At 48.2% G+C, this 61172-nt stretch overlaps 2 protein-coding genes across 2 annotated transcripts in view; both read right to left on the bottom strand.

The window, feature by feature from the left end:
* The window catches only part of LOC112108702 (argonaute RISC catalytic component 3), a 49308-nt gene extending 42363 nt beyond the window's left edge, over window positions 1–6945 (bottom strand). Inside the window, exon 1 of the mRNA XM_024202910.1 lies at window positions 6771–6945. Within this exon, the coding sequence (XP_024058678.1) occupies window positions 6771–6789 (19 nt within the window). The 5' untranslated portion in view covers window positions 6790–6945. The remainder of the gene's footprint in view (window positions 1–6770) is intronic.
* A 9000-nt stretch (window positions 6946–15945) lies between these two features.
* On the bottom strand, window positions 15946–44437 carry LOC112108701 (protein argonaute-1). The gene is made up of 18 exons (XM_024202909.1): window positions 44258–44437; window positions 42825–42945; window positions 41868–42049; window positions 40750–40886; window positions 39574–39708; window positions 39029–39116; window positions 36920–37067; window positions 35994–36113; window positions 35017–35139; window positions 33904–34037; window positions 32166–32350; window positions 31065–31224; window positions 29606–29696; window positions 24907–25101; window positions 23516–23650; window positions 22714–22815; window positions 20951–21150; window positions 15946–20005 (listed from the first exon to the last, which is right to left on the bottom strand). The coding sequence occupies exons 2-18, from the start codon at window positions 42927–42929 to the stop codon at window positions 19897–19899; spliced, it is 2349 nt and encodes a 782-aa protein (XP_024058677.1). The 5' UTR covers window positions 42930–42945; window positions 44258–44437; the 3' UTR covers window positions 15946–19896.
* Window positions 44438–61172: the final 16735 nt, after the last annotated feature.

Below are 61172 nucleotides of genomic sequence, written 5' to 3'. Positions count from 1 at the left end.
CATTCCTGACGATCTAACAATTCACCACTGTGTTCTGGCATTTTGCACTCCACAGTTCGAGATAAATCTTAGATCTACTACTTGAATACTCAGACCATCCAATGACATATGTGAAAACATTGAAAGCTGTCCAAATAGCATTAACACAGATCAGTTAGGTCAAATTAAAAAAAGAATTAATTAATAAAGCTGAAGGACTTTTTATTTTTTACACAAGATTCAAACACAATTTTTTTTTAACTAGGACTAAATCTTTCTAGAAAAATTAGGTTATAGTTTTGTAATTGGCAGCCTGCTGCAGAAAATCAAGCATTCGATCTATGATCATGGATATATGGAACCCTATTGGATTTTGCCATGTTAGCAAATTGCAAAGTTTTCTCAAAGGTGATCAAATTATATTGCTATTTTAAAAATAATTGTAAGCTCTAATCTATCCGCCATAGAATGTGCAATAAACTGTGCATTAAATTTTAATTTGATTGTAACACTAGGCTATATTATATTATCATTGATTCCTTAAGCTATAACTTTCAATGTTACTGAATTATTAGAACAACTTGATACTTTAAATTCAAATCAGATTTTTTTTTAAATAATTGTGAGCATAGTTCACAGAAAACTGTTGCATTCAGCACTATATGTGTAACACTTGGAATTAACCAGCTAATGGTGACCATGCAGGTGACCCTTAGGTGATAAATGTTTTCCCACAGACTAAAGCTATGTCTTCACTGCAAAAAAGGGTCTGTTGATACTGGGATAGCTAACTCATAAAATCCAGGGAGCGAGGGGGGCCTCTGTAGTTTTTGAACTGGATGTAGCTAGTCAAGATAACCCCACGTGGGGGTATAGGATTGACCTTGACCAACTACATTCAAGTAAAAACTACCTGTGTGCTGTCTCCACTATGATTTGATATCAATATGGCTACCCTGAAGAAGACAGCCATACTTTAGTCTAGCTCCCAGATAACATTACCCAGAGAACAGTAAATGGTAGTTCTTTAAATGGTAGTCACGCAGCGTTTAAGAAGTGATTAGCAAAAGCACAACCCACCAAATGAATAGTGTTCTCTGCAGGATCTTAAGACATCATCTTAAATTCACTCGGAAGCTAATGCTGGTGGAGAATTCATCTCTCCCTGCAAATATATTACATCAGTTCTTGGCTTCTGCACTGATTGCCTCCAGGTTTTCAGGTAAAGTTTAAGATACTAGTTTTGACTTATAAAGCACTACATGGCCATGGACTTTCCTACTGGAGATACCTCTCCCCCTGCCACACTGCTAGAACTTTATTGGGTTAAGGAGAAAAATATTGGCAAAAGCCCCTCAACTTTGGAACTCAATCTTTCCACTCTCCTTGGCAAGAAACAGGTAGAGTTTGCTGATCTTCCACACAGGCTGCAAAGCTCATCTTTAGGGTGCTGTCTAACGGGGTGAACTGGGAAGGGGTGAAGTAATTCTTTCAGCTGTGTTATTCATTAGCGTGAATATATTGTGCTAGATTTGTCTGTTTTTTAACAAAATATTAAAGGCACCCAGAGTCTTATGTCCTTGTTCTTATAAATCCAAATAATAAATAAAAATAAGTAATTGGGATTAACTCCAGAGATAACCTACTTGCCACCCACCCCACTACTAAAGTGAAGAGTTTTTAATCAAGATTAAATATGGCCTTTTCTTTTTGTAAAAATCATATCACTTCTGATTCAGACAGTTCCAGTTTCAACACTCCAACAGATGAAAGCTCCATTGTAACTCACATAGTAACAAAGCGCCCTTGAATAAAGTTTAACTTTTAAGACAGTTTGTTCCCCCTCTCCCCAAGATATAGCTTGTTTTTTATTGTGGTCCTAACAGGTTACTGGTCATTAATACAGGAACTGTGAGGAAGACAAAAATCTAATTCTTGTGTAATTTAAATGACATTTTAAACCTGCTATACAAAATTTTCTGAAACAGTAAGATTTTAGAAACCTCTTTTTACTTAATTAAAATATCAATATGCCTAATAATTAATGTTCTTCCACCACAGTAGGTCCAAACAATTTTTGACCTATTTAATCAAATTAAGTTCACAACTTTTTTTTAAGTCAGCAAAACACTATTTTTGAAATGATGAAAAACGTTGAGAACCTCTGATTTATTTTCTGAGCCCCCCCATGCTATAAAAACTCCACGGCCCACCTGTGCCACAATAACTGGTTTTCTGCATATGAAAGCCAGGGCTGGTGTTAGGGGGTAGCACAGGGGCCCCCATGAACCTACATTGCTCAGGCTTCAGCCCCATGTGGCTGGGCTCAGGGAACTGGGCTTCAGCTTTCTGCCCTGGGCCCCATCGAGTCTAATGCTGGCCCTGCTTGGAGGCCCCCCTGAAACCTGCTCAAGGCTCCCTAGGGGGTCCCGGACCCCTGGATGAGAACCAGACATAAATGATCAGCTGATTGACTCATTTATACCCGCGTCCCTACAATCAGCTCCATGGCAACAGCATTTTAACATATTTAACTTAGAAGTTCACAAGTGCATCACCATCTTCACCCAAAAATGTGTTAAACTTAACATTAATCAATCTACTACTTACAAACAACTGCTTGGTGCCACGTTTCAGCTTTTCTAATATTCCCAGTCCCCGGTTCACTTGGTTCTATCACTTCCATGCCAGTACACCTACCTCCAATTTCTCATCTATGTTAGTTATTTTAAAACTGTGATGTTCTAGTTAAATTATGAGCATTTACCTTAATGTTGCACTTTGCTACAAGCAAATCTACTGTAGCCTTGTAACAGATAATGTGATAGAACTGAAAAACAGAAGCTAAGCAAAGTTTACATTAACATTTTATTACAAAGTTTGTATTGACCTTGAGGTAAATGAATAAATCAACTTCCAAGACATTTACACAGTACAATCTCTTCTGAAAACAACATGAGGTGAAACAAGACTCAAATTATTTTGGACGTTGGTACAGTTTAAGGTGTTGATATTTAAACTCTTAAAAAATACCTACTTTGTACATTTCCTCTTTTACCAAAACCAGATCTTATTATGAAGAAATGGAAACTATGTTATAAGAACATACAAGAGGCCATTCTGGGTCACACCAATGGTCCATCCAGCCCAGTATTCTGTCTTCCGACAGTGGCCAGTGTCAGGTTATTCAGAGGGACTGAACAGAATAGGCAATCACTGAGTGATCCATCCCCTTTCGTCCACTCCCAGCTTCTGGCAAACAGAGGCTAGGGACACTCAGAACATGGTGTTGCATCCCTTTGCCATCCTGGCTAATAGCTATTGATGGACCCATTCTCCTCATGATATAATGTACTCAACATGAGGGTATGGGTAGTCAGCAAAACTGGCTAGGAGTTTTTTTTTAAATATGTTCAGATTGTTGAAATTCAGACTTAATAATATGCCACCAGATCAATACAATCCACGGCCTCCTAAAATGGCTCTGGCTCAGTCGTATCCCTTACTAAACAGGGCTACAATTAATATCATCTAGACTAATTTTTCCAGGACCAAATCCAGCATGAATTTAACTCCTTGCATCAGTCACAAATGTAAGCATCTGTACAGCAAAAGAGATGAAGATGCTTCTTTACACAGGAGAGTTCAAACCCATTTTCATGTTTACCAGTTGTGGGTAATTACAATCCTAAGAAATTCCTGAAGCTCCATTTGTTATCGAGCTACCTGATATGCGCTGAATAAGCATAGCCTAAGACAAAACTTTCCTCCTGGCTTTCCCTGCGAGCATTCATGCGGGGAACCACTTGGAGGTAATATCCTTTTGACAATGGAAATTTAGGTTTCAGTGTATTAGAGAGTCTCAGACAGCAGTGAGTGTCACATCCTATATCTAATACTACTAAATCACAAAAACTAGCTTTCAAGATAAGTGGGGCAGCAAAGACTTTTGATCAGACTGCTAATTTAACCCAAATCCACCCTGAAGTAATGGATAGTATTTTCGCTCTGGACTCGTGCCCACAAATGCTACACAATGACTGGAGAAGTGTATCGGCTGCCGCTGGACATGCTGTGAGGAACGCCAGGAGCTGGGAGTCCTGGTGCCACAGATGAAGAACACAGATCACACTCCGAGAGGCAGAACCATGCTGGAGAGGACACTGAAGGATGCCATCCGCTGACAGTATGTGGAAAACCTGAACTGGAAGCCGGACCAGGGCAAGGCGTTCAAGGTGACATGTAAGTGGGATGCCAGCAACCACTTCCGCCCGGTGGAAGCTTCACCAGATTTGCTGACTGGAGGTTCATCTACAGGACCCGGCTCAACTGCATTCCGCTGAATGGAGCCGTCCGCCACGGGAATCAGGACAAGTGATGTAGGAAGTGCGGCAATGCCAAGACACTACTCCAAGTCCAGTGTAGCTGCAAGCCCCATTCCAGAGCCTGACAGCTGCGACATGTCATCCAAGACTGCCTGATCAGAGCCATCCTGCCACCTGCAGGGAAGGTTGCCGTGAACTCCACCATCCCCAGAACTGACAGACGACTGCAACAGGACAGTGTCATCATCAACGAGGCCGGAAGAAGGTCATCATGGTGGACGTCACAGTGCCCTTTGAGAACAGGACCCTGGCCTTCCGCGATGCCCGAGCTTGAAAGCTGGAGAAATATGCCCCTCTGGCACCTTGAGAGCTAAGGGTTACCAGGTTCAGACACATGCTGATCATTGGAGCCCTGGCCAATGGGCCCCAGTAATGAGCAAGTGTTGCAGCTCGGCTGATGTGGCAACTCATGATGTAGGACACCATGAGATGATCGAGGGACATCTACATAGAACACATCACCGGACATAGGCAATAGCAGTAGGAATGACCTGGAGTGCTGATGAGAAGCACAGTAAGGAAAGGAACTGAAATACCTCCCTGATGGATTGTATTTTCTAAATGGACAACCTACCCTAATTCTCAATTACTGAGGGACAATCTTCGCTCATTTATATATTTTGCTTTCCACGACCAACTCTCTGTACAACTTTTTATGGGTGATATACCCGAATACTTGGATGCTAATATCTAAACTGTAGTCTTAAATTTATGTTACTGCTGATTATGTACTATATGTACCATATGACTTTTAAAATCAAATTTTGTATTTGTAGATAATTCAAGCACTATATCCAGATGTACAGATGCTCTTTTCTCAACCTGTGTATTATATAATTTTAACATTAGCTTTAATAAAGATTTTAAATCTGTTATCAAAAATACACATTTAATAACATGGAGGGAGCCAAAGACTATATGAAATACATGGTGCATAAATGCTGAGTAACTATATACTAGTTATAATTTGTAAGAAGATCATGCAATAAAATGAAAACATTAAATACTTTTTCATGGTGAGCATGGTTACACAATGAACAGAGCAGGCTACAATTAGACAAGGTTTTTAAAAAAGGTTCTAAAGTCCATCAGTTACACAACTGTTAATAATGTGTCTCATTTGTTTTATATAATAGACGTTAGCAAGTGCTCACTTTATCAATGACTGAGCCAAGGTAATATTTTATTGCACCAACAGAAGTTGGTAAAAGAGACAAGCTTTTAAGATAAACAGAGCCCTTCCTCAGTGACTATCAATTTCATAGGACAGCTTCCATATTCATGGCAACAACATCTCAAAGGACTCATCACATGCCAGCTTGCATAATATAGCAACCACTATTTGGTCTAGAAAATTTCAGTTATGAGATATACCATTCTTTTTTTACCATGTGTAGACAGCTCTAGAGAACAAAATATAACATTCTGCTATATTTCCTATGATTAAGGTTTTATCAATAGTACCTGCAATTATTTCAGTTTAGTAACTAGCCATCACTAAACTGAAATAATATCAGACAAAGCTTGTCCTGTTCAAATTCACACAAATTAAGATTAATAAGCAAATAAACAGGAAATCATACAATATCTTAACCAACATACGCAACATTGTGGAAGCAAAACTTTGCAAAATTCCTCTCACCCAGAATACATATTAAGCTGTTTCAGTAAAATACCTTTTCCCCGACCCCAAAATCATCATGATAGAGGGAAAATAAATTCTGAGCCCAGACTGGGTTTATCAGGCAGGGCTGGTAAAAAGCAAAGGCTACAGATATCCCATAAGAGAGAGGTCTTACTCCCCCAAGAACTTCAGCAAGGGTTTGACAGGCAGGTTCATGATATTATTGTCTCACCCCCGCTCAGTCTCAGTGGCTGCCTGAAACAACTTCTGGAAACTGTACATAACAATGGTGCTTGTTACCAAGGCGAAGCCACTCCTGGGGGTCAGAGCAGAGCAATCTAGATGTAGATTGACTCTTGAGTCCGTCCCCACTTGGGTCAGTGTCTCGGGATGGCTTCAACGGGTCCCCAGCTCAGTGAGAGACACTCCGGGGTAATTCCACAAGGCAGCAGCCAGGCGTCTCCTTCCTCACCCCAACCCCCGCACAGACGCTGTGTGCCCCTAGTACTTCCCAGTGCCCGCCCCTCGCCCACCCCCCTTAGATCTAGGTCCCGGCCTTCGAGTCACCCACCGAGCCCCTGATACACGTAAACAGCCCCCCGAGACCCCCTACCAGCGCTTACCCTCGGAACTCACCCCAGCCCCCGCGACCGCCGCAGCTGGGCCCCTACGGTCCCACATCCCGCTGCCCCCACCAGCCTCTTCGGCCCCCGCTTCACCCCAACCCCCAGGGCTCGGAGCTCGGCCCCCCCCCGCCCCGGACCTGGCGCCCCCGCCCTCACCTGCGCTGCCGATTTCCATTCATGGAGCTGGGGGCGGCCGTTCTCAGGCTGCGGGATCAGGATCCTGCCTCTCCCCACCGGGCCGGGCGCGGCCCCCTCTCTCCCCGCGGCGCCGGGTCCGGCCGGCCGGCCCGGGGAGCGGGGCTGTGAAGCAACGGCAGCTGGGCGGCCTCCCTCCCCTCAGCCGGTGCCAGCCGAGCTCAGGCGGCGCGAGCTGGGAGCGGGAGCTCAGGAGCGGAAGTTGCGTGGCCGCCAGCAGCCCCGGCTCGCGCTCCCTCTCTCTCTCTCTCTCTGTGTGTGTCTGTCTCTGCCCTACCGCGCGCCGGAAGCTCCACCCACCCCCGCCCGCACGCCGGTCGCGCTCACTTCCGGCGAACCGCTTCCGGCTCCGCCCCCGTCTGTTAATCCGTGACGCAACGAAAGGGCGTGCCCGGAAGTGGTAAAAACAGAGGGCGGGGCGGGTGAGGTGACGCAAAGCGGGGGGGGCGGAACTTGGGGTGACGGGGTCGGTACTTCCGCTGGCGAGCGGCGGGCAGTGTCTGGTAATAGCCTGGTGCCTCGGACGCCTGGGTTCCGTGGATAGTGTCCGCAGCTCTGGCCAGTCGGACGCCTGGGTTCCGTTCCTGGCTCGGGGCGGGGGCGGGGGCGGGGCAGGAGTCCGGATGCCTGGGCTCAGGGCTTGGCACCGGCTCCGTCACTCAGCTGCGGAGCTGTAAGGGGAGGCTGAGGCGAGCCAGAGGCACCAGCGGGCTGACAGCGGGGGGGGGGGGGAGCGAGAGAGTCGCTGTCCGCCGGGGGGGATCTGAACAGTTTTAAAACCAGTTCAGTTCCAGTCCGAGGTTTGCTTTGGGGCCCCCTGCGTCATTTCCGCTGAGCTGGTCTTGTACCAGTTTGTTGTCCCCACGTCCATGGAGGGGTCGTCCCAAGGCTCTTCACCCCTGAGGCAAGATAACCTGCTTAGCAGGATGGTCCAACAATGCCCGAGCCCGCGCTGCACTTTGGCTTGCGCTAGGTGGCTAGTGTGACCAATTGGGGGTTCGGGTCTGGCTCTACCATTTCTGAATTGCGGAGATGTTTATTAGCTGTATGATGAAATGACTGTCATGGCAAGCCTGTATGTATGTGGATGTCCCATGTGTTAGCGGAGTTGTGTCACGTCTCTGGCAGGCCCAGGGACCGTGGTGAATGATCAGCGCTCAGTAATTGTCTGCTGCCAATAGATTTGCTCAATGTGGGAGAAGACACGTCCTCCTTCTCTGTGAAGGAAAGGGGGGTTTGGGGAGTAATGGAAAATTACTAAAAGGTAGAACAAAAGAAGCAGCAGATGCCAGCTGGAGTCTGTAAAGGATCAGAGAGGGGAGGTCAGAGAGCTGCCCAGGGGAATGAGCTGTTTTGCCCCAGATTAAGATGAGGGAGGCAGTTTGCGGGGGGCGGGGGTGCAGAGAATCTTGCCTACCTACAGAACACAGATGATCTCCCAAGGGAATGGGAAGCTACTGAGGAACGTTATGGTTAAGCTGTCCAGTTGTTTTGTATGATCTATGCTCTCCTATGCTTTACATGATTAAATATAAAGTAGATTGAACAAAGTGTGTGTTGACTGATTCACAACTATTGCATGCCCCTGAGAGAGTTAAACTGTAACCAGACGCTTCACACTGTTGGATGGAGTTTTGGCAGAGAAGTTGTGTTTAAATACACGGGAGTGTGAAGGCTCAGGTTGGGCCCAGAGAGTCTAGGTAGCTGGGTGCCAGATCTGCACTGTGTGTGTGTCTAGGGCCCCTGAGATTGGGGTAGTGGCTGATCTCCAGGAGCTTAAAACACCCTGGGGATCCATAGCACAGAGGCATAGGCTTTGTCTACACTGGCAACTGGAGAATAAAGCTTTTGTCTTTCAGAGCGGTTTAATAAAACCACACACCTCGAAAGAAAAGTTATGCCAACAATAAGCAAAACACAGGAGCATCGACAAAGCAAATGCAGCTTGTTGGGGTGGAAGCTCTCTCCTGCTGACAAACAGTGGCTACACTGCGTGCCTTTTAGTGGTGGCATGGCTGTAGCAACACAGCTGTGTCGCTAAAAGCTGCGTACTGTAGACATAGCCTTAGATTCTCTCTCCTCACAGCAGTCTTAGTGGGAAGAAGTGCTTGCTAGGATCTGTGACAGCTAGTACTAGTGCAGTTGCACCACAGCTTGTAAACAGAACATGATGACTCAAAACCAGAAAGGAGAGAGTTTAAATAGAAAACAACAAAGGAGGGGGAAAAGAGTGATGTGGAGCTACATTAACTGGTTAAGGCAAGTGCGACAGTACTAACCCACAAGAGACAACTTTTAGGCTCAGTGAATTTATTCTGCCCCCTTATTTTATTGTACAGTACTTCCACTGCTGGTCCTGTTTAAACGAAGTGAAGGAATTTTAAAAACACCTTCACCTTTTATTTCCTCTTTGCATTTGTCTCCGCTTAATCTATGAAAATTAAAGTCCATTTCACTTTTGCTTATTCTTAGGTTCCCTTTCAGGTTTTCAGTGCTGTACCATGTGAGATGCAGTGCTTCTGTGTTTTTAAAATAGCTGTCTTGTCTCTTAAGCTGTGGACACATTTATATTGGTCTTAATTTTTCTATGATCTTTATTTTTACCACATTTAAATTTTGGCATAAAGTGAACTGTGTGCCTTTAAATCATTGGCAAAAACAAGAGGAAGTAACCTGACATTTTCCAGAATATACATAAAATGCATCAGCAGCTGAAGGTGTCTGTCTTTAAAGGGTGGATGAAGTGATGCCTATGTGCAGTTTATAGTCCAGATTATTAATGTTGGAAGCTGGCAGGATGAAATGTACTAAGAGACATGCTATTCCCTTAGGAGATGTGTAGAGTGTTCCTGCAATAAATCCTCAGGAGTAACAGTATTTTTTTCCTCATTTCTTTTAAAAACAAACCAATCCACAATGGAAAATGGATATACACTTATCACCATTTGCATGGCTATGGCTTTCCCCCCACCCCACAACCAGCATGAATTACTTGTAAGGATCACACTTAAATGGTGGGGAAATAATGCTTGTGGAATAAAACTCTTGTAGGGGTAGAAGCAGAAGTGGGTTCAGCTGAGACTCTCATATATGGTGCATGCTTCCCCTCATCTGCACTGTGTTGCCATCTCTCCCTGCTATAATTAACTATGCCCAATGCTTGCTGCCAGCCCCAGCTGATACTAGTGTAGGGCTTGGCAGTAGCTGCCCAGTTTCTTCAGTGATTTAGGACAGGATGATTTCTTCCCAAGAGCTGGGAAAAGCAACATGGCAAGTTTCTGAAAATTTCTTTATATGCAGAAGCCAACTGCTGTTCTTGGAATTAAAGCTGGTGCTTACTGCACTGCCAAAGCTGGGAGAGGGGGGGGGGGGGGAGGGAGAGAAAAATACATTTTCTGCTATGCTAAACACATTGAAAGCTATAGCCAGGGCACTGTATAGAGTCATAGAATATCAGGGCTGGAAGGGATCTCAGGAGGTCATCTAATCCATCCCCCTGCTCAAAGTAGGACCAATCCCCAGTCAGATTTTTACCCCAGTTCCCTAAATGGCCCCCCCTCAAGGATTGAACTCACAACCCTGGGTTTAGCAGGCCAATGCTCAAACCACTGAGCTATCCCTCCCCCCTATTAAACAGCAGGTTGACAGGGAAATTAATACCCTGATTTTACATTGAAGCCCTTGGGAATAAAGAACTGGATCACATACCAAAAAAAACCATAACATGGATAAAGGCCTTGTGGCTTTGAATAGGGTGAGAGAACCTCCATCTTCATGAAAATAGGCCCACATAAATGACACCAGTAAGGGGGGGGACCCCAAATGTCTGAACTAAACTCTCCCTCTACTTAAAAACACCCCAAAACGTTTTCTGACACAGGCAGCCCAGTATCAGAGCAAGACATAATGTTCCTGGAGCAGGGTAAACCACAGCTGCTTGTGGTTTATGATCAACTTCCAGCCCAAGGCAGTTTAAAGTGGGATTCTAAAGAAATGCTATTATGTCTCACAACTGAAAAGCAGTGGTGACTTCCGTCCTCTTACTGACCTCAACGTTAAGGTTTTCATCTGCACCTAAAAGCCAATGCATAAATAACCTTGTTTAACACTTAAGTAGCAGGGCTACTTTGCAATAGTTGAAGCCAACTTCTGCTGTTATCCCAGCTCCTCATTGCTAGATCACTGCTCCAAGGGCTCTCCAATGCCAGAGATTTACAGCAGTAGAAGCACTTGGCACACCTGTACACACAAAATGCTTGCATTGGAGCTCAAAGAGTTACCAAAGCTGCTACAATTGTAATTGGGTAAGCAAGGCTCACACCCATTGCATGCTGCACCAAATTGCTCTGCACTTCTGCAGGGACAGCACAGATAGCACTGACATTTTAGTTGAGCCTGGCAAAAACCCACAAATACCCCCAGTATTCCTCCACTGCCCTCTCTGCTTAAGGCTCTGCACTCAAATCCGTATGCTATCTCACTTTTGAAACTAAGCATTTACATTTTATATGTATAAAATGTGTGAAATCTGAGTGCTTATGGTAGAAGAGTGGACGAGGAACTACTGGGAAAAGCAGGAGATGTACTCAGTGAAACTGCAATGGTGCAAGGAGCATTCTGTGTGGATGCAGTGGACTTGGTACAGCTCAAACAGGATGGCTAGTCACAATACAATTCTCTAGTGTAGATAAGGCTAAGATACCAAGCACCTCTGCCAGCCCATTGGGTTTTTGCTACCACAGATACACAATTGGGAGCATACCTACAGCTAAGGGCCTTTGAACAAGCTTGTCAGGGGCATCAGTTGTATAAATGAAGGGGTAACAGTTATTGTGGCATGCAGGAAGCAGACACACAGGAACAAGTTGAGGAACAGGAAAGGTTTTGTGGAGGCAGAAGGCCAGTGCTGGAAGAGACTCCAAGCCTAAGAGGAACTGAGTCAGAGGGAAGGGCAGGGGCAGTCAAGTTTAGAGAGCGAGAGAGACGCTGACTCCCCCACAACAGTAGACAGAGAACCACTCTATGCAGTAGTGCAGTTTAGAGAATGATCTTTGTTTTCTGGACCCTAGGATATAACATAGGTCCGGATTAAAAAAGGTTATTCCCCTGCCACATGGCCATCAGTAGCCATAGCCTCCAGTGGCTGCTACTACTACAATGATTACACGATGTCCCCTAAAACTGAATATTTGGACTATGCCATAAACTTACACTGGCTCCTTCATCCGTTTTAAGCAAATCCTTGAACTGTGCTACAAGCTTGGCCTAGACCAAAGAACTCGAGGGATGAAGATGGTCTTTAGATATTCACAACACAACCTTAACGCTGACTTTTGGGTTATCTTCATATTGTTCCATTTGTGCAAGACTCCTGAGAGGCTGGGGAATCAATTTGACACGGATAAAGGCTAGTCCCTTTGACACTGTTTTTAATATCCAACCTGCAAGATTTTCCAAAGCCTGCCAAGACTTCAGGCTCACCATAAGCCTAAAAAAAGACAATGTTTCAAGGCATCGAAGAAGCATTCTCCACCAAGATCAACAACTTGAAGTGGAGAACGAGTTTGCATTCCCGCAGTCCTCTCACTTGAAACGGAACTCAACATCTGAATCGGAAAAGCCGCCCCTACTGTATCTAGATTGAGCAAGAGGGTATGGCAAAACAATAAACTGACAGAACACACAAAGATCTGTGTGTATCGTGCATGTGTTATCAGCACACTTTTATACGGGAGCAAGGCATGGGCCTTATATTCTCATCAGAAAGAGGTTGAACAGCTTTCATGTGCAGTGCCTTTGTCAAAACTTTGGAATCTCCTGGAGGAACAGTGTCACCAACACTGAGGTGCTCAAATGGGCCAGCATACCCAGCATGCAAACACTCCTCAAACAGAGACACCTCTGCTGGCTTGGGCATGTGTGTTGAATGAATGATGGGTGCATCCCAAAGGACATCCTCTACGGCAAAGTGGCATCTGGAAAAAGACCCAAAGGATGCCCAAAATTACATTTCAAGGATGTGTGCAAGCGAGACCTCAAAGAAATGGATGTGAATGTGGATAACTGGGAAGATCATACTGAAGACCGCAGTTTTTAGTGAACACAGTGTGTGGTCTATCGAGTTGGTGCAGGAATTCCCTCGCACCTACAGCAGCAAAACAGATGAAGCAAGATGTACTGCTAAACATGTTTTAGCTTTTCCACAGACCTTTACTGCTGCCTCAAGCAGTGGGAGAGTTGCAGCATTAGCGGCATTTATCCTCTCCTTGAAAAGCTATTCGCTGTAGGAAAACTGCTGTACAATGTTATTGAGGTAAGTCTCGTTCTAGGTCTGACCAGCTCTGCGCCTCTCAGCTGCTTTTTGGAAACAGGATCACATTTCCTAATTTTAATTGAGGAGGTGCCCATTTCAAACAGGGCTTTTCAGTTGAACACTGCTCTGCCTGGCAAGTCTGGGTGAGTGGAGCTCCTAGGGAAGACAGTTACAGCATGGGAGAATGTCTCAAACACTAGGAGTGGAGCTTCAGGGGGTAGCTCTCAGAGAACATGAGTTACAGGATCTAGACTTTGCTCATGGTACTAAGGGTGTCAACTGCCCCCACTGGAGCTGGTTGGATCAAGTTTGCGCTTCACACCCGTTAATCCAAGAATTACATGGTAAAATGACTCAAAAACTGGAAACTAAAAGCAAAACATTTGTTTCCCTAACTGAAGTCCTGAGAGGAGTCTGTTCTCCCCTCAGTTTAAGAGTAACTCTTATTGCTAACAAGCCTGTCAGGTACATTCAGTTGAGGAAGAACAGGCCTTGCCACCTGCACACATTCTAAAGTCATTCAAGCACTTGAGTTTCTGCAGTTTACATGAATACTGCCACCACAACGGGAAGACCATTTGTAACACAAGGTTGCAGCTTTTTTCTAAAGCTAATTTCCATCCACCTGACAAAGGACACAAGCTGAAGCTGAATTTTGTTCATTATCCATTTCTTCAGCATAAGAGGTGGCTTTTTTTTCTGACGTATGCACAATTCTGAGCGCAGAGTTTAGAGATTTTAATAGTTAGGATCATCCTGACCAAAATACATTTTGTTCCTTTATGAAAGGGAAAGTACTAATGGCCAAAAACTGTTTACATTTAATAATAGTATTTTACAAATTCCCTTTGTAATAAGCAACAATTAAACATATCTGTTGAGTTTGAGGATTCTATTAATACCTAATATAGTTCCACATTCTAATATATTTATTTTGGCTGACCACAGGCATCCCACTCAATAAACGCTTGCTAAGAGCAGTGTGTATTAGCACCAAGGTGGCCTACCAGCATCTTCACTATCAACCCATAATTCAGAAGCTCCCAACCCCTGAAAATTCACTCCACACAACCTTGGAATATCCCAAGTTTCAGACAATCTCCCTATGCCCCTTCTCTGTGTCAGCAGTTCAAGGTCATGGTGTGTTTCTGGAACCAGATTTATTTAATATATAGCCCAGGCCTTTAATCTGACTGCTGGTTAGTTCAAAAGACAAACCAGGGTCTTAAGGAATAAGAATAGCAGATGCTAACTACCACTTGGAAACTGGCATGCGTCCGGTCCATTTTTTCAGTACTTTAGACCCATTCATCTAAACAGGACCCACTCCTGCAAACCTTACTCCCATGAATAGTCCCTTTGAAATTGCATGATAAACCCCTACTTCGGATTATGGCTTAGTAAAATAGATACAGCACAAGGAAGTAACAGGACAAAGATTTGTAGCAGTACTTCAGAGGCATCCACTCAAAAATACACTGTAAAGCAACTGTTCTCTATGCTATGGCTTGACAGTTAGCAAGTAATTGCTTGTGTGGTTATTAGCAATCAATCCACACCTTCTTTTAGAAAGGGCCTTATGTTATTCAATAAATCACAATTACAGTTCACTCACTAAATTCCGTTTTAAAAGTTATGTCAATACATATAGACAGGGCAAAACACAACTAGCGCCAAGCGCCTCATTAAGAGATAAACTACTTACTTTCACAGACCCCAAGCACTAAGGTGCATTGCTCTTGGCTGTTGAGGGGATTAAGTAGTTCATAAAGCATTCTGAAGATGGAAAGTGCTAAATATTATGAAATGGCACAAATCTAGAGAACGAGATTACATATACAACCCCAAAGGAAGCCTGAAATCAGTCGTTAATGCATCTTGAAGCCAGCGATGTGGGATAATAAATCTAGTATATGGAATGCAGTGCAGCTAATTTCTGTCTTAGCTGCATACTTAAATTGGAGGTCTCCCCTCTACCACAACTTTGGTTGCCCAAGGAAGATCTATGGCCCTGTTCGATCTGGCTGGATAATGAGGTTTCACTGTACACTTTACAAACTGTACTGTTCTGGAACTTACAAGAAATAAAAAAAATCCTGTGGGAAGATGTAAATTACACAAATGGAAGGGAACTCCTGAGCCAAGGAACAAATATATTCAACTTAATATTTAAATATTATAGCTTTCCCAACTTGGGTTTTGTAATTAAAGTCATAAAAATCTACAGAACATGTATTTGCCTGTATGTTACCTATCTGGAAACCATTAACATCAAGTGATATTGGGATCACAAGCCAAATAACAATTCTGGAACAAGTTACCTTTCCAGTGATGTACACTGCTGTTTGATGTCTAATAAACTAGTTGGAGTTCAAGTCCAACTGGAGTCAGCATTCACACAGAGAGAGGACACTTTTTTAATTAATAAACTTGGATTAGTTAATTAGTTAGGAAATTTTAAGAGAACTATTTGCATTGTTTTCCTCTCATGAAATTAAAACAGGCTGGAAACCATGGAGACTTGGGATCCCTGGAGTATTTGATGCAATCTAAGTACAGCTGAGTATTTTTGTTTGTACCTGAGCCCTTCTCGATTATGCTTTTACCACTTTGTATATGTGGTTTTCCCCAGGGGGTTCCTCCCTGGATTTCACTCAGAAGTGCCACCCCAACATAACATTGCTTTTATTTATTAGGTCTTCTGCCAACAGTTACAGAATCAGACACTGGGGATTGCAAAGTTAAAATTGCAAGCATAAATCAGAACTAAGGCAAAAAATCCACAGAAGCAATAAAGCAAAATATAAATACAGTGTTCCGGAACTCTTTAATTCATTTTTTTAATAAAGAGGTGGTTATGTATTTTCTTTTGGCCTAATCCAAGGATATCATTACTCTTTACCAATCTTAATTCCCCTCATACAAAAATTGATATTCAACCTTTAAAATATAAGCCATTATTTTCTTTACAAAATAAGTTGTGCTGCTGCTTGTTTTTTTTAATAAGTACTGTACATCAACTGTTCATATCTATTTAACAAATGGACCATACAAAGTTCAATCTAAAGAAAACACACAAACACAAGGAAAAGAAAAAACAAAGCAAATCGAGTGTCTTGTGAACATCTATGTACAGTTCAACAATTGCTTGAATAAGGAGGTACAAAAGGGGTTAGAAATTGAACACAAAAGCACTGGAGTCCCCAACAGTTTTCTTTCACAAATATTTTGAAGTGCAAATCACAAGCGCAAGATATGTATTTCACTTTTTTATTGCTGTTCTGCTGTCTCGCTTCCTCTCCCAAAAAGAACCAACCCATTCTTCTATTTGCACTAATTTTCCAAAAGAAAACATTTCATTTTTGCAGTGTTCAACACTTGAGCTTATAAAGGTTCAAGCTTTTCAATACTAAGTATCAGAGCATCTCAGTCTTGCAAATATCAGAACACCCTCTCTGTCCTCCTCCAAGTTCTTTTGAGGTATGTTCTGCCCTCAGACACCCCTTGTTCAGATATAAGCATAATGTAAACAAGCTCATTAAACGGCTGACAGTTAAATTGAAGTTATTCTATCTCCCACAGAACTGCAAGCACTTGGCAATGTTTCCAGTTGGTCAAGGGACGTGTGCATATTCAGAAAGTCACAGGAGCTGTTTGAGTTGCTTACATGGGATTTGTACCTAACTATAAATTGTGATATGTATATGGGTTAACACCTATCTGCCCTGGGCAGTAAAACACACAGCACCCCAACATGCAGTTACTTCTTTATACTTCAGACAACAAAAGGGTAGAAATACAGAATACTGAAGCCATGTTAAAGGTACAGTGCATAATCCAATATACATAACATGCGGGTAAATCTAACCCATTGAAATGTCTTGGAAATGGAAACATGGTTCAGAGAGCACAGCAACTACAAAATTGATTTCATTTTTTTATTGGTTTAAAATCCAACGTGCATGGGGTGAGATAAGGGCAGAACATGATCTGCAAAGTTTTCAGTGGAGCACTTCACGAGCTATCAAGCTTTTGTGTAGTTATAAAAGTTGTTAAAACCAGGTCCTACATCGGTGTGTCTTCATTCACAATTCTCTATGAACAGCCACCTTACAAATGAGTGCAAATCTTAAGGTCCATTTTACATTTCAAGTCTTAGTTAAAAAATGTTACAGACCAACAGGCTGTTTCTGTAAATGCCCACACACTCTGATTTCAAATGGTTAAAAATGGCATGTGCTATGCCACAGCTACTAAAAGACATTTCAGCATTCCAGACCCAACTAAAACATTCACAAAAAATAAAACTAGAAACCAAAAACCTTTGACCTTACAACAGCAGCAAGGTACGTTCACTTGTAATGCTGGTGAATGAACTGAGTTTCAAAGAGAACCTCAACCTAAGCACAGATGTGGAGAACATGTGGAAAGACACACAACAATGTGTGACCTAAACTGAAACCCAATTTTTATCCTTAATTAGGAGCGTACTACTACAAGATTGGGTGGGTTTATCCCCTCTGGGATCATCCTTTCAATTAATACCAAGTGGAGTTCTGGGAATGGAGTCGAGAGGTGCTGAGTTTGTGTCACTATGCAGGCACTTCTATAAAGGAATGTAGGCTTCTCACTTAGTGTTGATGCATTCCCTACTCTCTAAACCCCCCCAGAGAGTTGGGTATTCGACCAACCATGAACACCTCCTGCCTCTGCCCCATGCAGATGTACAGCAGTGGAGTTCAATACAAGGTGGAAAGGAGACTATGATCCAAACACTGTAGTCTTGAAAAGTACAACTGTTCTAGATTTAGGTTCTTCACACAATGTGGCACTGGTGGGCTCAAGAGTTAGTTTGCATAGCAGACTGATCTTTTAATTCTTAAACATGGTGCCCAACTGGAAGGGTGGGGGTTACAAATAATTTATTGTATTTAGAATAGAGCGTGATGGTCAACATGATCTAAATTGATTTTATGAACTACTAGCAAGGCAAGTTTAAATATCAGAAGGTATGAAACAAAATGTGTTTCTAGTAATGGATATTGCTGGAGTACAGTGTTTGCTAGGCTTTTAAAACTGGTTCGCTTTAGCAGTAAAATCGTAAGAGCTGCTCCCCTTGTCAGTCCAGTAACTGGATGGACAAAGCGTTCCTTCTCCTGAAGAAAATTTGTGGTGCATGCTTAAATATTAAACTGGGATAACCTGCCCATTTACTGTAATTAATGAGTAGCTACCGCAGCTTTCCATGAAGAAGGGTAATTCCATACAGCAAAATGAGTTTAAAATACTGTCAGCGTGTTACTGTTGGGGGGGGAAAAAACCCACGCTTTTTTCTTATTAGGACACAAATCAGTAGGAAATTCCCAGTGACAGTAAATTTCATTTCGTTCTTCAGAATGATGAACCATCTGGCAGCATTTCAGATTTTAAAATCCCCGTGCATGAAACCAGTAACATCTGTGGTACAAAGAGCAGCAATACCTAGCAGCGGAAACGACCACGACAGTTTGAACATGCTGGAGTCAGACAGGTAGTAATTTAGAAAGCAGACAGCCCATAAAGACGTAATGGATATACATGACACATGGGAGATACACTAGAACATTACAAAGGAATACCCCAAAGCTGCATGGACTGCAGTTAGTAATACACTCATTGGACAGGAAATACTATAAATCTCTGGCATGAACATACAAAGTCTCAGGAAGTGCAGTGATGTAAACTCTGACAATGTTAATGACTTGTGAATTTTGGCAACAGACTTCGTATCATATAAAAATAATGCTTAGTAAAAAAAAAAATCCCGATGTGTCCATCATTATAGAAATTCAGAAAAAAATACTAATCTGGAGATTTCTGTCCTCATGGGATGAATGCCCCCATTTGTCAGAAATGTAGTTTTAAATAAAGTAGTACACTGGGAACAAAAACGGATCAGCAGCTATTAAACTTGTCCTATATGAAAGTGCACATCTTTCAATGGAGTTTAACCATTGTGAGGTTGTGATCTAACACCAACTGTAACTGTATGAATATAAAATCAACTCCTTCGGATGGAAATATGGACCACCACCAAGACAAGATTCCTATATTTTTTTTCCTTACAAGATAAAAACGTTGAAATTTTGCAGCATCGTAGTAAGGCACTCACCCAAGGAAAAGTCTGTGACTGTTGCTTCAAATGGCAGCAGCTAACTAGCTTTTAACATAAGGAAGACAGATTTCATCAGTTCTGAGCTAAGTGCTAGGGTGCCTTACATTACATGGGGGGGAAATGTTAGTGTTAGAATTTTTCTATAAACTAGTTTCTTTCCTTAACCCATTAAAGCATCTTGTATCCTAAAATATTAGTTTATAAATCTAGTCTTCTGTTTAAGGCTCTAAAAATCCCCCCACCCCACCCCCAAAATACCAACCAGCATCTGTTTGGCAATGGAGGACCAATTCCTTTGTTTTGCAGTCAGAAGTCTATAGTGTATTGCATTTTAAAATGAAAACCTGCTTCGCTTTTCGTTTTATCCCTTCTTTAAACACCTTCATTGGTTTGGTCAGGTGAAGATTTGCAAAACCAGAAAAATAATCAGTCTCTTCCCGTACTACGAAGGTGTCTGGTCTCTCTCCTTCTGCACATGGCGTTGGTCTCCTGCCTCAAGCGACGCTGCCTGCCCTGGAGTGATTCTCATTGGAACAAACAAGATGTCTCAATGCTTCCTTTTTTGTATGGCTCCTACAAATCTGAAAGCTTTCTTGAGTGAGGTAAGAAAAGTTAGGCTTTCAAGCAAAGTACATGGTACGTAAAGTGTCCTGATGAACTTGCACAGCCTTTGCCAGCGCCTGCGGGTCTCTGCCGTTGCTCTGTCCAGATATATGGCTGCCCTCTCCGCTGAAAGTGCAAAACACACAATTGGATCATTTAGCGTGCTCACTGTGGGAGCGTCGAGAGCCCGTCAAGGATCAGGGCCCAGTGCGCTAGGTGCTATAGGCCCCTAAGGAAGAGAAAGCCCCCCTTGTCCTAGAGGCTCAGAGTGTCAGTAAGTGACAAGAGTCGGCAGCTATAGCAAGTGGTGGGCTGGGGAGCACAAGGTAACTCAGGCGGCTAAGACCAGCGTCAAGCAGTGGTCACAGCTCACCAGCTGTGTATCAATAGTTTATAGAGTCCTGGATCCCCAGTCGTGCATCACCATGCAGGAGAACTAGAGATTTCCTATCCCACAGTGGAAAGGGCTGGACTCTGTCCCTGGGGCCAGGGCCCAGGAACGTGCTCTTCAGCCCATTTACACTGGGTAGAAGGGCCAAAGCGGTGAAGGAGCTAAAAGTTCCGGCTCCAGCTGGTGGAGGGATTCCCCTAGCACAGGTACCTGTCTTCTGAGAACCCCCTCAACAAGCCCCTTTGTAGGGTCTGTCAAGGGGCGGGCCCACAGCATGCAGCACGGAAGCCCCCAGGGCAGAGCAGGAAGGCTGATGTAACTCTGACAGGGCTGTCTAGATTCGGCTGGCAGCCACTCCATCCCTCAGAGCAGCTCAGGATCAGCATGGCGCAAAGAAAGACTTAAAGCCGTTTTAGCATCCCCTGTCCTGGGGCTGAGAGCTCTGTGCCCCCTAGGTCTGCTGCAGAGCAAAAACAGTACAGCCCCAGTCTACACGTGTTGAGACCCAAAGACCAGCAGGCTGCCTGTCCTAGTGCGGGCCTGAACGTATGACTGCTGCACTCTTCTCCGGCCCCTCCCCACACTGCCTACCCTGGAGGGGTCCTCTAGAGGCCATCTGGCAGACGGCTAAGGTGGTGCCATACAGCCCGTGAGCATCTCTGTGCAACGGCACCACTCACCTGTCATGCTCTTTGTCCACTAGGTGGTAACGCGCCCTGAATGCCACCAATCTGGCATAATATGCTGGTGCTGGGATGGAGACGGAGCGGGTGCAGCGCACGTAGGTGTGGCAGAGCTGGTACGTAAGGATCTGCAGCTCATCTGCTGTAAACCGGTTGTCGTCCCAGAGGACGTAGTAATGGGAAGGTCTGCTCGTACCCTGGGAAGGAGGAGGGGGGAGGAGTTGGCGATACCATCTGAGCGCGTCTCGTGATCAGAGCCAGAGGTGGGCGGCTGAAAGGAAGTACACGTGCCCTCCCACCTACCTGATCTAACTGGGAACCTGGCCAAAAGTCTGAGCAGGAGAGACAGATCCAAAGGCTGCACTGAAAGATGCTTTTTGCATGGGAACAAGCTGCCGAGCTGACAAAACAGCTGGGGAAACAGATGCCCCAGTATCAGCTCTCTCTTTACAGGCCTGGCAGAGCTTCTTTAGCAAGATTACACACAGAAGAGAAAGCGATGCAGTCTAGGCGTTGGATCAAGCCAAGGGGAGTCGGGGCACCTGTGTTCTATCCCTGAGACTGCCAGTGTCTGGAACAAGGCAGTTAACCCTCTGCGGCTTAAGTTCAGCCTCATCTGCAATATCTGCTTCCCTACTCACGGGCTGGAGAGTCGAGGTCTTGAAAGGCAGTGAAGTGCTTGGCGATCGCTGGGTGAACGAAGCTAAATGCGAAGCACTAACTGCAGCTGGCCAGCCCATCCCCTCCCCCCCAACCCCACAGAGCCAGTGCATCTGTGGCAAGTCATTGCCGTGGTGCCCAGTCTGGAATAAACTCCTGACCCTTCGCAATGGAAGCTGTAGCCTCGTGTGTTTGGCCAGTGACTCCTCCAGCTCCTCAGTAGCCAGAAGCCTCCTGTCCTTGGAGTGAGAGGAAAGGAAGCCAAAAAGCCTCCCATGTGGAAGCAGCTGTATGCACCGGCGGAGTTACTGCAGCCTGTAGCGCTCTCAGCTGCCAATGCAACATCAGAATATTCATGGCCCCTTACAAACAGCGCCAGAGCAGACTCCCTCTGCCTCAGCAGCTGCTGGAACGGCACTTTCCCTGCCCAGAGTCCATGCAAGGACGGGTTTCCAAGTCCCCCCTGACAATTAGGAGCATCAGCGGGAATTCAGAGCCAGAGAACCCAAGTGAGCCTGGGAAGCACAGAAACCCAGCGGAGGCGTTTTCAGCGGGGCTGGCACTTTGGGCTGACAGTTTCTCAGGACATCCGAGGAAGAGGAGAACTAGAAGCTGCAGGTTACTGCAAACCAGCCGCTACACAGTATTCTGCCCCTGTGGATAAACTGAAATCCCAAAGGCCAAGAACGACAAGCTGAGCAGTTACGAACCGAGTACCCTTTGCTGCCCAGGACAGGTAGCCTCTATGGACAGAAATATGAAGCAAGTCTCCCCTGAGATGGGCAAGGACCTCCTCCCCTCTGCAGAAATATCCCACAGCAACCCTGCTCAGCAACTGGGAAGAGAACAGAACACCCACACACACACACACTGCATCCAGTTGAAGCCACAGGGGACCAATAGATTTCTCCCCACTGGAATCTGGCCAGGGCCCTTGCTGGGGAAAGGGAGGTTGGGATCTTTAATGAGGAGGACTAGACAAGGCAAGGAGACTGTAGCTGATCTGCTAAGGGTGCTGGGCAGCCAGCAAACAACCGCTCAGGCCCTGAGAGAAGGAAGCCCCGGATGGTGTTGCCTCGCTCGGGCTTGGGACGCAGTACCTGAATGCCTGCATGACTGCACAGGTAGAAGTCAAACTCGAATGGGTGGGTGATGTTCGTATCCACAGTTGTTCCAGCCGGGATGTTCCCGCTCTTGCCAATCTGCAGAGATTGAACCAAGACCCAAGCACTGTATCCTCTGGTTACCCCCAGTGGCACAGCCCCGGGTCTGTCCCATACATCCCGCCCCCTCCAGGTCTGTCACAGATTTATACTCCCCTGAGTCCTATGCGCAAAGTTAAACAGCTTCATGCCTGGCAGGTTCCCAGTGTGACCACTCGTCGCAGCGAGAGCCGGGGACCATTGCTCTCCACGAGTCCACAACAGCAAGTTTCTGCCATAGCAGCTCCACCCTGTAGGGGCCCTTGGCACACGCCCATTGCCCAGTTACAGAACAGGGCTCTGCAGTGCCGCTGACAGGTGGGAAATGGGAGGAAATCAGGCCTTCTGCACAGGGAACAGTGAGGGTGGCAGGCATGCTAGTGCTCTCTGCACACACGACACCGGAGGACAGTGCAAGGGGTGACGAGATGGAAGCAGAAGGGTCTCTATCATCCCTAGAGACTCACCTCCGAGGAACACGGACTGCAAGTGAACTGTGCCCGGCCTCTCAAGCCAGCACAAGAGGCTTTGCTACTGGAGCCAGGGTTAGGGTTGCAGGATCTCCTGTGAGGACTGCTCCGCTGGTTAACGCTACGCTTTCCACACAAGGTTAGGCCGGTTCTTTTCAACAGGGCTGGCGACTAATCAATCATTCCCCACCCCCAAGACTACCTCCCACCCCCATCCTCGCCATCCTCACCCTTTCGTTCTTATCCGCACAGAAGAGGCGGGTGTGGTGCCGTTTCTGGACAACTATGTATGTGATGCCGGGCTGATAATCCTTCTCCAGTTTGATGCAGGCGTCTCGGATTGCCAGCAGCTCATAATGAAGAATCTAGAGGAGACCGTGTATAGAATGAGTGAGAACACACAGCTCTTCCCCCTCCACTGTTTGGGCAGAGCCAACACAGGGACCCCCGCCCCTTTACGTGGCAGTGCCGGCAAGACTGCAGCTAGTTTGCCAAGGGGCAGCTCCTTTACTGTAGATTATCGGCCCATCCTCCCTGTCACCAGCCTTCTCCAACCCAAGCAGGGAGCGGGAGCTTGGCACCGTGCTGCCCTTACAGCCAACGGCACTGAAACAAGTAAGGAGCTCAGTGTATAGATCTCATGCACAAGGACAGATGTTAAAAAGTCCCAGCTCCTATGTTGGGATCATTTCCCCTCCTCTTGTCAGCAAACATGTAACTAGGACTGTTGGCAACTAGACAACTGCAGGTCTCATTTTTTCAAACTACTTCTCTAGACTTCTTTCCAGTGTAATTCAGCAACCATCGCAGGGAAACCAGAGCTCCCTCTTCAGCAGCTCTGCCCACAAACGCAGGAGGCTGCCTCAGATCCCCAGTGCACCCAGCGAGATTTGTTGCCTTTAGACCAGTGTTTCTCAACGGCTGGTCTTTGGGCCGGCACCAGTCCCTGAGATCTCCCTGACACAGGTTAGGGATGCAGCAAGCCGGACCGTGGTATCAAAAAGGGGGAGAAATGCTGCTTTAGACAATTATTTGGGGGTGGGGAGAGGTGAGAGAGGCACTGATCCCTGCCCTTCTGGCAGCTGTGACTCCTCAAGGAGGAGTGTGCGCTGCGGACACTGAAAAACAAGGAGGCACCATCAGTCTCTGGGCACTTCTCTATGCAGAGTAGGTGACAGCAGCCACGCACTCAAGCTCTTCACTTCTAGAGACTCAAGTTCAAATCCAGCCTCGGGTGACAGGCCAAAGCCAATACAATGACTTCATCCCAGCCTGTCTGTTCTGCTCTGCAAAACCATCCCGCCGCTCTGTGTCTCAGCAGAGACTGACAGATGTCCAGCACGCCAAGCGTCAGAGGCTACTTCAGTCACGATTGTGGAGAGCTGGCAGAGGTGCCCATGCAGACCTTGCCCAGCTCTAGCCAGCGCGTTCACTCTGCCCTTCCACACAGACAAAAAGAATATTGCACAAGTAACAAAAAACTAACCCTGGGCTGTGAAATCTGAATGAGGCACGTCTGGAGCTCCTCCTCTGAGTGAGCACCAGCAAATCCATAAGGGAGCGTGTGCAAGGCGCCCCAGCTTAACTGCAGCGCAAGCAGCCCCGCCGACGGGTCCTTTACCTGCGGGAGCTGCCCCTCTGGAACCCCGTCCCGGTAGAAGATGATCCTGGTGGGTTTGAAGCGGGTGGACTTGTAGAACTGGATGAGCAGCTCCCTCACCATGTAGGACAGGTCCTCAATGATCTCCTGCCGAGGGCGCTGGACTCGTACCGTGGCACAGTAACGGCTCGGGTGGGCATCCATGCTGCCCACAACCTGCAGTGACAAAGCAGACGGGCCGTGGTGAGCCATTACAATGAAAAGGGAGAGGGGGAAGGACATGCCTGGCTTGTCATGCTGCCTTAGTAGGGACGCCCATGACCAAGTCCCCTTGGTCAGAGCACCATCCCCCACTCCTGGAGCTCAGGGATAGAAGAAGGAGTGTACAGAGAACCTATATCCAAAAGGAACCACTTCCAACAACCAACAGCCATGGATCCATGATGCTGGTCCACGTCAGTACTGGGATCTCAGATCACTGCTGCCTCCCTCCTTCCCACCACGGAGCCAAGGCTCCAAAGCCTTCTTCAGAGAGTCATCAAGGCTGGCTGGACTGAACACGGGACTGGGAGACAAGATAGCAAGTAGAACATGCCACTCCCAGGAAAAGAAGTTCACAGATCCTTGCTAGGCATGTGCACCTGACGGCTCTGTGAAGGGTTCGCTTGTTGCATTAATATAAATAAGGGAGAGGAGCAGCATGGACTGTGTGTTCCACATTGCCCTCCACAAGTGAATTTACTGTTTTCACCCTCTTGTTCCCTGTTTAAATCAATGCAACAAAAAAACCCTCTGCAGAACCATCAAGACCTGCAGATTCCTAGTCTGAGGAACTCGGGATCTTCCCGCAGTAACCATCATCTCTTCCCTGGGTAGCCTTCCTCACCCTCCCTTACTGGGCCAAGCGTAAAGGGGACATGTGCTGAGTCGGGTAGAGTTGCCCATTTCCATGCCTTTAAGTGCTGTAACAAATCTGCCCCCCTCTGAACGGAGGCAAGGACACTTCCCCACTTTTGTACAGTGCTTTGAAACGCGCTGAGAGAAGCAGCTGCACAAGGCTACATATCATGTTATTGGGCCAGGGGACAATGATTTCCAAAGAGACAGACCCAGACTCTCTATTGAAATGCTGCTGCTGCAGCATCAGGCTACATTCCAATCCCTGTTTAAGGACCATCTGAGAGCTCTATTCTAGTTAGGTTCTTATCCCATGCCCATCACCATGGTATCTGAGCAGCATTCTGAGCTGTCCAGGAATGATCAAAGGAAGCATTTCTGCCCAATAACAAACTCTTAGCTGGATAAACATTTTTAAAGGGCATCTGCAGGCCCTTGGACCCTGCTAACCCTCGGTGAACGGTCCTTGAATGCACCCACTCAAGCTCGGAACTACAGAGCATCTCAGAGAGCCAGCAAAATCTGCCTCCGCTGCTTGCTGTTCTTCTGGTTCCTAAGGAAGTGACGTGGGTCTGAGTCACCCTTCACTTCTCCCAGTTGCTAGGCAGCAGTCCTGGCCTGGGGTTCCTGCGGGAGTGGCAGGGGATTCAGCAAGAACATGCTCTGAAAAGGAGACCTTGAAAATGTCAGGGGCAGGAAGGCCAAGAGCAGCCGCACTCGACTGTGACGCAGCCCTGAGAACGGCGTGAGTCACTGGAGATGAGTTTGTAACTAGAGAACAAAGCTGCCCTGGAGTCCAGGAAAGGGACGCGGGGGAGGTCGTCTCGCCATTGATACTGGAACGATTCTCTCTCCTATCATGAGGGAGCAACTTCCACGTCAAGACTTCTCACCTGAAGAGCTACTGACCCTCTTTCCAAAGGCTTTGAGGCTGCAGCACTTGGGTAGGGATCAGCAGCATCCATCAGCTGGAGGTGCAACATACAGCTGGAGAAGACGCACCCACGCTAGCGCACACCCACGCTAGCTCTGATCAACCTAGTAGACTAAAAGATGCACAGCCACGGAGGCATGAAGAGCCACCCGAGTACGTACTGATGCTTGCAAACGGGATCCTACTCAGGGTGGCTAGCCCCCATCCTGGCACTTCCCCCTTTGTGGCTCTGCTGCTCTTTTTGGCACATTAGCCCCATCAGAGCTAGCGTGGGTATGTCGACCTGACCTGGAAATTACACTTCCAGCCTCTGGCTCAGATAGACCCTAAGGTAGCCAGTGCCAAGAGGCCACTACTGGATATAGATGTTCATTGCTATACTATAGCGTGATTTGGGATTCACGCCCCCAACCCACCACATCCAGCTGAAACAGACTGAATCCAATTCAGGGGTCATATCCCCCGCTGTCCCCCAGGCTGGGAGGGAACTGCAAGTGCAGGAGTAGGGAATTATTTGATGGGAAAGGAGCTTGAAGGCAGGATGTGTTTTTCAGTTAAGTCAAGGGCATCTACACCATATGGATTTGTACCATTCTATACACTGAATACATCCAGTGCTGTGTCCAAGTGCCTCCTCTAGCAGTCAGGAGCAGGAGCCGAGGAGTGTCAGGACTTGGGGAATCTACACTCAGCTCTCCCACCAGCTCCTTCGGTGGCACCGGACAAATTTCAACCTCCCTGGACCACATGTACTTCCTCTGGAAACCTGGATCTCAAGACACTCAGGTACCCTACATATGGAACACACCTGATTCTATCCGAGAGAAATCTTTAAAATGGGCATAATCATCTACCTTGCCAGGGTATTTGAACTACTATTACTATAAACCTAGCAAAAGTGACTAGATACCATGGGCTTGTAGGATAAGGTAAGACCGTTAGAAACATCCGGACTGACTGCCATGCCCCACATCCAGAGTGATTTCTTATATTTCTTTTCTACTCTTCCAGATCCTGCCTACGAGTGCGAAGAAACGGCCAAAAGCATTTGTTGCCCTGCCTCCTCCTAATTAAGAAGGAAGGAAGGCTCCCAAAGATGATTTCACATGCCAAGGAAAACCTGAGCTCTGAATCCTGGAGGGCAAAGGGTTTATGAAGAACACCCGGACGTGCTCCGTTATAAAGAGCGCTGCGCGAACCCCACAGCTTCCTCGGCTGGAACAAACACTGGGTGGGCATTATGTTACAATCCTGAGAAAGGGGCAAGCTGTACTGTCAGATTGTTTCATTTTCCCTTTGTACCATGCCAGCCCTGGCTGCCTCGGCCTACCAGGGATGACTAGCGTGGCAGGGAGGGTGCCTTCCTTCAGGTCTTGCTCAAGGTCAAGCCACACTCCTGGCACTTTATTAAATACCGCTGACTCCTCAGCAGGTGGTAGAAAAGAGGGCTCTGCTCCTCTTGCATAGGCCATATCTTCCTGGCTTGCTGCGACTGAAATTCACTTCTCCAGCCGGATAAGTTAAGCCCTGCTTGTACTCGAGCAGTAGATCTGCAAGGCAAGCCCAGGGGCAAAATGAAGTGGGGCTGGTGATTCAGTAGAAGGGCGTCTCTTCCCTTTGTTAGTACAGTTAATGCACTCGGCCCTTCATGGACAACTAAGTCAACGGGACAAGCTCCCCGCCCTGAAGAGCTGATACACGGAGCGTCTCTGCCCCGCTGACATTCTGCATGGGAAAGTGGGATAGGTTGACTGCTCTGAACACGGATGGACTCATTACCCTGGATGAAAAGCCACCTTTGGACATCCCCAGAGAGCTAGTGCAGCAAGCGAGCAGGTCTCTGGAAGATCGGATCGATTCTTCCAGCCCAATCCTGGAGGGAACCGCAGAGACCAGACTGATGTGTCACAGGGTCAGCAGGATGCACTGACCTTTAGTTCACACCCAGCTCAGGGTGGTACCGAGCCCAAGCTGTTAACCAGCTGGTTGCCTGTGAAATGAGCGGGGAGGTCTGGGGCCAGGGTCGGAGTCCCAAAACCACCCCGAGCAGCACTCGCCCACCCCCCTCGTTGGCAGGAGGCCAAGCACTGGCCAGGGATGGTGGGACTGTGCTCCCCGCTAGCACCTAGCAGCAGCCCTGCTCCATATCAGCATGTGGGTGAAGCGTCTTCCCTGGGGCAGTCGGTTCAGCACTGCTCACCCCAGCAGCACTCGGCACACAGGCCCCAGCTGCTGGTGGCCGTCAGAGCTCATTCGCCTCTCCCCCAGGCTGGGAGCTCAGTCAGATGGGATTCCCCTGGAGCTCAGGTAGCAAGAGCCAGAGGCCCGGGGGCAGGAGGGGCAGGAATGCTAGAACAACGTTGACAGTGGTGGGGCAGGGAGAGGGCTGAAGGTCATTGAACCCAACTGTAATGCTTTTGGTTACTATTGTTACTTCAACCCAGAGGTGCTGCCACACACCCAGCACCCCTAGTTCGAGCCCCTGAAGAGGGGCTGAGTTCTAGCCGGGCAGCGAGACCCCCCCCGAGCAGCTCCATGTGCAGCATAGCAACAGCCCGGAGAATCCCCCGGCCAGGTACCAAACCTTGGATTCATCCCCATGGGGCCGGGCGTGGCCAGTCACTTGCTCAGGAATTCCACACAGATTTCCCCCCCCCCCCCCCCCCCCAGGACTCAACAGATTTCAACACCGCCACCATCGAAGCTGTGACTTTCACAGGGATCAGAGACAAGCCTGGCCTCTGCCTACGGGCCTAAAGGATTCTGGGCAAGACTGCTCTGGCTGGACGGCACGAAGGGTCCAGCCAGCCTCGGCTTCCTGCTGATGCCAACCCTCCCCCAAGGGCACCAGAGCGGCAGCTCCAGACGCAGCGCTACTTCCCAACTTACAGCCGTTATGGAAGGCTTCTTCCCATCCCCTGCTGGTGGGTGAGTGACATCGGCACCAAGGAAGATCACTGGCTGCTGAAAGACGGCCGAGCTAATTGGAGAGAAGAGACAGTGGAAAGGTTTGCAGCTATTCCAGTCAGAGAGTCACAGACCGTGCCGGGGTTAGTCACATTCGCAGCCACTGAGTTAGAAGGAGAGTGCAGTGAGGAAACCCCTCTCTGGCCTCCAGTCTAGGCAGGACGAATTAGTCTGAAAAGGTCTCAGCCACTGCCTTTTCCTGTGGTTTGCCCTGATCTTTGCTCATGGCATTGCAGGGTCTCTCTACCCTGCCTTGGTGCATCAGCCCCCACAAAGTGTCACAAATCAGCCACATTTCTAAGCTGTTTGGGTTTAGAGGCATCTTCGCACCAGACCTCAGTGGTGAGTGAGGGCAAATTAACAGGAAATACCGTGACATACCCAAACCAAAGATTTAGGCCCCAATCCTGCAAACACTTCGGCATGTGGTTAGCTTGACACACTGGGTAAAGTTAAGCGTGTGTGTCACACGTATGAAGTGACATATCTGCTTATGTCTTTGCATAACTGGGGCCTTAGTCTGAGTCATTAATCTTCGTGACAAAGAGGAAAATACAGACCCAGGATCTGCCGGGGCTGGGGATTCCTTTACAGAACAGACCCTGTACTAACTTTCTTCACCAGCTGCACAAGCTGCCTCTGTTGCAGAGTGGGGACTCTTTATTCACATAGAACATGGCTTGAAAGTTCTCTCCTGTTGACTCTTACGAGATTAGACTGGTGGCCACGGCCTAGTTAGCGGCATATGCAGCAGCACAGAGCTGTGTCTCGCAGGGGAGGACTGGGGGCAGAGCATTCTCAGGGAGGGGCTTCCCGCTTCGCAATTCATTTCCTTGTCTCGATTTGGAGCCTAGATTCAGTGACCTTCAGGATACACTGCAAGACTTGTCTTTTCCCTCGGGGATAGGAAGGGAGGAGTTCGTTCTGGGGCGGGAAAGGTTTATTTTGAGGCCTGATCTGTTCCAGTGCCCTTCTGACATGGTTCGATCAGTGCTGGTAACTTGCCTAGTGACTCTAGCGATGGGGGAGGGGGAATCTCCATGGCCGTTTCTGCAGCTGACTCAGTTTCCAGGTTCATGTACAAGGCAGCACCTGGGCTGTATTTCATCCCCCCCAATCCCAGAGTCAGGACAGGGGATTTTAACAGCCGCTTGCCAAGCTCTCCTACTGGTAAGGCCAGACAGAGAGAGGCTGGCACAGCAGGCTCTGCTGGGGACCCTGGTTCGGTCCCTTGATCCCAGCCCCAAAGGAGCAGAGCGGAAGCAGCGTGCTGGGAAACAAGAGGGAGGAAAGCCCACAGGGATAAAGGGGAAGGGAGGATGGGGGGCAAGCCCATCCCACTGCGGCTGGGGCCCAAGGCAGGCAGGGGACTCGTACGTACCGCTGGTGAGGCACGAGGATGTTGTTGATCCCGCCCAGTTTGACGTTGATTTTGAGGCAGAGGTTGGAGAGGGTTTGCGGGGAGGTTTTCACCACATTCTTGACCTGAACGCACTGCGTGGCCATCCCCAGGAGCGTGTCTCCAACACGCTTCACCTCCGCTGCCAGCAGAGAGGCAGAGTGTTAACCCCACAGCTCGGAAAGAAGGCCCCTAAAGTACATGCGTTTACAGGGAGAGCAGGGGCCACGAGTCAGGACTCCTGGGTTCTACTCCCAGCTCTGACAGAGAGACCTCGGGCAAGTCACTTCACCACTGCGCCTCAGTGGGCCCATCTGCAGAGCAGGGATAACTCTTCCCTACCGCAACGTTAAGCTGAGAGACTTAATGCCTGTACAGCACCGACGCCCACAGACCCTTTAAGCCTTACCAGCGCCACACGCTCTATGCGGCAGGCTTGGCACTGAGTGGGAAGACGGGACACAGACTCAAGGCTGTTCTAAGAACAGCTCTCTTTACCCGTGTTCCCAGGCGGCTCTTAACAATCCCAGACGCTTTGCACCATTTCATCGCCGCCTGCAGTTCAGCTGTTACTGCACTCCTGAATCCCATGCTTATTCATGGAGTCTAAGGCCAGAAGGGCCCATTATGAACCTCTGGTCTGACCTCCTGCATGGCACAGGCCAGAGATCCCCACCCAGTGATTTCGGCATTGAGCCCACAACTTCTGGTGGAGCTACTGCACCTCGTTTACAAAGACATTAATTTGGGATGTAAAAACGTCAAATGAGGGAGAATCCACATGCTCCTAAATCAGTCTCATCCCAATGGCTAACACGCAGACACGGCTGGGATACAAATGCTGCTGAGGGGATGTCCCAATCCCACAAGAAGCTGCTTTCATCGAAATCCTTCTCTTTTTAGCACGAAACATTTCTAACCAACATTGGCATGGATCTCCCCTCATCCTGGCTCCAGAGCACGAGATGGGAATCAGCAGCCTGCAAGATCAGTTCTCAACTCAGGAGCGGATGGTTTCTGGGCGGAGCAGCTGACACAAAAGACTAAAGAATTTCTATGACAGCCCTCCCCACATGGATGTACCATACACAGGTGTTTTCCCTGGCAAGATGACGATGATGAGCTGGAGCCCGGAGTAGGTGTTTTTAAGGTGTCGGAACATCGGCTCCACGCTGTCCGCACCCTGTGCGTATTTACAGAAACATGGCTGGCCTTGGATGGGCATCCCTGCATCCTTCGAAATCTTGCGCAGCTGGTCTGTGAAGTTCCTGTGCCGGGAGGGAAAGGAGAAGTCAGTTCCTGTGCACGTGTGGTTTCTCCTAAACGCGGAGTACTGAGCTGGTGTGTGCAGCATGGAACAGGAAAGGTGCCCATTCCATTCCCACCACTTAGCAGGATACCGTGACACCACAGCCTGACCGATCCCAAGAAGAACGGAAAAAGGGAGTCACCCCCAGCCCTAAATCAACATGCCTTTTGGCAAAGCACAGAACGACTGATGTGTAACAGCTGAGCGGATCCAGCCTGGCAAAGATCTCCTTGCCCACGCTACGAGGAATTTATTTTGACGGTGAACAAGTTACAAGCAGCTTTTATTCATATGACAGGAAAGTGGGGGCGAGCAGATTTGCCTTGCAGGCTGGTGGGTTTCCATAGTTTTGGGAGCGCTGATGTGACTCGTTCACGTGTTGCCAAACTTGGGAGAAGTTAGCATTCTGCATGTGATCAGCTCATCCAGTGGTTTTCGATGTTTTCAGTTTGAAGCAGGCACGCCCAAAAGCCCAGAGTGCCAGCTCAGCATGGCTACTCTTCACCTGCTCTTTACAGAGGTCACAAAAGACAGAACTTCCCTTCGACTAGCTGCAACTCAAGTAGCCAAGTGTCCCCATTAAACCTAATCAGAAATATCCCAATTGTCCCACCCAGTAGCTGTGTCTCATCTATGGCGAAACAGTGCAAGGAGTTTAAGTGCAAGTGAGGCCAGAGGCAAGTACGCAGGGGGAATGAGAGGAACACCACCCAGGCGCGGATTTGATTCATCTGTGGGTTTGCTGGGAGTTTAAGATCCAAAGTCAGGGGTAACATTTCCAGACACCCAGCAGCCTCTCCCACATCTCAGCTCCTCTCCATTGTTTAACGGAGGTCAGAACCCAGGTTCATGTATAAAAGCCTTTTCCAAGGACAAGAGCTAAGTGGCTGTCGGTCAATGGCTAGGCTGTTCGAGCCATCCGACTGCTCCGTAATCCACCAGCAGTGCTGGGGGACAGCGCATTGCCAGAGTAGCCATGCATGAGACACATACTCTTCCAAGAAGCACCACCAAAGGGTTAAACACCCTTAAGAGCAGTAGGGAAAGTTCTCTGCCTTTTAAATTTAAGTTTGCTTCTCCCATTTGAAGAGAAAGCCAGAAGCAGCCACCTTAGCCTCTTACTCTGTGGGGCACAGAGCAGACAAACCATGTTTAGTGTTATGCGTGGGTGGAGACAGCAGAGGGAGCTCATGGGAACCAGAATCAGAGTCTGAGATGTGGGAGGGTGCAGATCTAATAAAGGAAACCAAGACTCTAAATTAAATTCCAGCGTAAATCTGAAACGGGGGAAATAAACTCATGTTTGCCAGACAGAGGGTGACAAAAACATAGTACATTTCCAGGCCTCTGGGAGGGTGTCAGTGGAGAACAACATTACATTTAAAAGAGCTTCCAGCTCTTCACACAAAGCTGCCGTTTAAAAAAGCCAAGCAGATGTTTCAGTAGGGGACACTCACACTCCAGGCCCCTGCTCTTCCCCCAGCCCCTACCGCAGGCTGCCCAGCTCCTTACTTCAGCACCTCCTCTCGACACTGCTTCTGGGGGGCAAAGCAGGCGATAGCCCAGACTTTGATCTCGATCCCGTTGTAGAACTGTTTCCCCCGCATGTCCCACACGCCCTGGTTGGGAGTGGCGATCGCCCGGTTCTGCAAGGCAAGCAATCGGACAGAGGTCACCCCCCAGAGTCCAACCTGCCCAGCAATTTCCTTGCTAAAAACCCCTTTTTACATGGGAGATCAAACTGGGGAAGAGCGCGAGAGCAAGGTCATCTGCAGCGTAATGGAAGGGGCTCCCAGATACCACAGCTATGAGGGCCAGGAACGTACCTTGATAAAATGATCCATGCAATCACATTGCAAGGGTCGTTTTCTGCCCCCCCACCCCCACCCCGCTACATTCCTTGGATGCAGGACAACAATCTAACTGCAGAAATCCCTCAGACCCCCACTTCTTCACAGGCTTTGGGGTTTAAACGTGCTGCTCAGGGGCTTGGTATCGAGATACAGAATCTTCACTCTTCAGATGACTGGTTCTAACCCAACCTGGGCTCGTCGTGATCCAGAGCTGTTCCCATCTGACACAGATTTGGTGGTCTCGGTATTGGTCCCAGTGGCCCACATGAAATGGGTTTGGGAGACCAACAGGGCAAAAAATAAATGTCAGATTTGAACCAAGGTCTGCAGAGGTGAAAGGCCAAAGAATCCACCTGCTGGGCCACCCAGCCCCACGTGCCCCTCCATGCCACTGGGCTCCACTCAGCCCTGATAAAGCAGCATTAATGCCCAGTTAAGGAAATACTCTATTCCAAAGGAAGTTAATAGAAAAGAAAACTGCAGACCCAATCTGCACCTCTTAAATATCCCAGTTGCAAGAAATTCTCTGTCCCCCTTAAACAGGGGCCCTCTCTTTAGATGATGGAGGCTGGGACTATCAAAGGGATTTATTACTTAACCCCCCAAGACTCCTGTGGAAATCCCAGCCTTCAGGCACAAACTGAACACTCAGTTCTGTTCTGTTTTGGGCAGAGAACCGCAGGCTGTTGAATTTCCCAAGCCCCAGATTGCAACGTAATGACTTTGGCATGAAAACAGACAGGTGTCCAAGCGATGACACACTCTGGCTTACCCGGCCTCCGTACTGTAAGATTGGTGCTGGAAGGACCCTCCCCGTCACTTCCGTCATGTCGTCCTTCACCTTTATCCCAAACTCCTGTATGTACGGATCCAGGTTGTAACTGGCATTCTTCATCTGGGGGAAAGATACCACTTCAGTTCCTTATACTGCTCAGTAAATGGTGTGGGCTCCTTGGCCAGCGTATGGGCAAAGCAGTGGTGGCATGAAACCTTTGAGCAGTAGCTCAGAGCTGGTTTGCAGCCCTGGGCAATGACCAAACTGACCCATTAAGAGCAGACTGGGCAAAGCTGAGGCTGCTAGTCAGAGACGCCTGTACTGTCAGATGCAGGAAGGTGACGACTGCCATCCGGATCTGGGACAGGCTGAAGGGAACAGGTGCCATACTAATTCTCTGTGGTCATCGACGTGGCAGGGATTTTAAAACTAAGGGCCAAACTCTGCTCTCCAAACTGACCCCCAGTGGCGCTAACTCTGGGTTTATACCAGTGCAGCTGAGAGCAGAGTTTGTTCCTAAGAATTAGAGCTTCACAACAGAGATTCAGTGCATCAAGAAACCCATATTACGTATACCAGTAGAAAAATCAAATGTCCCTGGCTTCTGGAGCCCAGAAACCTATGTTAGAGTAACGTACTAACCACCAACCCCTCACCACCTGCCACCTGGGCAAAGAGATGTCTCCACTCTCCTAGTGCTCCCTGATTTCCCCCAAGAGCTGCCCTAGGCAGCTGCAGAGCATTAGGGCAGCCAGCTGAGTGCTATGGGTAGCATGTCCCCTGAAGGGCCGCCTATTGCGTGTGCCATTCATGCGTCACTCGCTTGTCTTACTACAGCCGTTCTGCCACCCATACACCACGTGACAGTCAGCTTCCATGCGGCTCAGAGTCCCACGTGGTTTTGGGGGGAGGGGGATGCTCCTCTTTCCCCCCCCAAACCCTCCTCCCAGAGGACAGGAACAAGTGCCACATACCAGTCGGCTGATTTCCTCTTGTCTATCCGGGGCGGATCTCGCCGTTGCTTTTATCATGGTTGATGTCTGATTGTCTGTTAGCTTCTTGATGCACCGCTGGCCTGCCACAATGTTACACACCTGCAGGGCACGGCAGAGAGCAGGAGACAGCAGCCAGAAGCATGTTAGAAGACCCACCTGGTTAGCTGTCCTGAGCACTTGTAACCTACACCCCCCTTCTATGTGGTGCTGGGGCCCTCTCTAGTGGTGCCTGTGCCACAGACAGAAGTTGATGAGCCTGTCCCAGCCCTATATGGAACAGAGCCACTGAGATCAGAGGAGCTGGGTTCAATCCCTACTGCCAACAGGGGTGGTCAGAGTTCCTGCACCAGGAGACTCTGCTGGGAGGAGCAGTATCAGGAACACTGCTCTGCCGAGGTACTTTGCCCTCCTTGCTTCCTGGAAGCAGCTCTCTTTAGACCCAGTCAGGGGGGCTCCCCTTAGCCTCAGCCCCTCCCTGCGGCACACAGCAGTTTACTGTCCTGAGGGCTGTAATGCTCTGGTCTAAAGGTGGTGGTTGGGTTTGGCGTGCGGGTGCTGGGGGGGGTCAGACTAGATCTGTGGTCTCTGGCTGCACACTCTAGGACACAGGCCAGGTTCTCTCTCTTCTTTGTGGTGCAAAACATTCACTCCCTGCTCACTGTGCATCTCTGCAAGCCAGCCGGTGCACCGAGGGGTGGGTACCTTCGCTTCCAGGTTACCAGTTCAAGTCCAGCCCAGGTTGGACTAAGGGGGAAAGGATGGCAGATAGACGAACACATCGCAGTCTCCCCACCCCTCCCAAACGATAGTCACCTGGAACTGGTCTCCCCGAGGCCACGGAGCAAGCGGGCTCAGAGAACACTTTAGGTCTTGGCAGCCCCGTTTAGTAGCGACTTGGCACTCACCTCCAAGGGCAGATATGTGTGCTTCTGTTCCTGGCCGACCTGCAGACACGGCAGGTGGGGGTATTTCAGCTGCAGGTTGTATTTCTGCTTGAAGTACTGAGCCACTGTACACTCCACTGTCTGCCCACTTTCCAGCTGCAGGGGGAACCTGGCAGATGAGGGGGATGCTCAGGATGCATCTACTTCAACAAGAAATCCTACCCACTTCCCACGCCAGAGCACTCTCCCTTCTGCTTGGGGCGAAGGGAACTGAGAGCAGGGGCGAAGCACCTGAGCGTGCGGGGCAAACCCCCCCAATTACAAATGAGGGAGAGAGAAAGCAAAGAGGTGGCTGTACAGCAAGTCTGCACAGGAATATCCAGACCCTCGGGTTGCTCTGAGGTCCACAAATCAAGCACTGATTTCACAAGCTAATCAGGGAAATCCTTTTCTTACAGGACACGTTGCACATGATATTGCTGGGTACACAAATTGATGGCTACAGGGATTTATATTTGCTCATTTGCCCCCTGCAGTAGCACAGCTGGGCTCAAGAGGAAAGTCACCAGTGTATCCCTTCTTGCCACAGGACAGTGGCTCTTGAAGGGTTAAAGGGGTATGGGGAGATGTGACACTTCCGAACCAGTGGAGAATTAACTCGTGCTGCTAAGCTGCACAGAATTCAATGATGCTGCCTAACCAATGGCAGGAATCCAGACACACAAACTCCACCTGCACCAGTCGTTTCCCAGCTCCATAAAGAGCTTCTGGAGAACCCGGAGTCACCCCGATATTCTTAGTGGGGACATAATTAGAAAGCCAAACAAGCTACAAATGCCCCTGAGGAGACATCACATTATTTCAGTACTGACTGCCCAAGACTTCCTGGGTCAAAATTTCAAGTGAAAGTCCCTGGAAGGGGTCTTGGAATGAAGGATACTACAGGAATAGGGGGAGGCAGCTGGGAGCACTCGGTGCTGGGGAAGTGAAGCGCTCTGCAGCGCGCTCTGCAGCGGGTGCAGAAGGAACGCAGGAGGCAAGTGTCCAGAAAGGGACTCCTTGAGCTAAAAGAGAGGCACAGGGGAGATCTCCTGGGGAGCAAACTCCAACCCCTTCAAGGAGCCACTGCCTGCACTTGGATCTGTTCTTCCCACATATTTACCTTTGATGTTTCCAATTTACTGGGGAGCCCAACAAGTTTCAGAAGCAGCCCCATGGCATCAGAACTATACCGAGGGCTGGCCAAAAAACGCTAATTATTTTTCAGAGGCAATTGTGAAATAAGTGTTTTTCCCACCAATGTTTCCAATGTATTTTAAGTTTTGGTTTTCAAAAAATCATTTTGGTGAGCAGATTTCAGTTTTCAAAAACCACAAAGATCTACCCAACTAAATCAGTTTACGTTTTCATCACAAAATGTTTAAACAAAAATATTTTGAGCAGCTCTAGCTACAGAGCAGGGGACACCCCGGAGAAAGTGGCAACCAAAAAAGGCTGGTACAATTCCCATTTAACACATCACACACGGAGACCTGGACCAACCACAGCTCATTCACGGCCAATTCCCAATCCACAGCTCCGACACCTGAAGATCTGTAGCAATAGTGGACTTCTGCAAGTGTCTCCTGGTGCATTTTACAGGTTACTGGGGAAATGTAGCTGGGCTGGGGAGTCCTAGAAAAGCTCTTTGAGGAAGGAACCGTCTCTACTTGTGTGCATGCTTATGGGCACATGCAAATAATTTAAGGGATTAATTTACCTCCTGATTAAACCTTCTGTTCTCCAGTGTCTATTTTTGACCAAGTACAAAGCCGAATTCAAAGAGATGCAAACTGGGCAGATTGACAGCGAGTTAACTCATGCCCTCTGCTGCATGCCTCCTAACAGCGTAAGAGCCTTCTCTCAGCTCCCACTCCTCCTCTGCATCCTGCTCCCGTCATTCATATCATGCTACATGCAGCCATGCAGGTCCCTCTGTGCAGCACATCTGCAGAGAACTGAACACCAGAGCTCCCTTTACCGTCACATGCTAGAGTTTGCCTTTTGTATCTCACGAACGCTACCAGCAGCTGCTAAATAACTAAGAGAACGGCTCAGATTTTTCCAAGGGCATTTCCCCCCCCGACTTACGTCTGGTGACTGGCTGGTCGCCTGGTAACGTTACACACTCGGTATTTCCTCTTCATCTGCCCACAGTGGGTCACCTCTACTTTCAAACCTAATGCGAGAGAGACAGACAGCAAATCTCTGATCAATGTCAGGAGCTCCACCAAGCCTTTCACTGACCAGCTTCCTGTCTACTCCACATGTGCTTTAATTAAATCGTTAACCCTTTGGAGACTTGGCCTATCTACAAACATGCCCTCTGAAGCACGTTTGCCTGCCAATGAAGAAGATGCCAGGGTGCTAAGAGTTAAAGAGTGCATCTGCACAACCTTCATCATCCTCCCTGTTTTACAGCTGGGAGGAGAGAGATGAAGTGGCTTCCCCAAGTGTGCAGAGAGATTAAGGCAGAGCCGGAATTAGAACCCAGGTCTCCCGTGTCCCAGGTCAGTGTCTTCACCATGGTAGGCAGAAAGTTGCTCTGTATCCTGGGATCTCAACACCCTCCCATCCACTCACAGGACATGAGCTGCTGTGCGCGCCCTTGCCGACAGAGTGCCCCGTCTCTTTACCTTTGATCTCCTTGGTGAAGCGCACCCTCTGTGAGTCCGTCAGGGGCTTTGGCTGCTCGTCGATGTTCCGGATATCCAGCACTTCGCACATGAACTCAATCACAGGCTGGGCTTTGTAGAAGGCTGTCGCCGACACTGCAGGGAAGGAGCGTGCGAGACGTGGAGATCTTTCCTCTCTCTTTCAAGAGTCCTAGACACTCCCTAACTGCAGGTGACATCTTAGGCCCTGCCCTAAGCCAACATTGGGTCATCACAACCTAGCACGCATTCCCCCCAGGCTGCTGTGGTCAGTCTTGCTTCTATCGTCCCAAGTAAATGGGCTTCCAGAGTTGCCCCAGGGAGACAATTTGACAAATCTCCTAGTGACCTACCCGAGAGCAGAATCAGACCCTCCACCCCCTTGCGCCACCCTACCCAGCCCCGCATCCACTGGACAAAGCAGGGAGTTGTGGAGGCAGGCCACTTCTAGTGAGAAGGGCAGTGCCAGTCAGGAGTGAGGCCCCCACTGTGCTAGGCAGTGTCTGAACACCCACAAATCTGCCCCTTGTCCCAAAGGGACAGTCAAAAGATTTGGCCTCTTCTAGTGCAGATCCTCGGCACTGGACAAGGATCGCAGCCCTGCTGGCTGCAGTACGAAGCGTCCGACTGGAAGCTCCATTTAGCACCCTACTGGCCCTCACCTAGCCCTGCCCCTACTGAAATCTTCTGGGCAGCTCCCACCAATTCAATGGGTGCAGTTAGGCCAGCACTGAGCCCTTCTGAAATCCCCACCCTCACAGCGCAGTCCTTCCCACTGTAATCAGCAAATATGACACTCCTGTAACTAGTGCCTTGGATACACGTCTGTGTCCGTGGCAGAGTCTCAGAGCCTGCAGACTTGGGTTCGCACTATAGCCCTAAAACCCGCTGTGCAGACGCTGCAGCTCGGGCTCTGAACCCCACCCCGCAGCCCGGCTTCAGAGCCCGAGCCGCAATGCCCGCACGGCTGATTTCGGCGCCACAGCGCAAGCCCCATGAGCCTGCAGATCCAGTCTCAGAGACTCGTTGCCGCTCCCTGCGTAGATGCACCCCTTCGGCGGGCGAGCAGCGCTGACGCGCCTGAGCGGGACACGTCGGAGAGAGAGGGTGCAAGTTAGTGGGTGAAGCTGGAGCCTGCCAGCACTGAAGGGGAGTTACCATCAATGTTGAGCATCATCTTCCACATGGCAGGCCTGACCGACTGGTGGAACCCAAACCAAACTTCCCTGCCCCCTCCCAGAGGGTGATAGTAACCTTCAGGAGGGGAGAAGAAGGAACGGCCCACAGGGGTGTACCTGCAAACCAGGGAAACAAGACTCATGTTATTCAAAGCAATGTCAGCAATCCGCTGTGCGGGAACAGGGACTGCAAGTCAGCCTGCACGCCCGTGGGAATGGCTTAAAAACTCTTTCTAACTTAGCCACCTACATCCATGTGGAGGCACCAAAATAGAGTCCCATTCCTTGTATCGCAGGAGTACCTAGGCGTCCCAGTTGTGGGCCAGGGCCCCACTGCGCTAGGCACTGTACAAAGAGAACAAAAAGGATGGTCCCTGCCCCATAGAGATTACAATCTCTCCTAAACCACCAAGATTGGGGGTGCTCGGCCCCTCAGAAGACAAGTCAAGCCAGGAAGTTAGGTGGCTAAATGCAGACTGCTGAGGAAAGCTAGGCACTCAAGTTTGGAAATTCCGGCCCCCCCAAACTTCCCTGCCTCCTCACAGGGCTACGGGGAGGGCTAGCTAATCGCCGTGCCGGGCCTAGAGAACGAGCACTGCGATGCTGAGCCGAAGCATCTTCCCCCTCACTCAGTAGGGGGGGAAGCACAAGGATGCAAAGCAGTAGACAGTTATCTTAGATACAGACCCACCAGACTCCTCCATCCCTCGGGTGCAAGGGCTGGGCTTGCAGCACTGGAGGCAGAGTGACAGCACAGGCCGCCAATCCCACACGCTAACCCCAACAAGCACAGTGAGACTGAAGTATCCCAGCCCACAGGAGACCAGGCTGTGCTGTGCCCCAGGCAGAGAACAGGAGAGACTGGTGCCTGGGGAATTGCATTCATCGCTACCACACACACAAGCCATTCGTGTAACTGTTACACGTGACCTGACCTGGGAGAGCTCAGCCCCCCCTTGGCAACACCCCCAATGTCTCGCCAGCGCACACAGTTCCACTCTGATGAACGCTCAGTTACGACGCCAGCTCTCCTCTGGACTCCGCTGCTCCTGCCCCGGACACATCACCCCATCCCGAGCGCCCAGGGGAGCAGATTACCTCATTGACGCCAGATGTCTCATGGCAACATCTAGCGCCTGGACAGATTCCAGCGGGACGGGGATCTGCCCGCTCACCAAGGCCTCGTGGAGCATCCGCCAGCTCACAATCGCCATCCACTTGATGGAGACCTTAAATATCCGGTCTTTGCCTTCCCCTGGGATCGTTACCTCAAAGTCAACCTGAGGCAGGAGGGGAAGGAGGTGGGGGAAGAGAAGTCATTAGAACACTACTAGCCAGACTGCAGCAAGGTCTTCCCCCTCCAGCGGCAGCACCCCTTTACACCCACCCCTTCCCCTTCAGGGCATATGACTTTCTACCTTGGGGGGAACATAGCTAGGAAAAGCAGCATGGTCCAGCAGACACAGCAGGGACCCAGAGTCCTGGGTCCTCGTTCCAGCTCTAGCACTGACCGGATGCATGACCTCAGGCAGTTGCTCTTTGCCTGCAATTTCCCCTCCCAGCCTTTGTGGGTCATCTATTTAGACTATAATCTCTACAGGGCAAGGATCGCCTCCTGTACACAGCCTGACACAGCAGGGCCTCTGACTTGGCTGGTACCTCTAGCCACTAGTCTAGGCAGCACGCTTGGTTGACACTGCTAGGCAGTAACACAACACAAACAACCACCTCTGCGTCTCAGTCTCCTCATCAGCAAAATGATACCATGACACTTCCCTTGTATCATGGGCAGCCAGCCGCAAAGATCTGGTCTGAGCTCACCCACTCGCCCCAGGAGCCTAGAGCCCACCCATCCCCACATCTCTACCTGTGGGCCGAACTTCTTGGCTACAGCTTGGGGAACAGGACCTCTCTTCCCATCCCCAAGATCCTTTCGTTTTCTTTTCTAGAGCCAGAACCATGCCCCCATTCGATCTTTATGCACATGGTGCTTCCTGGGAGCACCGAGTACCCCTGGCTGGGCCACCCCCAGGAGCTTTTGGTCCCCGCCCTCACCCGTTCGTTTCCGATGGGCAGGGCAGTGACGGTGTAGATATTCTTCTTCCCGTCGTACACCGGCTTCCGATCTCCAAAGATCTGAGGTTTGAAGTGCTGCACCATGTATTCCACAACCTCCCTACAGAGAACAGAGGGGCAAGAGAAAGGAAGAAGAAAAGGAGAGAAAAGCAAAGCTAACTGGATCATTTATTTGGCTGGTTGATTCCCAGCTTAGCCTCTTGGGACAGAACAAGTCGTATAAAAATTACTGTAACGTGGGCCATCTCAAGATCTAATAGCAGCACCTCAGGCAGATCAGAAACAAATCAGCCCCCAGATGAATGGGTGTGCGTCTTGCCCGGTATCTTGACAAATCAGTGACGGTGTAATAGGGTTACAAGGCACGTGGGAATGTGCACCTGTGCACTCGGAGCGGGCGGCAGCCCCGGGGAGCGTACCACAAGGGCAGGGGAGAGCGACAAGTATCTACACATAGACAAGCTGCCAAATGGCCAGGGAACAGCAGCATCTGCTCACTGGTCTCCCAAGCTCTGAATTAAATATGCTGCTGGGGGCAGGGGGAGTAGGGGATCAAGAACTTACACTGGCCCATGGTCTGGGGCTTGCTATTTTTAAGTCTGCATCAGTTGCCAAAATAGCCCAGCTGCTCCGAGGGACCGGGGACAGTATTACGGTCCAGTATCTCCTGAGCCCTCAGGGCCAGGAACAAAAGCCGAGCAGCACAGGAAAGCTGGGACTGTACAGGTCTACGTGTCAGCCATCTGCGTAGCTGGGGGAATGCCCACATCATTCGGCACAGGAAGGCTTGGAGCACATTGGACGGAGAGCGTACTAGCTACATCCAAGAAGAAATACAGCTGTAGCTTGTATGTTCTCAGTGTCTAGAGTGAACATGGATGCCATTAGACAGCCGTGCTAGTAGAATTCACTCGGCTGCCCCAGCCGGGTGCAGCACCGCTCCGGAACAAAGCAACCCATGTGTCACAAGCCACACTGCAATGAGAGGCGAGTAAAATAATCACGGGGCAATCTGGGGCGCTTTGCATCTTGTTGCACTTTCAAACCTGACCCTGTTTTTACACTGAAGGGGACAGTGTTTGAAAAATCGGTTCTGCTGGGGAAAGGCGACGTTTCGTGTTCTCATGGCCAGATCACATTATCCACTGAACTTCAAAAAGGCAGCAAAAAAATACAGGAGATTTTGCAAAGAGCTCCCAGAAGTTTCACATGGTCTTGGGCACAGGCAGTAACTTCTGCACATTCTGTTCCACATCCCAGAGTGGGGAGGGACCAGAAATCACAGAAGCTTCACTGTGGTGCTTCCCCCACACCGCACACCTTCCGGGACGGGAACAGCATTCCCAACCGCTGCTTCTGTACAAAGGAGCTGAGTCGGGAAAGAGTGCTGAATCCTTTAATACTTGCCTTACCTGTTGACTCTGCGTGGACATTTATCGGGCTTGATATCCACTTCATAGTGATACACATCGATCTTGGGAATGTCCACTTCAAAATAGTTGGCCAAGAGCTTGATAGGCTTCCCTACGGTTCCTATCCCAGGCCGACGTGGTGCTTGAAATACCTGCTGCAAGGGTGGCAGGTAAGTGCCTGCAGCTAGGGAACAAGAGACATTTGGAAGGTCAGGAGATCTGGGGAGACCCCAATAAATAAGCAGCCAGGGACTGTGAAGCTGGAATTCCACAGAGAGCTTTTGGGGACAAGGGCCAGAGGAGCAGCACTCAATAGAGCTTCTAGTTATCAGATGACACGTTTGTTTTCTCGAATATGCGATTTCTCCTTTGTTTCAGTCTCTCTGCAGTCCTGATGTGGGGAGGAGATGTGATTGCAAGTTACTTTTTACAGACGTTTACTAGGTTACAGCATTGCAAGAGGTGGTTACAACTTCAAAACTAGGATCAAAGCAGCTAGAGATAGAAGAGGCTTCACCGGTCCCTGGGTCCCTGTTCTCTACAAGTGCCAAGCCCAGCCAATGCATCATATTGTAACACCGCTTCCCTTCTGTGGTGCCTTTCACCAATGCATCTGGAGCACCTTCCACACAGTAAACCGCCCACACAGAAGGCAAATATCCCCATTTTGCCGATGGGAAAACTGAGGCACCAAGGGGTAGCAACTTGTCCAGGATCACACCAGATGGTAACAGAACTGGGGGTGGAATCCTGGCTCCTAGCCACATGCCCTGATCACAAGTACACTTGAAACATGAACTGCTGCTCAGACTAGAGTGGGAACCGAGGGTAGTACTCACTTATCTCGGATGCCAGAGGCCCGGTGGTGCCCAATGCCTATTTTAAACGGAGCCTGAAAGCAGCCAGTAATTTTCCCAAGCTGCACACTGCTCTTTTCCATGCTGCACAGAAGAACTCATCATTATACACAAGTAGCCAGCACTAGTAACAAAAAGCCCTCCTGGCACTACTTCTGGAAGATGCAACACACTTCCATGGTTGGAAGGTCAAGTGCAACCCTGCATTTCTGCCAAGAACCATCTCTTTCCACAAGCCGCGGCACTGGTGACAAGCTAATTGAGCGTCTGAGGCAGATGGGCATGTGGGATTATGGACACCCGACATTTAGATAAACTACAAAACTGGGAAGGCTGATACTTAACCACCCACCCCATCCTAATTCCCAGCAGGAAATTCTCCCGTTGGAATCTTTCCCTGAACCTCTCCGGTGATCCCATTCCGCCGACACAGAAATGTAGAGAAGGCCAAACACTGGCCTGCCTCTAGGGCACGTCTGCTCAGCTGTAAGGAAGTGATGGTAAAGTTAAACATGATCCATGCTGGGCTATCACAAATGGAATGCTTTGTTATAAGGACAGCCCTATAAATAGACTCTGGTCCTGTCAACTCCCAAGCCAGGCACTGCAGCACAGAGGCAGAAGCCTTGATGGTTCTCAGAATGAGAAGGAGGGAGACATTGTTTAGCAAACCCTCCAGAAGTGGGCCCCATAAATAAATCCATCTTTGGCATCAGTATAAAGCTAGCAAGGGGCCTGCCTCTGGCAATGACAGAAGCCTGCTAGGGGAGCAGCATGCAAGCTTCAGGCTTTGCATCTGAAAGTTGTGCGATCTCATGAGCAATTAAGTGGGTGGATTAAATAAAAACAATCCCAAGAGCTTTCAAGCCGGCCATCTGCACCCTGTTTCGCAGCAGGAGGGCCTCACTGCAAGGGTCGAGGGACCACTGACTTCTGCACAGAACAAAGACCCTCTCCCACAGCCTGAAAGCAAACGGAACTTTTATCAGTCGGCCTCAGCACTGAATGCCAGTGCCCCAGAGAGGCGTCTTTATACACTGTTCAGACAAAGAGCAACAGATTTCAGCACCCTGCCACAGCAGAGAGACTGCGCCAGGCTACACAGGGAGGTGGAAGGCATGGCAGGAACAGGCCTTTCGGAGACGGTCTGAAAACAGAAAGCTAGCCACCATTCACTCCCCACTCCCACCAGCCAAACCCTAGTTTGCTTTGCCATGCATCTGGATTATCAAAAGCATTTGGCTTGTGGGGGTGCAGCAAAGGGCTAAGCATATTGCTAGCGAGGAGCACCATGGCGACAGCCCTCTTCACGGAACAGGCACAGGCCACGGACACACGAGGTCCCCTATTACGTCCCATCAGCGTGCCTGAGTCAGGCTACAGGAATCCTCTGTAGGGGGGAAGATGGTCCATTATCCCCCTTAGCTTTGCCGCTGACGTGGCCACTGAGAGGGGTCTCTCAGCGACAACTGCGGTGGGGAATGTGTGTGACGTAGACACTGACCACACGGGAAACAGATGGGGACAGGACCTCGGAGGCCCCCGAATAGATTCATACTCAAACATTAGCAAAGCCTCTCCTTTCCCCAGCTCCCACGTGAAGCCTTGATGCACGAGTGGCTGGATCCAAGTCAGTAAGCTCGGCAGGCCAAGGGCTGTCTCTTCACGTGTGTTTGTACAGCACCTAGCACAATGGGGATCTTTGGGCACTGCTGTCAAAGTAAGTAACAGACTCAGACGAGACCATCCTCTCACCTGACCTCCTGCACATCGCAGGCCACAGAATCTCGCCCACCCACTCCTGTAATAGACTCGGAACCTCTGGCTGAGGGACTGACGTCCTCCAATCATGATTTAATAATACCGATGACAACGAGTGATAAATACCAGTAATTCCCGACAACTGTTCTTCACATTTTGAATGGTCAGGAGACATGGATGTTAGAGGATTAAGGGCAAATCCCCAGAGGCAAACCCCTTACCCAGACAAGGAGGGGAAAAGAGCGGCAGCAGCGGGAATGCACAATAGTTACCAGCCACATTCATTGCTTTGATCCACTCCCACCCCTCACCCAGTAGCCCCAGGTGGAAGATAGAGGATGTTTTATAGCAAAAGCAAAGGAGATTGTGTCTCTCCATGTCGGGGTTTCAGAGCACAGGGCATTTGCAACATTTTACAGGTGAAAAGAGAAAAACTAAAGGTGTTTTAGTCCAGGCACGTTCCTCTCTTTAAGTTTTCAAATCACCAGGTTGAATATTTACTTGGGACCAAACATGTGAACCGAGTTTGAGGGCTGATTCCCAGCCAGGTCACAGAGAGTTCAGTGTCAGAGTCACAGTGGAGAAGGCCCCATTGGCAATCCCCAGGATAGCTCCCCACAGCACAACCAGCTATTGTCCCCACCGAGCAGAGAGGAATCCGACTAGCCCCAGTCTCCCAGAACCCTGTCCCCAGCCTGATTTACAAGCAAGAAGCAAACACAATGGGGAAGGAACCCCGCTCTGGCGGACAGACACAGGATGGCCTGTGCTCCGGGGAACAGAAATGAGGCTCATTCTGGGAACTATTATTTTAATAGCCCCTAACGGTGTGCTGGGCACTTGGCAGGACTCACAGACAGGCTCCAACGAGCTCACAGTCTCAAAAGCAACCCCACTTTCCATGGATCTGCTCAGCACGACCATGTCTAATAATAAAGGCTAAGGCAACTATTCCACACCCATGATATACTGTGTCCGTCATCTCTAGCATACCGACTTCCTGCATCAGACAGAACTTAATCCATCTTGCCTAAGACTTTACAAAGTGCACTGGGAAACTGGGATTAGAACCCAGGCAATCCCAATTTCAATTCTTGTACTCATAACTATGGCTCTCCCCAGCAGGCTGTAACAAAGCCGTTCCTTACAGAGGTGGGAAGGACAAGCGAATTAGGGTCTCAAGTGAGGGTGCACAGAAGATAAACCCTCCTTAGCAGCTGATAAGGGAGGGAGGGGGCTATGTTAGGAGACAGTATTAACCAGATGAGCAGCACTCCCCAGTGAAAAAACCAAGACATGCAAGTTACTGTATAATGGATGAAACTACTGGCATAGATTGCCTGGCCAGGATACACATGACTAGCTAGCTCAACCTGTGCTGTTCAGGGGCTATTGTTCAACTGACACTCCGATTTTGCTAGTTTTTTTACCTTGAGGTTTATATCTTCTCCACTAGACGCTAGGTAAGAACGCAGCCACAAGCAGTAACTCTGCGGGGTGGAAGAAGTCACGCTTAGGCATATTTTTGCCGCAATTACAGACTGATTTATTTGGATGCTGCCAACCTGGTAGCTAGTGGAGAAGTTTAAAGGTGGCGTGAAGGGAGAGTGCTTTGCCCTACATCCTCCCATGGGTTTCCAGTCACTCCTAGACGGGAGCTATTTGGGAAAAGCAGGAAATCTCTTATGTAGAAAAATCATTAAAAAAGCAACAGTGGGTATAAAAAGAACCTCCTTCCTACCCCAAAGCCTCTACCAGCCAAAAAAGGAATTTAATAAAATCTAAAAACGATGCCACCCCTCCCAAACCAAACCCCAACTCCAAGCAGCATTTTAACCCCATAAAGTTCACACCTGACTTTGCTATTGCTGTTGATTTTACATGGACAGTGCCCAGACACTCTAATGATGGGGAGGCAGTATGAAAGCCTAGAAGAAAAGGGTGGTTTCTAAACTGATAGCATCCCTGGACTCTGGTACGGCTATAAAATATTACATGAAATAATGTCAACAACAGATATCACCCCCCGCCACACACACACCCCCAAGGGGCTGCAGCCACTGATCCTTCCCACTCCTCTCACTGCCTTCCCACTTAGCTTATCTTCACCCAGCAGCCTCAACCCCGCTTCCCCATCTGTTTCCTGCAGTCTGGTCAGGTTTGTAGCCAGCCGGGCCAGGTGTAAGGGACAGTGTTGCATAGGATGGTCAGAGCTCTCAATCTGCATGATCAACTGGTGTCTATGTCAACTGGTCACAGAGAGCTGGAGCTGCCATTCCAATTCCAGATCCACAGGACATGGTGCTCTGACTTACGTGGTGCTCTTAGGTCCAGTCTCTGCTCCCTACCCCTTTGCTCATATTCACTGACAGCCAGTCTCAGGTCCTATTTAAATCCAAGTTTCAATTCAAGGCTGAAAATATCAGCAGCAGAATAAGTAGGCAGAGAAATGTGAATTTCAAAGTCGCTTCTCAAATGTGCAATGGAATCTAATTTTTAAATTGCATACATCTTTACAAATGGTTTGATTTAAAAAAAAAAAAAACACATGCCAATGCGGTCCATAATTCTAACAAGGGCCCTTTACTTTCCAGGTACTCACACACTAAATTATCATTTCAATCTTAAGGGATCACAAACGTCTTGATACTCATTTTAATATTGCACAGAAGTGCTATAGTTTTCATAAATATACATGTAACACCTTTGCAAATACTGTACTAAATACACTTTGCATTTTCATCCAAGCAACTTTAACTTTACAAATGACGTTGCAGGAGGAAAGTATTTCCATTTTACAGGCAGAAAACTGTGGCTCAGAGAAGTCTGGTGAATGAGCAGTAGAACAAGGAATAGAACCCAGGAACCCTACTCTCATATAGCAGTGCAAGTGCTGTCATAGGGTAACGTCCCTGCAATTGCGGACTTTTGCAAACAACAGTTATCTGTGGACAATGAAGCCCGACAGTCCCATCTAATCTGATTTTAAACTCCCACTTCCCTGCTCTCTTACTTTCCACGATGCTCTGCTAACAACTTTTGCAAAACTTCCAGGGGGGGGGGGGGGAGAAAATTCTCCTGCAGTTCCCTTCCAGGAAATTATTAAACTGTGCTAAAGCATTTCTTTAAAAAGTACATGCCATAGTTTGCAATTCCTAATATGCCTCTCTGGCAATCCATTTGTACCAATGATAGTCTCTGTAGGGAAAGGACATAACTTCCACCGATTAACACTTTACCTTCCTTTGGCACTTGTCATCTGAGGATCTCAGAGCATTTTACAACCATGAATCAAGCCTCACCAACCTCTTCCCATGAAGTAGGCATTACCCTCATTTTACATGTGGGAAAACTGAGGCACAGAATGGGAAGTGACTTGCCCAATGCCACTCTGCAAGTCAGTGGCAGAGCTGCAAAAAAGACTCAGGAATCTTGTCTCCAAGTGTAATAGAGCAGTGGTCCACAGACCCCTGGAGGTCCACAGACTATATCTAGGGGGTCCATGAAATGTTGAAAACCACTGTTCTGTGGTGGTAATAGCATGTGGTTCACGGACCCCTGAGGGTCCACCGACTATGTCTAAGATGTCCAAAGGGGTCTGCACCTCCATTCAATATTTTTAGGGATCCACAAATGAAAGAAGGGTGAGAACCACTGTTCTAGAGTGACCCCAAAGTCAATCCATTTCATGGTTCTGAGAGAGGAACTCTCTGGATGAAAGCAACTTTTGAAAGTGCAGGCCCAGAGCTACAGATGGGCAACGTATGATTGCTTGGAATCCCGACAACAAGCCAGTTCCTAAGGTGCCGAGAGCTATTGAGAAGTGTCCTCTGCAGGAGATGAAAGAGCAAAAGCAGGGCTTCACATCCACAAGGGAGCCAAAGCAAATGGCCAGACAACACACGCTACATCAGATCCCACACGGTGCTGCTGGTGCAGCCCCGGTTCAGAGATTCGCAGAGCAAAATGAAATCAATACACTGCAGCTGTGAACAAGGGACAAAAGAACCAAAATGTTATCTATTCCCAAGCACCACCCTTTCAGCATCTTCCTTCCCCCCATTTCCCCACTGGCCACCAGTGATCCACTCTGCCAGTTACCCAATCTGCAGCTGCCCCTGAAGTTAATGATAGCTGTTGCTTTTGTGATAAAAACAAACCTTGCACCTCTGTGGAAGAGGAGCCTTTCCAGAGTCTTCTCATTACAAAGAAAAAGCAATACAAGAGCTAAAAATGGCTCTCAACGCTCCCACGGTGTCAAGGCACTGCAAGCCTAATGCCATATAGACTGGCTAATAAATAAGACTCTGCATTTACAAAGCCTTTCATCCAAGGACCTCAAAATGCTTTATGATCATTAAGCCTCATAATTAATTAAGCCTGTGAATTAATGCCACAGATTAAGCAGTTAGTTCTAAGTGACAACAGGATTTGGCTCAAGAATTATAGCTTGAGCCACTAAGCAACAGTGACTGCAACATAATTAAGTTCGACATTGTCGCTGGAGAGATGGTATCCAAAAACTAGCACCGTGACAGTGAGTTGGAAAGGAGGGATTTCATACGAGGAGAAAGCTAGTCTATGAGACTCTTCTGGCAGATGTGAGGACATTCAAATCCTTGGCCCTGGTCTACACTACCAACTGATGGTGATATAACTACGTCGCTCAGGGGTGTGCAAAGTCCATGCCCATTATACCGATCTAACCACAGGTGTAGAAAGCACGATGCTGACAGGAGGCGTCTCCTGCCAACACAGCTACCATCTCAGGGAGGTGGAGTAGCTATGCTGACGGCGTAGGCAGGGTCTTCACTAAGCGCTCCAGGGACGCAGCTGCAGCGCTCTAAGTGGAGTGCAGACAAGCCCTCAGACTCAGCGCAGAAGCTATTTGAGCAACCCTCTGAGTCAGAGAAGGCATCCACCGCCCCGGACTAGAGAGCAAGGCTCAAGCTGTTATTCAGGGTAAGCAGGTGTCCTTCAGAGAATGGAAATCCATTCCTTTGGAGACAGCGGACTCCAGGTGACTGGGAGTCTGAAAACTTAAATTCTGCTCCCCGTGCTGGCACTGAGCTGCCGTGTGACTGTTGGCAAGTCACCTCCCACCCCTCGCTGTGCCACTTCAGCAAAACGGGGATAATTATTTTCCTTTCCAAAGTACTTTGAGATCTACAGGTGAAAAGCTGCGGTCATTCATTATGTCTGTACAGTGCATAGCATCATAACTAGTGAACTGTTATTCTATGCCATGGCAGGCAGAGTGTCAGCTGGAAATTGGGGGGTTTAAAGTGGCATATGAAGAGCAAATCGCCAGACAGCTGCTTTTATTAAACACTTGCTAGCTAGACAGGGCCCACGAGCAGGGTCTGGGGGAAACCACCTGGGTAGGAATCCCAGTACCACCCAGGCTTGGGAGCAACCTCCAGCATAAACAAACCCAGGTCTAGATGAAGAGAACGCCATTAAACCAGTAGCTAAGGCTTCTCTGGCCAGCGACAGTATTTGGCCATGAATATTTGTGCAATTTGTGGGCCACACCTTGGGACGTGCCGAGCATCTGCAGCCTGCACTAGCTTCATTTTCATGTGGGCCTGTGTCTCATCTGCTCACAAGATTTACACTTGCTACGTTTCTTTCTCTCCCCCCCCCCCTTCAGAACCATCACTGTGCAAGTGTGCAGGGCAGCTGAACAAGATGCAAAACCACTGCCCCCCCCCCCCCCCCCCCCGTATGAGAGACAGCAAATACAAATGGTTAAGACCAGCCATGAAGGGGGCAGATGCATGGGAATGTGTAAGTTTTCCCCTGGAAGAAGGAAGCTTGTTAGGAGTGACCGTCTGCCTAGAGACAGGGGGTTCTCTCCGCATACCTCAACTCTCCATGGTAAAACTGCATAAACTCCCATTTTGTCATGTAAATGAGAACGCCGAGGCAGAGTGTTTTTGCTGGAGTACAATGCATTCAGTGAGCAGTATGAAATCTGCCTGCCATTATAAATTCAGCAGACTGGGAGGAATCACAGACTTTAACACACAAAAGCAGTGCCCCAGAGCCATTAAGACAGAGGTGCGATGGGAGAGCTCTGATAACTTCGCACCAGAACCCCCTCGCTATATACTCTCACACATGAAAAAACAGCCCCTTGTGAACTAACCAGCTCTTTTAGGAAGGGTTGTGTGTGTATGGGGTGCAACAGGAGTCAAGGTAAAAATCCATTTGGGGTTATTAGTGCTGAAATACACTTTGTTTATATATCTAGCGTAACAGCTGGCAAACACACAACCAATTGACCAACAGCTGCCTGATGGGTGAGAACCCCTAATGTTTAGGAGGGCATGAAATTAACATGTCAATTTAAATCCTCTCCAAATGCTCTATTCATAAAAAAAAAAAAAAAAAAGTGGGCCACTGGAATTGGACAGAGAGACAAAAAGAAGTTTCTTTACACAGCAGAGTTTGTATGATCTCCCCACGCACACACCCTGTTCTTAAAAAATAAAGTTAGGAATCTGAGAAAATTATAAATGGGTTTTGAGGGAAAAACGGTTGCTTTACAAAAGCCTTGAGGGGACACATTTGGCTGTCACCAAGTGGTGTGTTAATAAGCAGAGAAAGGCCATTAATCACCGCTACCTCACGCTCACTTTAAAAACCCTGAAAGATCTTCCACCCTGAATCAGTTCAACGAAATGCCTCATAAAAAGCTAGCGAGCAAGTGGCAACACTAGATGAAGGACAATATATTCAGGCGGGGGGAGTCAACAATAGCCTGCACAGAACGAGATGGTCATCTATTAATTTTGAGGGGACGAGGGCTGTATTTCTCTTTTGCACAGAGCCAAGCAAAATTAAAAGAAAATATGGACCTCTATTTCCAAGACATTTCTACTAATTCAATACAATTCTTCTTCCGGCATTACCCAAACTAAGATCTCAGAACGTGCTGGACAATGCGTCCCATTAAAACATTTGCTGGGTGAGAAGGATTTGCTCAGACTTCCTTGTCAGTTTACCAGCTCACTCTCAAAAAAAGTCACAGCAGAAGCACAGCTTCATCCACAGTCCCCTCACGTTTATTCTCAAGCCTATGATCAAAATTTAACTCTACGAGAAAATTACCAGCACCTGTTTTCTTGAGTGTCTTGTCTTCCCTAGTGCAGCAAATGGACTTAAAATAGCAAAATTTAGTATCTGCTACTACTAAATAGCTAATTACAACTATGCAGTTTCATTTGCTATAAAAGGCTACACATCATATGCAAAGAGGTTTCTGTGCTCTTAAGTTCACTTGAAGAGATTTTAATTTAAAAAGGTAGAAGATAAATTTCCCTACTGTTTCTGGATTAAGGATTTTCTCTTTCCAAACTAAATAAAAGCCTGTTGCCACCACTCTGGTCTAGTCTACCCTGGTGAGTGCACATTTATAGATGCCAAGGCCAGAAGGAACCATTGTGATCATGTATTCGGACCTCTTGTATAAAACAGGCCAAGGAACTTCCTTCCAATAATACCTAGAGCAGATCTTTTAGAAAAAGATCCAATCTTGGTCTGAAAATTATCCATGATGGAGAATCCACCACAACCCTTGGTAAATTGTTCCAATAGTTACTCTCATTGTTAAAAATGTGTGCCTTATTTCCAGTCTAAAACTAATTAATAGTAGGTACTACACTTCCCACCTCCAAGCTAACATCTTTAAATGCACAGAGGAAGACATTATTTGATACAGGGGACAGAAAAAAAATATATGCAGAGTGTAGATTTATGAAAAAAAACTTTCCTTTACCTAATCTCTGCAAATCCACAAATTTGCACTCACTGTCTAACATTAATTCTCTATCACACAAGTTACTTTAAATGCAATTAGGTTAATATTGGCTGTAGTGGCTTTTTGGTTCAACACTAAAAAGAGTATAATTAGAATATGACCACATGGCAGGCAGAGAGCTCAGACTGAAAACACTGATTCAAAGCATTAAACCTGTCAGCATGCTCCAGGGCCAGCCTTCTGGGGGAAAAACTGAATTGTCCAGCCACCCAAGTATTGCTTCTGGCCCGGGTTTCGGTAGCTGTGTCCAAGAAACGTGCAGAAGTAGGCACTAATCTGTTTTACTATGGTATTTACTTCTGAAAGCAATTTAGCTCTTTGTAGACACTGCACAGAAAGCCTTAAACTGCAAAGCACATTGTTACGCTGTGTCAGGATCTCAGCTTTTAACTGGGAAATCAAAAGTGTCTAAATTGGAACTGCCAAATTAAAAACATCACCCACCCTTTGTCTGCACAGCCCTGCATCTTGTCTGCACTAGCGTGGTTGCAAACTTATGTGAGACACCCTAGACCCTTGCCAAGCTCCGGTCACAACTGGGAAACTCCTTGAGAGTCACTGGATTTTGCAAATTAGCAATGTAGTGAGTGAAACGGAAAGCAAATGTACCATAAGGTGTACTTTGCTCATTTTATTTGAGTTTAGGTTTAATATTTCACAGACTACTAGAAAACATAATGCAGTGTATTTTGTACAAATCCCTCTTAGTAATATGAGACCTCAATACAGCACCTGCTAATAAAAACCAAGCTGGGGAGATACCACCAATTTTTTGGGGTAGATTTTAAGGAGTTTAGCATGGTTCTAATGAAACTAAATCTGGTGAATGATTTTATGACACCTGCTGAATTAACTTAAAAAGAGATAACGGTTTTGTGACATGACAGATGAGTATAAGACGCTGCAACTCCAGCCTTGTTCCCTTGTGCTCCCCATCTGTTTGTTGCATCCATCTGTCATCTCGGATCTAAAGATTGGAAACCCTTTTGGATAGAGGTCATCTTTGTGTTATGTTTGTACAGCTCCCAGCACTTGGCTACTAAGTGCTATCACACTACCAATAAAATAATAATGATTATAGGCTCCAAGCAAAGTAACAATTCCATTCTTTGCAATCGTGCAGAGGATTAACGTCTGGGAAAATGTCTCACTCTCTGCCTCCACTACTTTGCTCCCACCCCTCGATGCACAGCACCAGCCTTACAATTCTGGGAAGGGTCATTGAGATAAAATAGTCCCTCAAATATCTGGTCCATCTCCAGCCCCCTGTATAGCAGCGGAAGCAGACCCTGACTCCTGGCTCTGGAGTTTGTGCATAGCAGTCAAGTTTTTAAGATGTTTCAAAAGCACACTCTCTGGACAGCAACACACTTAACCCAATCCCAGACTATAATGCCTCGCGCCACAGCCACAGAGCCAGAAGCCACATTTGCTGCTAGCAACTAGGAAAAAGCTTTGCTGTGCTCCTTGAAGTGTGGAGAGCTGTGAAGCACGGAAGTTCTCGGGAGCAGGGAAGGTGGGAAATTTAGAGCCATGACATTTATAAAACAGAAGCCCCACCACAGTGACAGGCTTTGCTGATTTCCAAGGCTAGCTCTGTTAACATCAGCTGAGATGGAAACTGAATTCATTAAAGTCACTTTCACTTGTGAATTAGTCTAGGATCTGATTCCTTTACTCCACAGATAGGAGCGTACTGCAGAATACAGGCTGATTACACTATAACAAATAGAAAATATAGGAATTGCCAGACTGAATCAGACCCGGAGTCCATCTGGTCCAGTATCCTGTCTGTCTGTGATCCAGTACCAGCTGCTTCAGCGAGAAGTACAGGACACCCTGTGGTAGGCAGTACGGGACTATATATGGAAATATGTATTTGCTCACTGTATGGAAAAGGCCAGCAGTGTTTTGGAATGCTGGCTGCTCGCAAGATGCTCACAATATCTTCAGTGTGGGTTGCTAAGCCAGTCTTTTCAGTCATGGATCAGGAGTGTCAGGTACCTTTGCCTCCTCAGTGTCTAGAAGAGGCAAGAGATGCCCTTGCTACTCTCGCTTGTTCCAGTAGCATTTTACACATACAGTCGTCTAGAACGTCTACACGGAAGCCACTAAGCTGCAGATACATGGAACTGCAAACATTTGGAAACTCAATGATTGTGTTCAAAGACACAGGACTAGGCAAAGAGACGCTATTTCCTCCTTTTTAAGGATTCTACTGTAGCAGCATGCAAAGGTATCAATGGAGCAGACCCAAACACTGCTCTCTAAATGCCAGTTTCCTCCATGCTAAAATGATTAAAGCATACACACAAAGCAGTGATTTACCAAAAAACCACCCTACAAACCAGAGCATCCTTGCAGAATAATTTCAGTATGCTTATTTTCCGGATTTCTTTTAGCATCCGCCATTTTAATCATTAGTCTCACGTTTGCTTTCGTAGGTGTTGTAGCTACACAACAGAAAGCATTTAGAGATAAATCACACATGTTATGTCTTGAGGCAAGGTGCTTCTCCCGCCTTTGTTGCATGAAATAATCCTGTCCTAGAAACACAGTAAATACCCAGACATGAATTTGTGTTTCCTGAAGATAAAAAAATCCCTTAGAATGAAACAGCTGCAGGTTTTTGTGGAGGTTAACACACAAAGCCAACGGTTAACCTTAACGGTATTTAGGAAGTTTGTAAGGGATATAGAAGGTGCCAAACACAGGGTTTAGTATTTAAAACCACCATGCATGTGTGTTTAGTTTCCTTCTTCCCCAAAACTTCCTTTCTTAGCTGCATGCAATTTAAAAGCAGAAAGGGCTGCCAAGTTCCTCTCTGCTGTCTTTCCACTCATTCTTATGTTCCACATGTCTGCATTACGTTTTTCCATACACTGTACTATTGAATCAAAGATGAGGATTATGGTATTATTTGACGCAAGGTTTATCTGGATGCTTAGGCTATAGCCAAAGAGGGAGAGTGGGGTGAAAGGGAGATGAACTGAGAAGGGGGTGTTTAGAATTGTTTTCTGTTGATACAGGTTACATTGAAATTGTTTACTTTGTGCATGCACCTTGAAGTTCAATGTACTTTATTACAAATAATTTTAATACAGATATTTTCCCCCCATCTCCTTTGCTGTGGTGTTTGCTCAAACGCTCGTGATGAGCCTAACTGGATTAATGGAAAGCAAAACAGCTCTTCTCCATGTCATTACACAAGATTTTCAGGAATGGACATGGTGGACTTTGCGTACAGAACCCAGTTATGGATTTCAGATCCATTCTATGAGTGAAGAGTAGCAGATTTTACAAGTAGAAACAATGGGAGGTAGTCAAGAGAGCCTCTTAGCGGATCTGTTAGATTTATGGGATAGACACAGGCACTCTCACACTAGACACTGAGGACTAGTATCCCACACTGGGCCTGGGGAGAAATGGACCTTTTCCATCACTGGCTTCTCAGCTGCTGGGCTTGGCACTGTCAGTGATGCACAGTCACAGCTGCTCTACCTGGGCAGTGTCCAGAGCCTAGACCAGTAGCGCATACCCAACAGTGCACTGTTCTAGCCCACAGCTCCTGGACTGGTGGAAACTGTAGCAAGTTCATGCACGTTGGGTGTGATTCTGGTTAGGTGCTGAGTGGCCTTAATTCCTACTGGCTTCTAGAGTGGCTGAGGTCACTAAGAACCACATTGACTCTCAGACACCCTTTTTGTTCCAATAGCAGCAGTAACAACACCTGCCAATTAAGTTTTTCACGAGTGTGTGGTGGAAAGGAAAAATAAAGGCCACCACCATAGAGCAGCAGCACGCTGTAATTTATGCCGAGTTCCGGCAGCCTCCTGCCATAACTGATGAGTAACTGACCAGAACCAGTACGGTGCTGCATTCCCATGATCCAGCCATTCACGGCAGGGTCTTTAACTGTGGAGTCTAGTCCACAAACACACTTCCCCAAGTCAGAGGACTTGAACCTGATACGGTAGAGTCCAAGACATGCCAAGATGAACAATATAATGCAATTCTAATCTGACGCATACTTTTCCATCTGAGGATCTCAAAGCACTAAAAACTATTTAAGCCTCACTGTGTGAGGGAAGAGGGCATCATTATCCTTATTTTATAGATAAGAAATTAGAGGCACAGAGAGATTAAGTGTTCACCCAAGGTCACACAACATAGCATTGGTAAAATAAGGAACAGAAGCCAGGAGTCCTGGTTCCCAGCTACCTGCTTTAATCATGAGGTCACACTAGTCAGAATGCTAATAAAAGTCAGTGTTAAGTATTATCTTCTAGTTATCAATGTACAGATGAGCTATTTCCCGTAACACTGAAACACCCACGTTATAATTTAGGCTTCAATACGTGCAAGTTAAATGAGTTTACTTCAGAATTAAGCCAATCCCATTTTAATCAGCGCCACACTCATCAACTTAGTTTCAAGAGCCTATAGAAGCCGACGATCTAGCATCACTACTGATTTTCTTCTCTCCACCCACCACCCTTTATTTTAGGCTGTAATATTCTGTAGGAAATTAAAGTCGCGCATTTGAGATCAAATTAAGACATCCATGGAACCCACATTAACAAGAGTTAAATGATCCACTGCTACGAAAGCAGCAGTTTAACTGATGTTTGAGGGAGTTTTGCTGGGGAGGGCCAGGCAGTTTGAAAATCAAGCAACCAAGGAAAGGACAGTAGCAGAATCCTTGTTGGCCGCTCACATTGTTTAACTGGCTGTGCTGGGGAGAAGCAATGTTGAGGACACTAGAATGAATCTCTTTAGCAACAGTCGCTGCCTCCCCTCTCCAGCTGTCAGGCGTGCAAAGGAAGCCCAGACTTTGCGCATGCCCAAGCACAGAGACAGAAACCACTTCATTCGGTCACAAGAAAACGGCCGCAACTGGCCCTTGTGTCCAAACAAGAGAGCACCAGCACTCCTGCTCCAAGGCGGAGCACTGTCTGCTGCCTCTCACCCTAAGTCTCTCCTGCATGCATTAGTGGGGGAGGAGGAGGATGGGTAAAAATGGGGGATTCTTCCTCCCCTCCCTATCCTGGAAAAATAAGCCATTTGCTGGGATTTGAGATATAAAAGGAGTCTTTGGCAGTCCAGGACCTTAGCAGCAGGATTCATCTATACACACCATGCTCTGCAGGGACATGCACCTGCTGCTCAACTCAGCAGCCCCTTATCCTGCCCCTTGCAGCTGCCTCAGTCCCCCAGGCTCCCTCCCCGCAGTCAGCCTCTTGCAGGAGCTTGCTGCCTCCCACCACCATCCTGATGGGGCTTGCGGCTCCCTTACCCAGCACTCCCCTTCCTCTGCAACCAGCCCCTTGCACAACCCTGGTCCAGTTGCCAACCCACCCCCAGAAGCCCTCTCTGCTCCATGCAGCACCCACCCCATCTTCTTCACTAGGGGGCAGCCCAAGAAATCTCCCTCTTTCCATGCTTCCTCTCCCGCAGCTGCTGGGTATTCTCATTTATTTAAAAGGTCTTCTCCTTTCCACCACCCCCATGCCCGCTACCCCCTCAACAACCCATCACACCCCCTCCTATACAATGCTCAGCCCCCCAAGGCCCCTCCCTTACAACACCTCTCATTCCCCATCCTTCCTTGACACCCCTAAGTAGCAGCCCTGTCCTCCCCCTTCCCACCACTGAGCCCTCATTTTACAATACACAGCACTGAACAAACGCCAATGCAGAGCCTTCCTGGCCCCAACATCACAGGACCCCCCCACTCCCAAATCACACAGCCCTCAACACAGGAGCCTCCCTACACCTCCAGTGCACCAGCAGCCAGTGCCTTGCCACTGCACAGCCTTCTTGGACCCCACACTGCATCAACCGCTCCTCCATCCCTTTGCACTGCCTCTCCCCCACTGCAACCCCTAACTACACACTGCACTAACCCCACATCTCTTTTCACACCCTCACTGTACAGCCCCCTCCCCCATAAAACAAAGTCTTCCCTGTCCTCCGTGCACAGCTCCCCCACTTCCTTCTACCCACTGCAGCCCCATAACCCCCTATTGCACAAACTCCCCTTCTGCTTTTGTAACCCCACTGCACCGTCTTCCTTGGCAGCACACCACATACCCCTTCCCCATATTGCACCAATTTCCCTCTCCCCTTTTGTGCAGCCCCTCCCGCACTGCAGCCCCCACTACACAACCCCTATGCCTCTTCCCCCACTGCACCACGTCCCCAATTCCTCCCCATCACAGCTCCCACACATTGTACTAGCTCCCCTGCCCCCAGCACCCCCATTGCACCCTCCGCCCCCCCTGCCCCCAGCACCAGCTCCCCTACCCCCATTGCAGCCCCTCTGCAACAGCTCCCCTGCCCCCAGCTCCCCTACCCCTTTGCCCCCCCACCCCAGCTCCCCTGCCCCCTACCCCATTGCACCCCCCCAACCCCCTACCCCATTGCACCCCCCTGCACCAGCTCCCCTGCCCCCAACACCCCATTGCAGCCC

Source organism: Terrapene carolina, unplaced genomic scaffold (genome assembly GCF_002925995.2).
Source record: "Terrapene carolina triunguis isolate 2854851 unplaced genomic scaffold, T_m_triunguis-2.0 Scaffold236, whole genome shotgun sequence".
In the NCBI taxonomy this organism is placed as follows: Eukaryota; Metazoa; Chordata; order Testudines; family Emydidae; genus Terrapene; species Terrapene triunguis.
This window is presented reverse-complemented; position numbering and strand designations above follow the sequence as displayed.

Excerpts from the sequence above, each read along its gene's own strand:
- LOC112108701 (XM_024202909.1), bottom strand. The coding sequence starts at position 42,929 with ATGGTGCAGCACTTCAAACCTCAGATCTTTGGAGATCGGAAGCCGGTG. Across the intron at positions 25,102-29,605 it reads AGAAGCCTTCCATAACGGCT|GTTGTGGGCAGCATGGATGC; the intron begins GTAAGTTGGGAA and ends TTGTCACTGCAG. Across the intron at positions 21,151-22,713 it reads GCAGTCATGCAGGCATTCAG|GGTACGAGCAGACCTTCCCA; the intron begins GTACTGCGTCCC and ends CCTCCTTCCCAG.